The sequence below is a fragment of the Phyllobates terribilis genome, unplaced genomic scaffold (assembly GCF_046119375.1).
Source record: "Phyllobates terribilis strain yellow unplaced genomic scaffold, ASM4611937v1 Scaffold_2__4_contigs__length_985480577, whole genome shotgun sequence".
NCBI classification, from domain to species: domain Eukaryota; kingdom Metazoa; phylum Chordata; class Amphibia; order Anura; family Dendrobatidae; genus Phyllobates; species Phyllobates terribilis.
In genome coordinates, this window is record NW_027362762.1 from 151,357,262 (window position 1) to 151,429,350 (window position 72,089).

Below are 72,089 nucleotides of genomic sequence, written 5' to 3' on the forward strand. Positions count from 1 at the left end.
TGGCATGGACGGCATGTGGCCAGAGAGTGTGTAGAAAGTGAGATGTGTGTAGCATGTGTGATATTTGTGAGAGATGCATGTAAGGCTTGTGTCCGGTGTATGTTCATATGTGTGGCATGTGTCCTGTGTGTGTGCCGTGTGTGTGAAACCTGTATGTGAATAGAATATGGCAGGCATGTTTCCAGCAAGGGTGTAGACCAGGTGTGGCATGTAGTTTGTGTTTCCTGGAGCTTCTATGGTGCTATGTCTGAGTGGCACGTGTGCAGCATCTGTCCTATGTGTACGTGGGCATGAGTCAAGTGGGTGAATGGAGTGTGAAAAGCATGGGTGAATGACATTTAGGTGGCTTATATAACAAAAAAATATAATTTTTCCAGGTTTTGTAGGCACTAGAGGGAAGGGGTGATGCACATTTGTAGCTCAGGGTCCCCTTTACCAGTGTCCATTCCTGGGGTCAATCCAAATACATGCATCAATAATCGACTAGAAGAAAAACCCATAGCCAGTATTTGTTATTTGTTGATGATCGTTGCTGTGGTAACTGACATGCTAATTAAAAATGCTACATTGTAGCAATCATTTTATAGGGGAAAAAAAAGTGTCTATTTCAGATAGGAGAAAGAGAATGACCAATGTCAGTCTGTGATCAAGGTTATATAGGAAATATCTGATCATGATAATAGTCAGGTCTTCATTAACATCGTGGATCCTGCGTGCAAGTAGATTTATTCCAAAATAATTTTGTGTTGAACGTCGGGCTAATAGGCATCGCTGACATCTACACATTGGTTTTATGAAGTTGATGACATTCTGTATAATAATCCCCTACTCAGCACATCATTCATATCATTCATTGTCTTTATTGTTTGCTTAATTTGCTCTCTTCCTGAGCCCTTGAAATGCCAGATAAAATAGAGCAGCATCCACATATTAATCCCATAATTACCCAGCAGCCAATGTGTGTATTACATCCATAGATCACACTGTGTTTACAATACTTGTGGGTTACATAGAGGAGATTGTAAATTGTAAATTGCTACTATTATCTGCTCATTGTGATCCTTCCATCCCCTTGGCTATTGGCCAGCAGCTAGTCACGTGTCCCTCTGCCAGCAGCTCAGGTTTCAGCTGTGTGCTGTGCTGCTGCCTGTGTGCCCTGCTCTCAGGCTGTAGTGTCCAGTGAGACCTGTGCACCACTGCCAGGATGGGCAAGCACATGCACCCCAGCACCCTGCAAAGACAAGGAAGCTTACCAGCCAGGTCCTGCACCCAGGAGACCACAGAGCTCAGCACCATGCACAGCAGAGACAGGGCACCATCAGCTGAGCTGCACACACTCAGCTTGGAGTTGGCATCTACTCAACTTGCATTGGTTTCCTAGTGGCCAGTCCTAAAACTAGACAACACATGCATTGTATCTGAAGAGCCAACAACCTGAAGAAGAAGCCACCTCACCATCCACACCAGGAGCTGTGTCTTGTCCACACTCAAGGAGAAGGTGTCTCTGTCCTTCACTAGAATAATGGGGTGCAATACACCAAGAAAGGTGCTGGGAGAAAACACAATGGACAAATCAGGTAAATGTTTATTATACTCTATTTACTGTTTATTATTTACAGTTTATTATATTTATCAACAATAGAAACTTCATAAACACAATGACATATTGTTCTGCATTGTTTATATGTGAAGCTGTGTGTGATATACAACCAGCTCCACACACACAGCACAGCAATGCTCAGCTTAAAGTTAACCTTGTCACAGATATGATTACAGTGGGAATGGAGCAAATAGGACTGAGTGATCTGATGAGCACTTCCAGCTCCCTTTATGGCAGTAATGATGTTCAGCTTCATGGGTTAGATCCCTTTGTAGACAACAGTTTTAAATTGAAGTCTAGGAAGCATATGGAGATTGCTTTAACTCTCCAAGTGCCAGAACAATATGCAGCTCTTGTGTTCAGTGTTTCAGAACCTCAGTGTAGATCATCAGTGAGAACTCTTATAATGTTTGGGTGGGTGACTGTTATTCCAGAAAAGTTTGTGTGTGTGTTAGTAATCCCCTCCAGCAGGGTGCATTTTGTTAATCCTGTGGAATCCTTTGTAAAGTGAGTCTCTGTAAACTGTGAGCTGTTTGCAAAACCAGGGGATTACAAGGCATCATTAGCCATACTTCACATGTTAATGCTCCTCACTAGACACAAAAGGATTGTCCCTGTGATCATTTGACACTTAAGTTAATTACAGCCTGGTATACAGAAGCTTCAGCCCAGCAGGGTCTCCCATCATCACTATTGTGATGTGTACTGTAACAACATCACCTTTCCTACTAGAATGAATTATGGAAGTCTATCTATCTATCTATCTATCTATCTATAGATAGACTTCCAGTATTTATTCTAGTAGGGCAGGAGGTGTTACAGTGACACATCTATCTATCTATCTATCTATACATAGATGGATATTTTTTTTACTTCTCTCCTTATGTTTTTGCAAGGTGCCAAAACTGCACTAATTAAGACCAACACTATGACCAATTTTATTGTATGTATAGATACACTACATCAAGCATAAGTGACTTTGAATTGAATATTGCGTGTAGGACTACAAGTGACAGCATGGTATGTAAGCTCTCTATCCTTGCAAATAGTTTAGGCCACAGCTGGCTACTTGTTTTTAGACAGGCACAATTACATAATGGTTAGATTCATAACTCTTCACTTTGTAAAACATTTAGAAAGACACAGGAGCATAATAAAAAACAATACATTCATAATCTAAAACAATGAATAATGAAATATGTCACCATAAAAGTGGTAAAAGCAAACCAAAAAACTCATTTTCGAAGTAGCAGTATAATATTTTAGAATATGCAAGGTAAGTAAAAATTAAATAACCAAATAAACATCTGTACAACCAGGGGGCATAACTATAATAGATGCAGGGTTTGCAATCACCCCCGGGGCCCTGGAAACTAGGGGGGCCCCAAAGGTCCCTTTGCCCTATATGAAAAGACTACTATTATTAAAGACTTGTGTTAGTTGAGGGCCCCATTGGAGATTTTGCTTTGAGGCCCACAAGCTTCAAGTTACGCCACTGTGTAAAACAGTTAAAAACTTTTTAAGTTGTCTACAAGATAACGAACACTTCTTAATTATAAAGATTGCTAGGCAGGTGCGTATAGAAGAGTGGTTGGCAGGTTGGTTGTTCACAGGGGGCAAATAGTTATTTAGCTGCCCCATCCCTGTTAGAATGCCACCCATGACACCAGCCATAGCCCATCATTCATTTATACATCCATTCATTTAGGCTATGTGCCCACGTTGCATTTATGAAGCAGAAAATTTCTGCTGCATAAATGCAAGTTCTCTCCCGGAAAAACGCATGCGGAATTCCGCACGCGTTTATCGCGCATTTTTCGCGCGTTTATCATGCGTTTTCCACATGCGGAATTGCCTTGCGTTTTTTATGCATTGGACAAAGGCAATTCCGCTTGCGGAAACGCAAAATTAAATGACATGCTGCGGATTTTTGAACGCGGAAAAACGCTGCGGAAAAATCCGCAGCATGTGCATAGAACTTGCGGAATCCCATTGGGGACCATGGGGTGCGGATATACATGCGTTTTTCAAGCGTTTACGCTGCGGAAATTCCGCAGCATATACGCTTGAAAAATGCTACGTGGGCACACAGCCTTAGGGAGATTGCTTCATGTAGATTTGATAGTTAAAACTTTCATGGCATAAAAGTAAAGTGAGATATAGAATGTTTTCTATTATGAAAGAACAGCACACATGGAGTTATTATCACAGATTTCCATACATGTCCAGTGGTATGGACTGGTTTAGGATTATGAAGGACTCTGTATTGGACATATCCTGATGTGTAAGTATGAGCAACATCGAAGCCGCAGCCATTACTAGATGGACAGAGCATGACAATGGAGAGAACCTGGTATACATTCTCTACCAAAATGGCTCAGCAGCCTCCAGACTATATAAATAGAGGCACATATCAGATGTCTGTGTGTAAGGGACAAGGCATGCAGGAGGTCTGTGACTGCTGAGGATTAACCCCCTGCCATTCTCTAAGTGCTAAGAATTAAGTGATTTTGCTAATTAGTTCTTGGGATTAGAACGTAAATGTAGGAAAAGATAAGGGAAAGATTAGTTCTACAGATGCCCGCAGGCTGTATGTAATCAATAAAACATAAGTACATTATTTCATAAAGTGATTTACAACTACTGTGCTCCTTTCCAACTCTCAGCTGATATCAGCCAGAACATCCTCTTCAGGCTCCTGCAGACTTGCACTGTTTCTCAAGGGAAACCCTGTCAAAGAATTGTATTTGGACACTTTTTCTTGTTGATGGGTGCTCATAATCCGTAAACCACGCTGTAAAATATCCTCATCATTTATTATTATGTTCTCTTATACTGTATTACATTTTGGGGTAAGTTTTTATTTGCACATGAAAGTTTGTCAACTACGTAACCATTTGTAAAATCATGACACGTGCGTGAAACAATGGTAAACCCAAGTGGTTTGTTCCTACTGACTCCTGAAGGTTGCAAACAACTTGTAATAAATCATAAAGTTATAAGCAACATTGGAAAAAAAAGAGCAATCATTATAAAATATACTATTAAGGTGAAGTACAAATCAAGTACATTTATTTTCTTTTATTCTAATACATATATACACTGTAGATTGTCTTGATCATAAATAGTTTAAATGATTGGTTTTATAACTTGCTGTGGATATGTCAAGGCAAACTAGTGTGAGAAAATCCTTTAATTTGATTGTAGAGAAGGCACAAAAGTCCCCATGATAATGTCCATATAACCCCAACCAATAACATCACTGTATTTCCTGAGAGAGATTTCAATAACTGATACAGGTTATACGTTTGGAACATGATCACATGATAGGTTAATTCTTAAAGTGTTATAATACTTATTTTCACAAGGCAATAAGCAACTAAAGTTCATTTACGGTCATTACCCCATGTAAACAAGTCCAGCATATGGCAAACAGAAAAACCTCATTATTCCTTGATTGTTTCTTTTATGTGGACACAAAAATCAGGATTTCTCAGCTGCACATTATCCCAAGCAAATAGGACCCTGCCCGCGAGGGCTCACAATCTACAGGGGATGGGTGAGGATACAGTAGGTGAGGGTACAGCTGGTCGTGCAGCGGTATGGTGGAGCGATGGTTACTGCAGGTTATACACTTGTCTTAAGTGGTGGGTCTTCAGGTTCCTTTTTAAGGTTTCCACGGTAGGCGATAGTCTAATATGTTGGGGTAGAGAGTTCCAGAGTAGGGGGGATGCACGGGAGAAATCTTGTATGCGATTGTGGGAATAGGAGATAAGAGGGAGAGTAGAGAAGGACATCTTGTGAGGATCAGAAGTTGCGTGAAGGTTCCTAGCCCTATAGGATTTTAGTTTTCAGGTGGAGCATAGGCCTGGGAGACAACATGGGAATGCTTATGCCCTATCACAGGTCTATTGTATGTTGGCAGTAGGTGCCAAGCCCCTCAGCTATGAGCTGAGGGGGGGTATGTAAGGTTGTAGCCGGACAGGTCGAGGATAGGAGGTATGTGGTATGTGTCCCCGAGGTGCCAAGCTTCGGTGATGTAGGACTGGGAAAAGCAGGCTCCAGCACACATAGTGCTGAAAGGTGTTTAATGGGCCCGGATTATGGGTCCGAGTTTTTACGAGTAGCTGAAAGAGCTGGGGGGGATCAGCTGCTCACTTACCTCCAGTCCAGGTCTTGGAAGGTCTGATTTAAGACAGCTGCGCCTGTCTCAGTCTGTTGGTGTGTTTTGCAAGGTGGGGAAGTCTTGCATGTGCTGCTCAGACCCTGCTGAGGTAAAAAAAAAGCACTTACATTTAAACCGCTAAGGCCGTGCTTGATGGACTTGTTATTTCGAGTTTTGTTCAGTTATACATTTTTGTTTCTGAAAAAGGCTGCTATCATTTGTTACCTTGACCGGTTTATGGACGTTGAATAAACCGCCTGTTTGTTTGAACCAACGAACTGCATCCTTGTGTGAACCTGCACCTACCACAGAGTCCACTTTCCACAATATATTATATATATACAGTACAGACCAAAAGTTTGGACACACCTTCTCATTTAAAGATTTTTCCGTATTTTCATGACTATGAAAATTGTACATTCACACTGAAGGCATCAAAACTATGAATTAACACATGTGGAATTATATACTTAACAAAAAAGTGTGAAACAACTGAAAATATGTCTTATATTCTAGGTTCTTCAAAGTAGCCACCTTTTGCTTTGATGACTGCTTTGCACACTCTTGGCATTCTCTTGATGAGCTTCAAGAGGTAGTCACTGGAAATAGTCTTCCAACAATCTTGAAGGAGTTCCCAGAGATGCTTAGCACTTGTTGACCCTTTTGCCTTCACTCTGCGGTCCAGCTCACCCCAAACCATCTCGATTGAGTTCTGGTCTGGTGACTGTGGAGGCCAGGTCATCTGGCGTAGCACCCCATCACTCTCCTTCTTGGTCAAATAGCCCTTACACAGCCTGGAGGTGTGTTTGGGGTCATTGTCCTGTTGAAAAATAAACGCAAACTGGATGGAATAGCATGCCGCTGCAAGATGCTGTGGTAGCCATGCTGGTTCAGTATGCCTTCAATTTTGAATAAATCCCCAACAGTGTCACCAGCAAAGCACCCCCACACCATTACACCTCCTCCTCCATGCTTCATGGTGGGAACCAGGCATGTAGAGTCCATCCGTTCACCTTTTCTGCGTCGCACAAAGACACGGTGGTTGGAAACAAAGATCTCAAATTTGGACTCATCAGACCAAAGCACAGATTTCCACTGGTCTAATGTCCATTCCTTGTGTTCTTTAGCCCAAACAAGTCTCTTCTGCTTGTTGCCTGTCCTAAGCGGTGGTTTCCTAGCAGCTATTTTACCATGAAGGCCTGCTGCACAAAGTCTCCTCTTAACGAGTGGCCATCATTACTTTAAGAAATGAGTGTCAGTTGGTGCGAAAAATTGGGCAAACTTTGAAATTGTCCCCAAGTGCAGTTGCAAAAACCATAAAGCGCTACAAAGAAACTGGCTCACATGAGGACCGCCCCAGGAAATGAAGACCAAGAGTCACCTCTGCTTCTGAGGATAAGTTTATCCGAGTCACCAGCCTCAGAAATTGCAGGTTAACAGCAGCTCAGATTAGAGACCAGGTCAATGCCACACAGAGTTCTAGCAGCAGACACATCTCTTCAACAACTGTTAAGAGGAGACTTTGTGCAGCAGGCCTTCATGGTAAAATAGCTGCTGGGAAACCACTGCTAAGGACAGGCAACAAGCAGAAGAGACTTGTTTGGGCTAAAGAACACAAGGAATGGACATTAGACCAGTGGAAATCTGTGCTTTGGTCTGATGAGTCCAAATTTGAGATCTTTGGTTCCAACCACCGTGTCTTTGTGCAACGCAGAAAAGGTGAACGGATGGACTCTACATGCCTGGTTCCCACCGTGAAGCATGGAGGAGGAGGTGTGATGGTGTGGGGGTGCTTTGCTGGTGACACTGTTGGGGATTTATTCAAAATTGAAGGCATACTGAACCAGCATGGCTACCACAGCATCTTGCAGCGGCATGCTATTCCATCCGGTTTGCATTTAGTTGGACCATCATTTATTTTTCAACAGGACAATGACCCAAAACACACCTCCAAGCTGTGTAAGGGCTATTTGACCAAGAAGGAGAGTGATGAGGTGCTACGCCAGATGACCTGGCCTCCACAGTCACCAGACCTGAACCCAATCGAGATGGTTTGGGGTGAGCTGGACCGCAGAATGAAGGCAAAAGGGCCAACAAGTGCTAAGCATCTCTGGGAACTCCTTCAAGATTGTTGGAAGACCATTTCCGGTGACTACCTCTTGAAGCTCATCAAGAGAATGCCAAGAGTGTGCAAAGCAGTCATCAAAGCGAAAGGTGGCTACTTTGAAGAACCTAGAATATAAGACATATTTTCAGTTGTTTCACACTTTTTTGTTAAGTATATAATTCCACATGTGTTAATTCATAGTTTTGATGCCTTCAGTGTGAATGTACAATTTTCATAGTCATGAAAATACAGAAAAATCTTTAAATGAGAAGGTGTGTCCAAACTTTTGGTCTGTACTGTGTATATATATATATATATATATATATATATATATATATATATATATATATAAAATCTCATTTTTTATATTTTAAAAATGACAAAAAGGAAAATGGGTCAATGCTAAAGTTTGGGCACCCTTGGAGCTTGGAGATTTGTGTGCTCAGATAACTTTAACCAAGGTTTCAGACCTTAATTAGCCTGTTAGGGTTATGGCTTGTTCACTATCATCATTAGGAAAGGCCAGGTAATGCAAATTTCCCAGCTTTATAACAATCCAGCCTCCTCTAACCTTGTGCCAAAAAACAGCAGCCATGGGTTCTTCTAAGAAGCTGCCTAGCACTTTGAAAATGAGAATGGTGGAGGCCCACAAAGAAGCAGAAGGCTTTAAGAAGATAGCAAAGCGTTTTCAAGTTGCCCTTTCCTCAGTTCGAAATGTAATTAAGAAATGTCAGTTAACAGTAACAGTCAAGGTCAAGATAAGGACTGGAAGACCAAGCAAAATTTCAGTGAGAGCTGCTCATAGGATTGCTAGAGAAGCACATCTGAACCCCCGCTTGACTGCAAAAGACCTTCCAATAGATGTAGCAGACTCTGGAGTTGTGGTACATTCTTCTACTGTTGGGAGACATCTGCACAAATATGGACTTCATGGAAGAGTCATCGGAAGAAAACTTCTCCTGCATCTTCACCATAAAATTCAGAGTCAGAAGTATGCAGAAAAACATCTTAACAAGCTTGATGCATTTTTGAAACAAGTCCTGTGGACTGATGAGGTTTAAATAGAACTCTTTAGCCACAATGATTTAAGGTATGTGTGGAGAAAAAAGGGCACAGAATTTCAGGAAAAGAACATCTCGCCAACCATTAGGCATAGGGGTGTATCAACCATGCTTTGGGGTTGTGTTGCAGCCAATGGCACGGGAAACATTGCATGGGTAGAGGGAAGAATGGGTTTAATGAAATTTCAACAAATTCTTGATTCAAACATAACACCATCTATAAAAAAAGCTGAAGTTGAAAAGAGGATGACTTCTACAATGGATAATAATCCTAAACACACGTCAAAATCCACAATAGACTACCTCAAAAGGTGCAAGCTGAAGGTTTTACAATTGTCCTCACAGTCCCCTGATCTGAACATCATTGAAAATCTGTGGCTAGACCTCAAAATAGCAGTGCATGCAAGACGACCCAGGAATCTCACAGAACTGGAAGAATTTTCCAAGGAAGAAGGAATAAAAATCCCTCAAACAAGAAATGAAAGGGTCTTGTCTGGCTACAAAAAGCATTTACAAGCTGTGATTCTTTCAAAAGGGGGCGCTACTAGGTACTAACCATGCAGGATGCTCAAACTTTTGCATCTGCCTATTTTCCTTTTTGTAATTTTTAACCCCTTCACCCCCGAGCCTGTTTTCACCTTCATGACCAAGCCAAATTTTACAATTCTGACCAGTTTCACTTTTATGAGGTGATAACTTTGGAATGCTTCAACGGATCCCACTGATTTTGAGAATGTTTTTTTGTGACATATTGTACTTCATGATAGTGGTAAAATTTCTTCTATATGACTTGCGTTTATTTGAGTAAAAAAACAGAAATTTGACGAAAATTTTTAAAATTTTGCAATTTTTAAACTTTTAATTTTTATGCCCTTAAACCAGAAAGTTATGTCACACAAAATAGTTAATAAATAACATTTCCCACATGTCTACTTTACATCAGCACAATTTTTGAAACATCATTTTTTTGTTAGGCAGTTATAAGGGTTAAAAGTTGACCAGCGATTTCTAATTTTTCCAACAACATATACAAAACCATATATTTTTAGGGACCACATCACATTTGAAGTGACTTTGAGGGGTTTATATGACAGAAAATACCCAAAAGTGACACCATTCTAAAAACTGCACCCCTCAAGGTGCTCAAAAACACATTCAAGAAGTTTATTAATCCTTCAGGTGCTTCACAGGAATTTTTGAAATGTGGAAGAAAACAATGAACAATTTAACTTTTTTTCACAAAAATTTTAATTCAGACCCAAATTTTTTTATGTTCACAAGGGTAACGTGAAAAAATGGACCTAAGTACACCGATACCCCATATGTGGGGAAAAATACTGTTTGGGAACACAGCAGAGCTCGGAAGGGAAGACGCACCATTTGACTTTTGAATGTAAAACTTGCTAGAATAATTAGCGAATGCCATGTCGCGTTTGGAGAGCCCCTGATGTGCCTAAACAGTGTAAATCCTCCACAAGTGACACCATTATGGAAGCTAGACCCCTCAGTGAACTTATCTAGAAGTGTGGTGAACACATTGAACCCCCAGGTACTTCACAGGTTTATAATGTTGAGCCGTGAAAATAAAAAAATCTAATTTTTCCCACAAAAATGTATTTTAGGCCCATATTTTGCATTTTCACAAGAGTAACAGGAGAAAAATGACTCCAAAATTTGTTGTGCAATTTCTCCTGAGTATGTAGATGTTGGGGAAACTACTGTTTGGACACACCGCAGGACTCAGAGAGACGTTTTGGAACCCAGACTTTGATAGAATGGTCTGCGGGTGTCATGTTGCATTTGGAGATCCCCTGATGTGCCTAAACAGTGGAAACCCCCCACAAGTCACCCCATTTTGGAAACTAGACCCCTCAAGGAATTTATCTAGATGTGTGGTGAGCCCCTTGAACCCACAGGTGCTTCACAGAATTTTACAACGTTGATCTGTGAAAATGAAAAATATATATTTTTCCCCAAAAAATGTTGTTTTGGCCCCAAATGTTTTCATTTTCACAAGGATAGCAGGAAAAAATGGACCCCAAAGTTTTTCTGCAATTTCTCCTGAGTACTCTGATACCCCATATGTGGTCAAAAACTACTTCTGAAGCACAGTGCAAAGCTCAGAAGGGAAGAAGAGCCATATTGGAATTCAGACTTTGCTGGACTGGTTTGAGGGTGTCAATTCAAATTGGCAGAGCCCCTGAGGTGACCGAACAGCAGAACCACCCATAAGTGACCCCATTTTGCAAACTACACCTCTCAATAAATTAATCTAGGGGTGCAGTGATCATATTGACACCACAGGTCAGTCACAGCATTTTATAACATTGGGCAGTGAAGAAAAAATAATTACACTTTTACAACCAAAACTTTGTTTTCGCCCCACATTTCACATTTTCACACTGGGAAATGGGTAAAAATGGCACCAAAATTTGTCCCACAATTTCTGCTGAATGTAGAAATACCCCTTATGTGGATGTACAGTACTGCTTAGCCATACGGTGAGACTCGGGAGGGACTGAGCACTATTTGCCTCCTGCAGCGCCAATTTTCCTAGAATAGTATGCGGACTCCATATACGGATCCCCTAAATGCTAGAAGAGCAGAATCCTCCCTCAAGTGACCCCATACCCCTTTGGGAACTTATCTACAGATGTAGTGACGATTATGACTTCATGGGTGTTTTCCAGAAACACGCATCAGTGGATGTTGCTGAGTTAAAATTACAAACTTCTGTTGTAGTGACCAGTACGGTGTAGTGACCAGAATGTTGTAGTGACCAGTATGTTGTGCCCAAGTAATGCTTCTGGAGACTTGCATCCGTAAATTAGGCTGGTTCTCATCGCTAGAAATGCCAAACATGTGGACGCTAACTGCGGTTTATGCACACTGTGGCTTAGGAGGAAGGAAGACATTTAGATATGGGAGCGCAGAATTTGCTGAATTTGTTTTTGGGGGGCGAGGAGCTATTTTGCTTTTCCAGAGTCTTTATGCTACCAGTAATGTGGAAGCCCTTTATATTTCCGTTAACAGATGACAGACCTGAGTGGTAACGTGCTTTTTTTGTAGATTGAGCTTTTATTGGGAACTTTTTACATAACATTTTGGATCACATTTATCCGGCGCTCTACACTGAGCACTTATATCGGGGTTTCCATCTAAATCTCTGAATGACGTGATTCAAATGAAATCCCCGAGGGATCCATTCACTATAATGAGGTAGCATAGTTACTCTGGACTCCATGTGGCCTTTGTTCAGCGTTGTCCTTCTTTTCAGAAGTGCACAAAACTGTGCAAAACTGTGGTGTACCGTGCTTTTATGCACGCCTAAAAAGACGGACACCACCGGATCACATGTCAGACTGCGTCCACAGTGCCTTCATCTGCCTCATTATAGGGAATCATCCGCCGGGGGTTCCGTCTAAATCACGTTTTTCCGAGATTTACACGGAAAACCTGGTGTAAGCGCTCAGCATAGAGTACAGGATAAATGTGAGCCGAGCTTTACTGTGATATTTGGGAGGCAGAATGAACAAATCAATAGTAGGTGAAGAATTGGTTTTATTTCTTTTTACACCAATCATCGTGCTGTATAAGTGATTAGACAACTTTATTCTTCGGGTCGGTGCGATTACGGTGATACCAGATTTATATCAGTTTTTATGTTTGGCTGCTGTCATACACTAAAAGTGTTATAGGAAGTTTTGCCCCCAGCAGTTCGCCCCCAGCAGTTCGCCCCCAGGTACATTTCGCCCCTATCATTTCGCCCCAGGAAGATTCGCCCCCGCACATTTGGCCCCCGCACGTTTCACCCCCGGACGTTTCGCCATCCGGGGGCAAAATGTGCGGGGGTGAAATGTGCGGGGGCAAAACATCCTGGGGGCCAAATGCTGGAGATGAAATGTGCGGGGGCGAAATGTACCCGGGGGCGAATTGCTGGGGGCGAATTGCTGGGGGCAAACTTCTGGGGGCAGACTGCTCGGGGCGAAACATCCAATTCCCCACTAAAAGATGCTTTTTTTTGCAAAAAATTTTTTTGGCATCGCCGTACTTTGAGAGCTATAATTTTCCTATATTTCAGCCAACAGAGTAATTTGAGGGCTTTTTTTTTGCGAGACAAGTTGACATTTTTATTGGTACCATTTTTGGGCACATAACGTTTTTTGATCGCTTTCTATTTTGATTTTTGGGAGGCAGAATGAACTAAAACCATTCTGTGTGTGGCAGCTTTATTCTTCGGGTCAGTACAATTACAGCGATACCACACTTACCACATTTACTGTATATGGTTTTATTATGTTTTGGCGCTTTTACACAAAAATAATTAGTTTATAGAAAAAAATAATTATTTTTTCATCGCTTTATTCTGAGATCTATAACTTTTTTGTTTTTCCACTTATGGAGCTCTATGGCTGCATGTTTTTTTGCGGGACAATATGACGTTTTCAGCGGTACCATTTTTTTATATTCGTCATTTTCATTGCTTTTTATTCCACTTTTTGTTCAGCGGTATGATGATAAAGCACCGTTTTTTGCTTCGTTTTTTTTTTTTACAGTGTTCACTAAAGAGGTTAACTAATGGAACATTTTTAAGTATGTGGCTAATTATGTTCCTATGAATTAGTCTCTATTGTGTGTGTACCTTAGAAATTAGATTGTGAGCCTCAAAGGCGATACTTTATATATTTACATATTAACCCAAAATGCAAATCCCCACTTTTCAATGTACTTTCATCCCTAAGTCATTTAGCTTTCCAAGTCCTTGAGTACTTGGCATTAAGAAAAGCTTCAATAAAGTCCCAAGCTACGAGCCACAATTGCTTCACACATCTCTTGATCCAAAAGGATTTATTCTGCTACTTCCTCACAAATAATTCTACTAGGAAAATATTACCCTGCTTATATGTCCCAGTAGACCAGTTTCAGTATGGAAATTTAGCCTGCAATTATATTTATCTATATGCTACTTAATTTGAGGATGGTGTTAAATAACACATTCTGGTGCCCTGCTGTGAGCTAGGAAAACATTGCTGTTATAAACAGTTCGACTTACACGTTTCTCTAGACTGTAAATCTTCATTTTTCATCAGACCTTTACTTTAAAATCCCCAGTTACTTTATTAGATTAACACCTCTACTGTCAGGGGTACCAGTGTGTGTTACTATGTGTATCATAAAGGGCTAAAGCTGCCAAATATGCAGATGATTGAATATTGCTTAAATATATCTTATTTGCAAGAAATGTTCTACAATATCCCGTGTAAGTCACACGTCGCCCACTGCTCACTTGCCCAAACTGCTCCTCTCAATATTATTTATTTATTTATTTTACTCACTTATATAGCGCCATAAATTCCACAGCGCTTTACATACATCAGCATCACTGTCCCCATTGGGACTCACAATCTACATTCCCTATCAGTATATTATTCAGAATATAACTGTAACGGGTCTGGGAGGCGGAACCTCTGAGCTACTATACAAGGGGGCGGTCCTTGTAAGGGAGCGGGTGGCGACCAGGGAAGACGGGCTGGAAGTCTCAGCAGGTGAACGGGACAGTCTCTGAGTGAACGGGCTGGAGGTCACGGCAAGTGACCGGGGCAGTCTCTAGGTATAGGGTTGGTACGACCTGTGGCGGCTGAAGATAGATGTGAGCTCCCAGGTGAGCAGGCGAGAGTCTCTGGATGAACGGGTGGTCACAGCATGTGACGGCGGAGCCTCCAGGAAGACCAGCGGACAGGCGACAGATGAGCGCTCCCAGGTGAGCGGGCAGAAGTCTCTGGACAGGCGGGTGGTCACAGCACGTGACGGCAGAGCCTCCGGGTAGGCAAGCAGACTGGTAGCAGATGAGCGCTCCCAGGTGAGCGGGCAGGAGTCACTGGACAGGCAGGTGGTCACAGCACGTGACGGCGGAGCCTCCAGGTAGGCTAGCAGGCAGGTAGCAGATGAGCGCTCCCAGGTGAGCGGGCAAGCTGGTCCATAGACAGACTGACAGGAGTTGGAAGGCAGACCGTCGGACCACAGGCAAGCAGGCAGGTAGCTGATGTGCGCTCCCAGGTGAGCGGGCAGGCTGGTCCTTAGACAGACTGACAGGATTAGTAAGGCAGACCGTCGGACCTCAGACTAGCAGGCAGGTAGCAAGTAAACAGGCAGGAATCTGGCAGGTAACTGGCAGGTAACTGGCAACGGGACCTGAGGGCTGAAGCACAGGTGAGACACAGGTGCAAACAACATTGCTCGGGCACCTCCATTTTGGAGGAGGTGCCTTATATATGGTAAAGTCCTCCGGCCATTGGCCGGGGACTCCTTAGGACGGCGCGCGCGGCCCCTTTAAGAGGGAGGGAGGGCGCGCGCGCGCGCCCTAAGCACAGTGGCCGGGAAGGAGCGCGCGCTGCCAGCAGAGCGGGAGAGGGACGCCGGGCACGGAGCAGAGCGGTGAGGGGAACAGCGTCCCTGCCTAGCAGAGGGCAGGGACGCCGGCACTACAGTACCCCCCCCTTTAGGCCCCCCCTTTTTTAGGCCAGATAGAAATTTAGCTAGGATGAGAGGGGCATGGATGTTCTCCCGGGGCTCCCACGTTCTCTCCTCAGGACCAAACCCCTTCCAGTCTACCAGAAAAAAGGTCTTTCCTCTTACCCTTTTGGTGGCAAGAATGTTCTCTACCTCAAACTCGTCCTCAGCAGAAACCGGAGCAGGAGGCGTACCTGTAGACTTGGAAAAAGAGTTAAGCACCACGGGTTTGAGGAGAGATACATGGAAGGAGTTAGGGATCCGTAAGTTGGCCGGGAGTTTCAATTTATAGGCCACCGGGTTGATCTGACTGATGACCTCCAGAGGACCGATGAACCGAGGACCTAACTTGTAAGAAGGTATCTTAAGTCGAACATATTTAGATGAGAGCCAGACTTTATCTCCTGGACGAAATTGTGGAGGATCCAGGCGTTTTTTGTCAGCGTGTCTTTTCATACGCTCGGATGACAGAAGGAGTGCGGACCGGGTACTCTCCCATATGGAGGAAAATTTGCTAACGAGAGATTCCGCAGCCGGGTTGTCCACAGAGGTGGAGACAGGAAAAGGAATCCGAGGATGCTGACCAAAGACTACAAAAAACGGGGATTTGGAGGAGGATTCGCTCTCGTGATTATTATAAGAGAACTCGGCCCATGGTAGGAGATCCACCCAGTCAGAATGGTGGGCATTAACGAAGTGCCGGAGGTAACTGGTCAGGTTCTGATTGATCCGCTCCACTAGACCATTGGACTGTGGGTGGTAAGCGGAAGAGAAGTCCAGGGTGACGTCTAGTAGTTTACAAGTGGCTCTCCAGAAACGTGAGGTGAACTGTACCCCACGATCCGACACGATGTGGAGGGGCAGGCCATGAAGACGGAAGATGTGGTGGATAAAGTCTTTAGCCAGCTCGGGTGCAGACGGAAGGCCTGGCAGGGGAATAAAGTGAGCCATCTTGGAAAAGCGGTCAGCGACCACCCAAATGACCGTACAACCGGCAGAGACGGGGAGATCAGTAATAAAGTCCATTGCTATATGCTGCCAGGGGGCAGCAGGTACAGGAAGCGGAAGGAGGCGTCCGGCTGGCAGATGTCTCGGGACTTTGTTGCGGGCGCAGGACACACAGGCAGAAACAAAGTCTATTGTGTCCTTGTGCAGGGTAGGCCACCAATAGTGCCGGGCAATAAGCTGGAGGGTCTTTTTCTGACCGGCGTGGCCAGCTAGTTTAGACGAATGGCCCCAGTGTAGGATCTTCTCCCGATCAGGTACTGAAACAAACGTCTTACCGGGAGGGAGACGATTTAGACTCACGGGAGCCACCTGCATTACTCTGGCGGGATCGATGATATGTTTAGGTTCTTCCTCAAGATCGGACACCAGAAAGGATCGGGACAAGGCGTCTGCTTTGACGTTTTTGTCAGCCGGGCGAAAATGAAGAACAAAATCAAAGCGAGCAAAAAACAAGGACCACTGGGCTTGGCGCGGGTTAAGTCTCTGGGCATGCTGGAGGTAAGCCAAGTTCTTGTGGTCAGTGTAAATTATTACCGGATGAAGAGCCCCCTCGAGTAGGTAACGCCACTCCTCCAACGCCAGCTTGATGGCCAATAACTCTCGGTCTCCTATGGAATAGTTGCGCTCAGAAGAGGAGAAGAGTTTGGAGAAGAAGCCACAAGTTACCATTCTCCCGGAAGATGATTTTTGAGTAAGTACCGCTCCGGCTCCAGAGGAGGAGGCGTCAACTTCCAGGAAGAACTGCTTGTTGCCGTCCGGGCGATGCAGCACCGGGGCGGAAGAGAAGGCCTGTTTTAGGGAAAGAAAGGCCTCCTCTGCTTCGGGCGGCCACTCTTTGGGATTAGTACCCTTACGGGTGAGCGCGGAAATTGGGGCAGTCCGGGAAGAGAAGTGCGGGATGAAGAGGCGGTAATAGTTGGCGAAGCCCAGGAACCGTTGAATAGCCTTCAACCCCTCTGGTCGGGGCCATTTCTCGATGGCAGACAGTTTCTCAGGATCCATTTGTAGGCCGGTCTGAGAGATAATGTAGCCCAGAAACGGAAGCGAGGTCTGCTCAAAGAGGCACTTCTCATATTTAGCGTAGAGATGGTTCTGCCTGAGCCTGAGCAGGACCTGACGAACATCCCTCCGGTGAGTTTGGAGATCCGGAGAGAAGACCAAGATGTCGTCCAGGTACACCACTACGCAGGAGTAGAGAAGGTCCCGGAAGATGTCATTGACTAACTCTTGAAAGACGGCAGGAGCGTTACAGAGGCCAAAGGGCATTACCAGATATTCATAGTGGCCGTCCCGGGTGTTGAATGCCGTCTTCCATTCATCCCCCTGACGGATACGAACCAGGTTGTACGCCCCACGGAGGTCCAGTTTGGTGAAGATTCTAGCCCCCCTCAGACGATCAAATAACTCCGGAATGAGCGGAAGGGGGTACTTATTCTTCACCGTGATCTGGTTAAGGCCTCTATAGTCTATACAGGGACGGAGAGAGCCGTCCTTCTTTTTGACGAAAAAGAAGCCTGCTCCCGCCGGGGAGGTAGATTTCCGAATGAATCCCCTGGCCAGATTCTCCTCAATATATTCGGACATCAACCGGGTCTCAGCAGCGGATAATGGATAAATACGCCCACGGGGAGGAGAAGTACCAGGTAACAGGTCGATAGGGCAGTCGTATGGTCTATGAGGGGGTAATGTCTCTGCCTCCTTTTTATTAAAGACATCAGCATAAGACCAATAAGGAATCGGAAGTCCAGGTAGATTAGCTGGGGTAGGAGAAGGACGGACGGGATGAACGGGAACCAGACAGGTCTTATGGCAGCCCTGTCCCCAGCGAAGGACTTCTCCGGTCTGCCAGTCAAGAACGGGTGCATGTTTCTGGAGCCAAGGTAGGCCTAGCAAGAGGGCGTGAGAGAGTCCAGGCAGAACATGGAAGGAGATACTTTCAGAATGCAGCATTCCCACCTGCAGAGTAATGGATTCGGTGATGAGTTGGATGGGGTGTGGTAAGAGCCCGCCATCCACGGCAGCAACAGACAAGGGTACAGCCAGAGGTTTGGTGGGGATGCGGTATTTCTCTACCAGGGACTGTGAAATAAGATTCCCGGCTGCTCCAGAGTCCAGTTGGGCTAGTTCGAAATAACGGTTCTCCCCGTAGACGATTGAAACTGACAACAGCAGGGATGGAGAGGATTTATTCTTGTCTAGGTGGACCTCTCTGAGCGAACCTAGACACAGGCGTTTCCCGACCTCTCCGGGCAGGCACGGATCCGGTGCTCCTTACTGCCACAGTAGAAGCAGGTCCCCTCGGCACGGCGTAAGTCCTGACGGGTCTTGACCATCTTGGTCTGGTCGACCTGCATAGGCTCAGGAGGGTGTACCTGGTTAGAGACAGAAGGAGTGACGGGTTTCTGAAAAGTAGGAGCTAGACGTGGTAACCTCCTCTCACGGCTGACCTCTCTGGCACGCTCCTGGAACCGTAGGTCAATCCGGGTGGCAAGTGTTATTAAGTCATCGAGAGTGGTAGGAATGTCCCGACCGGCAAGTTCATCTTTAATACGGCCGGACAGACCCTCCCAGAAGACGGAAACCAGAGCGTCGTTATCCCAGGCCAGCTCCGAGGCAAGGGTACGGAACCGTATGGCATATTGGCCCACGGTGAGACTCTCCTGACGGAGGCGTAGCAACGATGATGCGGATGAGGTCTTCCGTCCGGGTTCGTCGAAGACTTTCCGGAAAGCCGAGAGAAAGGCAGGCAAGTCGGACACCAGGGGGTCTCCTCTCTCCCGTAGAGGATTTAGCCAGGCCAGGGCCTCCCCGGTGAGATGGGACATGATGAAGGCAATTTTGGCCCGGTCGGAGTTAAACTGGAGGGACAATAGTTCAAAGTGCAGGGTGCACTGGTTTATGAAGCCCCTAGCTTGAGCGGGGTCGCCTCCGAAGCGTGGAGGTGTAGGAAGCCGGGGTCCGGGGCAGGATGCCATGGTATTGGTGGGCAGCGGCGCTGCCGGGCTGCGAGTCATGACACTAGCGGTGGTTGCTGGTGGAGCAGTCAGAGTGTCCAGGAAAGAGTTGACATTCCGCAGATGACTCAGGATGGACTCCTGTTGGGACCTCTGACGGGACAGTTCATGACGTAGGTCCGAAAGCGAGAGAGCTTGGGTGCCACCGGGTTCCATGGCCCGAGCAAACTGTAACGGGTCTGGGAGGCGGAACCTCTGAGCTACTATACAAGGGGGCGGTCCTTGTAAGGGAGCGGGTGGCGACCAGGGAAGACGGGCTGGAAGTCTCAGCAGGTGAACGGGACAGTCTCTGAGTGAACGGGACAGTCTCTGAGTGAACGGGCTGGAGGTCACGGCAAGTGACCGGGGCAGTCTCTAGGTATAGGGTTGGTACGACCTGTGGCGGCTGAAGATAGACGTGAGCTCCCAGGTGAGCAGGCGAGAGTCTCTGGATGAACGGGTGGTCACAGCATGTGACGGCGGAGCCTCCAGGAAGACCAGCGGACAGGCGACAGATGAGCGCTCCCAGGTGAGCGGGCAGAAGTCTCTGGACAGGCGGGTGGTCACAGCACGTGACGGCAGAGCCTCCGGGTAGGCAAGCAGACTGGTAGCAGATGAGCGCTCCCAGGTGAGCGGGCAGGAGTCACTGGACAGGCAGGTGGTCACAGCACGTGACGGCGGAGCCTCCAGGTAGGCTAGCAGGCGGGTAGCAGATGAGCGCTCCCAGGTGAGCGGGCAAGCTGGTCCATAGACAGACTGACAGGAGTTGGAAGGCAGACCGTCGGACCACAGGCAAGCAGGCAGGTAGCTGATGTGCGCTCCCAGGTGAGCGGGCAGGCTGGTCCTTAGACAGACTGACAGGATTAGTAAGGCAGACCATCGGACCTCAGACTAGCAGGCAGGTAGCAAGTAAACAGGCAGGAATCTGGCAGGTAACTGGCAGGTAACTGGCAACGGGACCTGAGGGCTGAAGCACAGGTGAGACACAGGTGCAAACAACATTGCTCGGGCACCTCCATTTTGGAGGAGGTGCCTTATATATGGTAAAGTCCTCCGGCCATTGGCCGGGGACTCCTTAGGACGGCGCGCGCGGCCCCTTTAAGAGGGAGGGAGGGCGCGCGCGCGCGCCCTAAGCACAGTGGCCGGGAAGGAGCGCGTGCTGCCAGCAGAGCGGGAGAGGGACGCCGGGCACGGAGCAGAGCGGTGAGGGGAACAGCGTCCCTGCCTAGCAGAGGGCAGGGACGCCGGCACTACAATAACCTTGTTAAAAAAGGTTCCTCTGTTAATATTCAGATTCAGGCAGTTCTTGTACCCATCTGCTAACGAAATGTAATCCAGACTGTAGTTTCTGATCAACATTTTTTTTCCACAGGAACTAGATATTCAGCCCAGTGGCAAGCCTCAAGGAAATGTCCTGCAGAAACACTTTCCGCTTCATTTTATTCTCAGAGACGGTTGACAGTGATCTTCTTGGCTCCCAAACAGGATATTGGTTTAATACGTTTGCCTATTCGGTTCGTCATCTTTCATGACTTTCCATTTCCGATCAAATCCTTCTAGCTGTATTATCTTTGTCTATATTGTGGTCAAGTGCCTTGGTTGAAGTGACAATGCTAAGCTGTCTCCAATTGTTGGCCATCCTCTCAAATTCTTCAGGATGATAACATTATACCATTCTATAGTAAATTAAGGAATGGGACCTATAAGAAATACAGACTTTATTTAAAGGGATTTGCCACCTCTGGTGAAGTCTTCGGCATAAGAATTCAGATCTGCTACCTGATCCAGCTGATGAGACGTGACTAGTAGTATGCAATTGTAATTTTCTCATTAATGTACACTCTGCACCCCATCTTGACTGAAAAAAACAGAAATGTAGAAATTTTTGCAAGTTTATTAAAAAAGAAAAACTGAAATATCACATGGTCATAAGTATTCAGACCCTTTGCTCAGTATTGAGTAGAAGCACCCTTTTGAGCTAGTACAGCCATGACTCTTCTTGGGAATGATGCAACTAGTTTTTTACACCTGGATTTGGGGATCCTCTGCCAATCTTCCTTGCAGATCCTCTCCAGTTCCCTCAGGTTGGATGGTGAACGTTGGTGGACAGCCATTTTCAGGTCTCTCCAGAGATGCTCAATTGGGTTTAGGTCAGGGCTCTGGCTGGGCCAGTCAAGAATGGTCACAGAGTTGTTCTGAAGCCACTCCTTTGCTATTTTAGCTGTGTGCTTAGGGTCATTGTCTTGTTGGAAGGCGAACCTTCGGCCAAGTCTGAGGTCCAGAGCACTCTGGGAGAGGTTTTCATCCAGGATATCTCTGTACTTGGCCACATTCATGTTTCCTTCAATTGCAACCAGTCGTCCTGTCCCTGCAGCTGAAAAACACCCCCATAGCATGATGCTGCCACCGCCATGTTTCACTGTTGGGATTGTATTGGGCAGGTGATGAGCAGTGCCTGGTTTTCTATCTTCATCTCATCAGACCAGAGAATCTAATTTCTCATAGTCTGGGAGTCCTTCATGCGTTTTTGAGCAAACTCTATGCAAGCTTTCATATGTCTTGCACTGAGAAGCTTCCGTCGGGCCACTCTGCCATAAAGGCCCGACTTGTGGAGGGCTGCAGTGATAGTTGACTTTGTGGAACTTTCTCCCATTTCCCTACTGCATCTCTGGAGCTCAGCCGCAGTGATCTTGGGGTTCTTCTTTACCTCTCTCACCAAGGTTCTTCTCCCACAATTGCTCAGTTTGGCTGGGCGGCCAGGTCTAGGAAGACTTCTGGTAGTCCCAACCTTGTTCCATTTAAGGATTATGGAGGCCACTGTGCTCTTAGGAACCTTGAGTACTGCATAAATTCTTTTGTAACCTTGGCCAGATCTGTGTCTTGACACAATTCTGTCTCTGAGCTCCTTGGGCAGTTCCTTTGAGCTCATGATTCTCATTTGGTCTGACATGCACTGTGAGCTGTGAGGTCTTATATAGACAGGTGTGTACCTTTCCAAATCAAGTCCTATTAGATTAATTAAACACAGCTGGACTCCAATGAAGGAGTAGAACCATCTCAAGGAGGGTCACAAGGAAATGGACAGCATGTGACTTAAATATGAGTCTCTGAGCAAAGGGTCTTAATACTTATGACCATGTGATATTTCAGTTTTTCTTTTTTAATAAATTTGCAAACATTTTTATATTTTTGTTTTTTTTCAGTCAAAATGGGGTGCAGAGTGTACTTTAATGAGAAAAAAATGAACTTTTTAGAATTTACCAAATGGCTGCAATGAAGCAAATAGTGAAAAATTTAAAGGGGTCTGAATACTTTCCCTACCCACTGTGTAATCAGGATGATTTATTATGGTCTTCCAATGTGTCTGTAACAAATATTGTCTGTCTGTGATAATTTAATAAAACTGTCCAGAAGAAATAAAAAGTCAAGTTGGCAACCCTCAAACAAAATAGCACTCTGCAACGCTAAGTATGTGAATATAAAATATATGAAATTTGAATAGCATTACTGCTCTAGAAAATAGAAATAAATGAGAAATCTTCGCTCATAAATTGGCCAATTCATGTGTACCTGGTAGCCACGATAAGGCGTCTCTCATTTTACCATATCAATTTCATATATTTCATGCTCGCGTACTTAGCATTGCAGAGGGCTACTTTGTTTGTTAGCTGTATATGGAGGTAGCTGCTCCTAGTAAGCACCTGTTCACACCTATTTCTTGTTTTGGAAGTGCCAGTCAGTTTTTTCTGTTTATGTTTAGGCTTTGACTGAGCACTCCACCTCTAGGCCATAGGCGGTTTTAATTGCAGCAGGAACTTGCTTTCCCATACACATGCAGACTTTTGTCTCTTAGAGAGGATTTCACACAGGCCGGTTCCTGGTATAATGAGAGACACCTTATCGTGGCTACCAGGTACACATGAATTGGCCAATTTATGTGCTAAGATTTCTAATTTATTTCTATTTTCTGGAGCAGTAATGCAATTCAAATTTCATATATTTCATGTTCGCATACTTAGCGTAACAGTGTGCTGCTTTGTTTGTTAGTTGTAAATGGAGGTAGCTGCTCATAGTAAGCACTTATACACACGTATTTCCTATTTTGGAAGTGCCAGTCAGTTTTTTAAGTTGGCAACCTTGACTTCAGGTGACGCGACGGCCTCTGGAGCCGGCAAGAGGAGTCAAATTCGAACTGCATTATCTTAGGATTCGGCAAGCTGCAGCTCTTGCCAAAGATTTCACCAGGGGTGGACAACCCCTTTATGTTGCTGTATTTAATAATTCTGCATGGTTATAGCAATAGAGTCCGGCAACCAGGTCCTCCTGATTTCCTTGTTGTCATAGTTGAATTGCTGGCTGATTGTATGCCTGCTTTCTTGTAAGATAGCTTGGAGCTAGCAATGTCCGCTTCTTGGCTCACTAGTCATGGTGGATTTGCAGACTAATGTGCAGGGTATTTTCTCATAAGGAGTTGAAATAGCACCTAATACTTCACTTTTATAATGATCTCTAATAAATGCCTTAATATAACATAAACCAACTCATGTCTGCCTATGGTCAGCAAACTTCTCAATGATTTTGATAATACTAAATGGGTTGTCTAGACATAAAAAAACAACAACCCAACAAAGCATTGCCTGTAAGCCAGTAATTTATGTAACTCACGTAAGTTAATTTACTCGAGGTTCCTCAATCTTTTGATCACGGGTCTTGGCAGCTTCACTTCCGATCCTATGCTTGACACATGATGAGAGCAGTGTGGTAAGGCTGCTAGTGACTAGCTGATTGCAAAAGCTCAGGTTTTAAAACCAGCAGTCAGCCGGCCCCCTACAAACACTGCTCCGGTCCTGTGCTGACACAGGAAACATTGAATTGTGTCGAAAACAGTTGGGACGTGAAGCTGACCAGAGTGGCTACCGGAAGATCAGGCACCTGACAAAACAAAACTTTATTAGTCAGTTTCATAATTTACTACTTAAAGAGTAACCATTGTTTAATTTTTTTTCCACATAAATCAATAGCACAAATGACAATAAGAAACTTTGTAATATATCTTATTAGAGAAATCTGCTTCTTTCTCCTCCAGAACTGATCAGTCATTCTCAAAATTCTTCAATCACAGGTAACATCTGTATTCAGTGAAGACAGACTTTCCCATTACTGAGATAGGAGATGGCAGTTGGTGCTCATAAAGTTCTGTGGAGGTGGGAGGAATTAGAGACAGATACCGACATTCTGCTGCCAGTTCTCCTGGATTGACAGTAAGGGTTCGCTCACATGAGCGCATAATATATCTGGTGTTTTATTGGATAGCACTCAGATCAATGTTATACTATGGGGCAGTGCAGATCTGCATTTTTTTTTCTTTCATATTGATTTGTCATGAGAAAAAAAACATAACATTCTGCGCAAATCGGATTGCACACGCACATTCAGGTCTATGAATGCGAGGAAAACATTGGACTGCACTAGGATGTCATCCGAGTGCAGTCCGATTACTGCGGACTCAGACAATGGAGAAATTAAGTTCTCCGTCTTCTCAGCACCTGTGATACGATTATTTAATGCAATGGAATCGGATCACACTGTGCTGACACTCGGATCAAACTCAAAGTGTCATTTATATAAAGGAGCTGTGTAAGAATTAACACTCATGTGAGCGAGCTCTTACTCATTACAGCCCTTACTCATTTGTGTTTTTTGTTGTTGAGAAAATCCCTTTAAGGCTATGTTCACACATCATGCTTTTTCAGCGTTTTTTTTCTGCAGCAAAACTGCATCAAAACTTGATCTCTTGCTTGTTCAGGATTTTTCTTGCGTTTTTGCTTGTTTTTTGGTGCGTTTTTGATGCTTTTTTTCAGCATTTTTTTCACTGTCCTTTTGCCTCTTTTATGCATTTACATAAAGTTCAGTGAAAAACAAAAATCTCCTTCTGGTTTTGGCACAAAAAACACTGCAAAAAACGCTGAAAAACCAGACACAATTTTTCAGCTTTTTTTTTCACCACCCATTACTTCCAATGAGTGAAAAATCGCTGAAGGAAGTGACATGCTCTATTTTGCAAAAAAAACAAACACGCAAAGCACAAAATCCTGAACAAAAAAAAAAACATGATGTGTGCATGAGCTTTCAGGAATCTCATAGACTTTGCTGGTACTGTAAAACGCAGCTGAAAATTTGCATCAAAAAATGCTGAAATAACCATGATATGTGAACATAGCCTAACATGTAACACAGAGGGGGCGTCAGTTCATAACTTATTGAACGCACATGTCTAAATTCTCTTTTTTTTCCCCTCTTCTTTTTTGTGGGATCATTAGGTTTAGGTTCAGCTAGACGCAAAAATGACACCCAGAGCAGTGACGGAGCTGGTGACATAGTTCTGTTACATCGCAGGCTCTGTACTGCAGCCACGTAAAGCCCGGATCAAGATTGAGATCCAGAACACCATGATGACGTATGAGCAGAACAGAAGTGGATGCACAGAAGTGCTGACAGGAGGTGGCTCCCCCAAATCCTATTCCTGTCTCGCCCCTGTCCTGGGAGGACCATCAGTGCAATCGCCCCCCATTTCCATCTGCTTTACTATCACAGCTTGATATCTGTAATACTGGTAGGTGTCACTGTAAAGCACAATGTCGCCATGCAGCGTTACATATCATTTACAGTGCCGATGTGATGTGTTAGTGCTCAGCGTTGTGAGCAGAAGGGATCCATTACCAGCAGTGTACAATCCAAATGGCTTCAAACCAAAGACAGAGCAGTTATGAAGCTGCGATTCTGTACTCTGTGATTCTGCGGATCTTGTGTTACATCTGCGCACACCCATGCTGCACTTAAGCGTCTTCTCTTTGTCATGTCTCAATACAATTGCACCAATATAATTACATGTACAAGAAGTACTCTATCACATTAATGAGGCGTCTATCCCACCTCCTTGTAGGCATTAAAGCCAAATTGTACACTGCTCAAAAAAAATAAAGGGAACACTCAAATAACACATCCTAGATCGGAATGAATGAAATATTCTCATTGAATACTTTGTTCTGTATAAAGTTGAATGTGCTGACAACAAAATCATACAAAAATCATCAATGGAAATCAAATTTATTAACCAATGAAGGCCTGGATTTGGAGTCACCCCCAAAATTAAAGTGGAAAAACACACTACAGGCTGATCTAACTTTGATGTAATGTCCTTAAAACAAGTCAAAATGAGGCTCAGTATTGTGTGTGGCCTCCACGTGCCTGTATGACCTCCCTACAACGCCTGGGCATGCTCCTGATGAGGTTGCGGATGGTCTCCTGTGGGATCTCCTCCCAGACCTGGACTAAAGCATCCGCCAACTCCTGGACAGTCTGTGGTGCAACGTGACATTGGTGGATGGAGCGAGACATGATGTCCCAGATGTGCTCAATTAGATTCAGGTCTGGGGAACGGGTGGGCCAGTCCATAGCTTCAATGCCTTCATCTTGCAGGAACTGCTGACACACTCCAGCCACATGAGGTCTAGCATTTTCCTGCATTAGGAGGAACCCAGGGCTAACCGCACCAGCATATGGTCTCACAAGGGGTCTGAGGATCTCATCTCGGTACCTAATGGCAGCCAGGCTACCTCTGATGAGCACATGGAGGGCTGTGCGGGCCTCCAAAGAAATGCCACCCCACACCATTACTGACCAAACCGGTCATGCTGAAGGATGTTGCAGGCAGCAGATCGCTGTCCACGGTATCTCCAGACTCGTCACGTCTGTCACATGTGCTCAGTGTGAACCTGCTTTCATCTGTGAAGAGCACAGGGCGCCAGTGGCGACTTTGCCAATCCTGGTGTTCTGTGGCATTTCTTTGAATGGACGCACAGCCCTCCATGTGCTCATCAGAGGTAGCCTGACTGCCATTAGGTACCGAGATGAGATCCTCAGACCCCTTGTGAGACCATATGCTGGTGCGGTTGGCCCTGGGTTCCTCCTAATGCAGGACAATGCCAGACCTCATGTGGCTGGAGTGTGTCAGCAGTTCCTGCAAGATGAAGGCATTGAAGCTATAGACCGGCCCGCCCGTTCCCCAGACCTGAATCTGATTGAGCACATCTGGGACATCATGTCTCGCTCCATCCACCAACGTCACGTTGCACCACAGACTGTCCAGTAGTTGGCGGATGCTTTAGTCCTGGTCTGGGAGAAGATCCCACAGGAGACCATCTGCAACCTCATCAGGAGCATGCCCAGGCGTTGTAGGGAGATCATACAGGCACGTGGAGGCCACACACAATACTGAGCCTCATTTTGACTTGTTTTAAGGACATTACATCAAAGTTGGATCAGCCTGTAGTGTGTTTTTCCACTTTAATTTTAGGGGTGACTCCAAATCCAGGCCTCCATTGGTTAATAAATTTGATTTCCATTGATGATTTTTGTGTGATTTTGTTGTCAGCACATTCAACTTTGTACAGAACAAAGTATTCAATGAGAATATTTCATTCATTCAGATCTAGGATGTGTTATTTGAGTGTTCCCTTTATTTTTTTGAGCAGTATATATACCACAGAAAACAGTGAGCATGTAGACGAGCTCCTACATGAATAATGCAAAACATTAAACTCGTATCCTAAAAAAAATCATAATAAAATCTCCTATATGCAGATATATGCCTTCATTATAATAGTGTTGCTAATTCTGCTTAAAGAGACAGGCATTGGTGTGCACATCCAAAAGCGTCATAGAGTTGCTTTTCTGATATATTTAAAGGGGCTGCTACATGATCCAGAGTAGGCGCCTCCTTTTAAATTTACATTATGTGAACAACCATTCTTGAATTTTCCTGATTTATTTATGAACCAATCTCTTAAATATCTGATCACTGGGGAGTCCTAGCAGTGACTATCGCTTCAGTCCCGTAGACAGTGATTTGGGGCAGCAATCATCTATGACTGCGGTTTCATTCAATTGTGACCAAAGGTAGGAAGAATAAGGGCTTCGGACCCCAGTTCTTGTGTTCAGGAGGGCACCCAGCAGAGGGACACCCACAGTGATCAGATATTTATCAGCTATCATTGTGGAAGGTTAGTGGGAAAACATATTTAAGTTTGTGTTTGCCGCATTAAAGATGGTGTGACATATTAGTGCAGCAGCCCAGCGTTAAAAAAACACAAAAACGCGTCGGTACTCCTGATCTGTCATATTTAGGCTAAGGTCACATTGCCGTATTTTCTCTCATCCGAGAAAATCGGTCCGATTATGCTAATTACACTCTGATCAGAGTTTGGCGACAGTGTGATCCAATTTTGTCGGATGTGGATAAGTTGGGAAGAAAAGTCTCCATCTTCTCCATTTTGTCATGAAGGGGATGAACCACACTCAGATGTCATCCAAGTGCTGTCCGATTTTTTTGACGGACCCATTGACTTGCGTGGCAGAGTGAGTTTCGATTTCCAGATGCAAATTGTGCATGCTGTGAAATTTTCCTCCGACAGACTCGGTCCGAGCAAAAAATCAGACATGTGCACGGCCCCATAGAATAACATTGGTCCAGGTGCGATTAAATGGTTTGTCGGATCGCACTCGGACCGAAAATACGGTCATCTGCATGAGCCCTTAGTATGAAACATAATCATTTCAATTTGACAGCTTTGCCATTTTTTTTTATTAGATTTGTGGTGAATTTTAATAACGCCAAAGCTTCCAAGATGCATCTAACTCTCTGAGATATCTTAGGACCGCTTCTAATCCCTTTCAAGCTCTTTAACGCAAACACAGACTTAGCAATGTCAAAGTGACATCCAAAGTTCCTTCAGTGTTTTATGACTTTCTCTCATTGTCTCTATAGCTAAACTGTTAGCTGTGACGTCTTCTCACTATCCAGATTCACCACAAAATGGCTGCTGCATTCCATGCTTCTGCTTTTAGACTGGCTATGTGGCCCCTCCTGATTGGCAGTTCTGCACCATGTTATGTGATAGCTGCAGGGCAAAAAGGAGAAGTCAATGTGGTAACGCCTGAGGTCAGTTCTATGACTGATGCAATCTTCTGCAATATGTACAACGGGGTCAGACATTTTTGCCGATTAGTGTGAAGCGAATCACAAGTTGTTTAAATTCTCTGGGTTCATCAAATTCCTAAAAATTTGACTCCGATTTAATTTGCATCAAATACATTTGTTCATTTCTAATTGTCCTGAATTAGATATTTAGATCTACTTTTTCCATAGAAGACATTGAAGCTGAGCTTTGATACCAGACCCAGACCATGGACAGAAACCCTTTGTCTGATCCCAGAATCCCTTTATATGAACCCAGAATCCCATTAATACGTTTTTGGTGTGATTATCTCCCTGTTTTTAGGTATTTGCAGTCCTTTGGAGCAGTTTGTTATCTTTCATAAATATAAAGGAATTGATTGGACTGGTTGTTTAGCATTTGTTAAAAATTGTATTTTCTTGTGTTTTAGGTAGCGACATGAGCAGTCACAGTTTGCAGCCACTCAAGATGCTTCCCTATCACCTGAAGAACATGTAAGTCTACATTGATCCCTTGTAATGAGTTGCATTGGAATAATACCAATAGCCAAGTGAGTGATGTGTTTCTTGCCTATTTTCTTCCTTTTACAGCTGAGCTTGGCATGGACAGCTGTATGTGCCCAGAATGCTGAGCAGAAGATCAGGTGAAATCTGCTTTCATTGATCTGAATAGTGCAATGACATTGTAGAGAGGGCAGAATGCCCCTGTCCCTTCGCCCTCCGCTACACACCGCCAGGCAGCTGCCGCCTCCTCCAGCACATGGTTTGTATGCTCGGCTTCTCCGCTCGCTGGCGGTTTGATGATGCTATCATTCAGAAAGAGCAATGATGGGACTGCTTGCAATCAATGTTAGAACAGTCCACGATCAATGGGATTATCAAATGAGAGACATTGCTTACAAGTTTTGCAGCAGAGAGCAGCTCGTTATTCTGATGCGTCTTTGCAGCGTATAAGAAAAGAAACAAGGCAAGGACTGGATTAGAAGTGGCCACCGAATACCTGGACGCTGAAGATAATCGTCCTGCTGCTGCTGGCCAGTGGTATCACACATTAAACCAGGGCTGTAATTATAATATTTTATTCTAATAGGAAAATGGAATTTATTGCTGTGATTCTTCTGCAGGTGTATAACTGGTGAGGAAGAAGTCATCAATATATCTGTAACAGGTAATAGTGATAGTGGACGTAGTACAGACTTACAAAAGGGGATTAGTGTCATATTAAGAGGATTATAGGGTCTAAACACCCTTCTCTATAGCATCACCAGTACTGAGAATTCTGGGGGCCTGCTCTATGTGGGATAGATACTGTTACTTACAGCCATGTGCATGGGATTTATGAGATGTTCACAGCCCTAATGACTACTTCTTAAATAGTTTGCCCCATGAACAAAGTATGTTTTAATTAATAGATCTTGGAATAAAAATAATATATACTTTATTTTGCTTCCTCACCTGCCCAGAAGCTGTGGTATGATCAGACCATGTTCCTGCACGGTCAGACACAGCCATTACACAGTACACAGCAGGGACACATTCATAAGATTATCTCAGCACAGGAACATTTTATTTAATCACATCCAATTGTGGAACTTAATATCATTTCAAGATCTATTGATTAAAATGTACTTTGTTCATGGGAAAACCCATTTAATGCTTAAAGTGTTCATCTCATCATGGTTACAGTTGCAAAATGAAGACAAGCAACTTTGCAATTTACTTGTTATTAAAAATCCCCTTCTGATCTCAAGAATGGAGGGATTTTTAATTCTATTGTCTACAACTCGTTGCCTAGGTTACTGGCCCACTCTACAGTATTATCAGTGGTGGCCTTTCTCCTAGGCAAGGAGCGCAGTGCTTACAAGATCTTTCCAATAGAGCATGTAAGATCTGCTATAAAGCTAGTCATCCTTGCAGCATCGAAGAGTGCACATTTCAGGTCAGCAGAGCAGCGAAACTACTGGTTTGAACGGTTAATCATCAGGAGCTCTCCGCCCCATGGGAAGCAGGAGCTGTGGTAGGTCGTGCCTGACACTCTTTTGTCTAACTGTCATGTCACCATTTAAATGTATGTTTTTGTAACTGAATTTTACTTATACAACAATAAAATATGTGTTTTTATACCAGTCTAACTCCGTTTACTCCGAATCTATAAATCCTCATAAACATGTACTGTAGAGGAAGTCATGGAACTGTTGACATTGCATATAGTTGGTGATCTCTGCAAAAATTATTTTGGGTCTACTCACTGTTAAGCTATATGAGTCATTTCTAACTGTATTGACTTATTTCTGAGCACTAGAGATGATCAATTTTTTTAAAATTTGACAGGTTTTGGAGAATATATTTTTCACAAATTTGTTTTACAATGAATTTATTCGCAGATACGCCAATCACTAAGAAAATACATGTATAATACTCTCAGGTCTCCTAGAACTGTATCCAACCTGTTTCAATCACTTTAACATAATCATTGCCTTAGTAGTGATAGAAATGGATGGTGACTGGTAATAACCAACAGCCCATTTAATAACACAGTGAACTGACAGACTTTTCATGTTTTTTAAACAATTATCTCTCTTAGTCATTGTGATCAGGCAGATCGCTCTGTGCAAAACACTGACTCAAACTGACGGTGTCGCTGTTAGAGGTAACATCCTGCTGTGACTGAGAAGAATGATGTGCCACATATTCCATAACGCCCCCTGCCTTCTCCCCACTAATTCACTTGCTGGAGTTAAAGGAGGTAAATTGTGGCCTGTGTTTGGTAATACTATGGACCGTATTGCTGGGGCCAGTGCTGGTGCTTCTGTGCTTCTACTGCCCCCATCAGCTCCCACATTTTTAGCGAGTGTATGGTTTTTTTTTTTACATTTTATACAACACTATAGTTAACTTTTTTAACAATTATTTCATTCCCCATTATTCAACCCTTGGCAATAAGTAATTAAGAAATACTAGGTAGGTACACATACAGAAAGCAAAATATGGCAGCAGACTGCAGTATAGGTGTGGTGTGTACGTTGTCAGGTTGGACTAGTAACACAAGTGCAAACACAGAGATGCACACTTAAAGGTCTACATTTCTTTCTATTTTTTTACAATAAAATTCAATTTCTTTCCCAAAAATAACAGAATATTAAATGTTAGGTAGGTACATGATCAAAAAGTCACTGTATTGGTGTGGCATGCACAGATGTAAAGTTTGGCTAGTAAAACATGTGTGCAAAAAAAAAAAAAAAGCAAAACATGCACAGTTTGTGAGGTAGACAGTCGCAGTTAAATGTCTGGATTTTAAAGAATTTTCTTTTATATTTAAAAAAATAACAATTGTTTTCTTTTTCACAAAAAATGATTGCACAAGAAAAGCTAAAACTCAGAACTGTCACTTGTGACAAGCAAGCACACCATCTAACACATATTTCAGATGTTTTGATAAAAAATATTGTGTTGTCTTATTTCTACTTTCTAGTGCATTAAGTGTGCAGAAAAAATGTGCAATTATAATTGAAATGCTGGAAGACAGAGTTCAGATACACCATATCACTGATCAGTCACACGGAGTCTGGCATTGCTGCTGGCACTCCTCTCTCTGTATCCCTATCAATTAAATCTGTATTATTCACAGACTACTGCATTCATCCTCTTCACTGCTGCAGTTGTACAACACATTACTGTCTGAAGTTTTTGTCCAATAATTTAGAATATTCTCTTCCTATCTCTATTACTGAGCTGTGAGCTCTAATGTACTCTCACTATCCTAAAATCACTCTAAGGCCACGGCCCCTCTATCGGTATTTGGTCAGTATTCAGTCAGTATTTTTTCTCAAGAGTTAGAGCCAAAACCCGGAGTGGGTGATAAATGCAGAATTGGTGACTTATTTCTATTATACCTTTTCTCTGATTGTTCCTCACCTGGTTTTGGTTCCCACTCCTGAGAAAAAATACTGAATGAATACTGACAAAATGCTGATAGTGGGGCCATGGCCTTAAATTGCTGCTGCATTACCTGCCTGGGCTTTTACACAGGCTAGTCCCTCCTTATTGGCTGCCCTATGCCATGTGACATGATAGTTGCAAAGGTATTATGGGGCGCCTTAGGTCATGTGAGCCTTCTGAGACTGGTGCAACTGCATTGTATAAAAAGGCTGTGGGATTTTGGGGCGATTCGCACAAATCAAATTACAAATTTTTGGAATTCGCCATGAGAAGCGAATTTCATAAAATTTGACTCAAATTCAGTTCGCATGGAATCATCTCTAGTGAGCACCCTTCTGAATGTCTGCCAAAAAAATCTATAAAAACATTTTGTAGTAATTATTTTCTAATCAAATGTAAAAATATTAAGTAGATAATAAGAAACAACTCTGTTTTTTGGGATGGGGGCATTGGTTTTCACATGACCACCAGTGAACTGTCACCATGTCTTAAGTTTACCAGAGAGCATCCTTATATTTTTTTCTTTACATTTAAGATTTGGGATTTGTTTGCGTTAAAAAACATTACAATAAATTGTTCCTCTTTATGCAACCCACGTGTCTTCTTTGCATCCTGACTTTCTATGCTAAATACATGGAAGTATTATATATTCCATTCCAATTATGCTCCAGGTCCAGTCCAGAAGACATGTTCTGATTGACCATTGCATTAAAGGAAAACACCTGCCAGCAGATTTTTGCTATGAAATCTGAGGGCAGCATGAGGTTGAGGCTGAGACACTGATTTCAGGGATGTGTCGCTTGTTAGGCTGTGTGCTGTTGTTTCCATACAATGAGTGTTTTATCAGCAGGAGATTATCACTACAGGACAACATCTCACATGCATCCTAGTCCAACCACGCCTCCAGCACTGATTAGCAACTTACTATCAATATACAGTGTACACAGAAAGCTGCTAATTAGGCAATTGGGCAGAGTTAGCTTTCTGAGCTCTGCTTCATCTAACTCTGATTGTATCACAACTGCTGCTTCCAGTAAACTAAGTGACACATCGCTGGAATCAGGGTCTCTTTCTCTACATTATGCTGCTCTCAGATGAGGTAGCAAAAACCTGCTGACAGATTCCCTTTAACTGAATTTTCTTTAGACTACACCACAGGTAACTTGCACTGTTACTTCCATCTGTTGTGTAGTAAACTGGTCCAAGCCCTGATACAGAGATCTAAATATTTTGCAGAGATATAGATGATAAAATGATGGTGTTATATAGCCACCACTTTGGGGTATTTCACTGCAGTGTACACACTGACCTCATAAATGTTACAACACAGGAATGGGGTGTCACAGAGGTTGAGCATGCGCCATCAGCACTGAATGGGGGATCAGAGATGGCAGGGATCAGAGATAGCACTGATCTAAGCTGTTATATGGCACTGACATTCCCAAATGGGATTTTGGGATTTGCTGGATTTCCATGACAGCTAAAGGTTTAATGAAGACCATCGTGCTCTGTCATTGAAGTATACTTAGTATTAAAGGGATTGTGTCTTTTCATAAAACTTTCTTTCATAAGCTGCTGCAGCTGTAAAAACACAAACTGAGTATTACTTACCGTCCGCAACACTGATGTCACGTTGACAGCGCTGCAGCCAATCAGTGAGCTCAGTGGCTAGACAGGCAGAGTCTCTGAGCTCATTGATTTACTGTGTCACTGCCTACGTGATCTTAGCGCTGCAGCCAAACAGCAGAGATTGGTGCATCAACGAGAGTCGGCGCTGGCCGCAAAAAGGGTAAGTAATATTTGTTTTGCTTTTTTTTAAAGCTACAGCAACCTATGAAAGAAAGTTTTCTGAAGTAGACGACCCCTTTAAGTCTTGCAATAAGAATATTCAGAAGCATCGCAGTGTATTGTATCAGCACTCAAGCGATCACATAATTACCAGACGTGACCCAGTGAGACTATAGCAAAAAAATCTTTCTTTATCCCATGTAATAAAAGAAATGTATTATTTCACACATTAAATTCTGTAAAAGAAATCTATATACATATATATATATATATATATATATATACACTACCGTTCAAAAGTTTGGGATCACCCAGACAATTCTGTGTTTTCCATGAAAACTCATACTTTTATTTATAAAATGAGTTGCAAAATGATTAGAAAATATAGTCCAGACATTGACAAGGTTAGAAATAATGATTTTTATGTGAAAGAATAATTTTCTCCTTCAAACTTTGCTTTCGTCAAAGAATGCTCCCTTTGCAGCAATTCCAGCATTGCAGACCTTTGGCATTCTAGCTGTTAATTTGGTGAGGTAATCTTGAGAAATTTCCCCCCATGCTTCCTGAAGCCCCTCCCACAAGTTTGATTGGCTTGATGGGCACTTTTTGGGTACCATACGGTCAAGCTGCTCCCACAACTGCTTAATTGGGCTGAGAACTGGTGACTGCGCTGGCCACTCCATTACAGATAGAATACCAGCTGCCTGCTTCTACCCTAAATAGTTCTTGCATAATTTGGAGGTGTGCTTTGGGTCATTATCCTGCTGTAGGATGAAATTGGCTCCAATCAAGCGCTGTCCACAGGGTATGGCATGGCGTTGCAAAATGGAGTGATAGCCTTCCTTATTCAAAATTCCATTTACCTTGTACAAATCTCCCACTTTACCAGCACCAAAGCAACCCCAGACCATCACATTACCTCCACCATGCTTGACAGATTGCGTCAGGCACTCTTCCAGCATCTTTTCAGTTGTTTTGCGTCTCACAAATGTTCTTCTGTGTGATCCAAATACCTCAAACTTTGATTTGTTTGTCTATGAAACTTTTTTCCAATCTTCCTCTGTCCAATGTCTGTGTTATTTTGCCCATATTAATCTTTTCCTTTTATTAGCCAGTCTCAGATATGGCTTTTTCTTTGCCACTTTGCCCTGAAGTCCAGCATCCCGGAGTCGCCTCTTCACTGTAGATGTTGACACTGGCGTTTTGCGTGTACTATTTAATGAAGCTGCCAGTTGAGGAGCTGTGAGGCGTCAATTTCTCAAACTAGAGACTCTAATGTTCTTGTCTTGTTGCTCAGTTGTGCAGCGGGGCCTCCCACTTCTCTTTCTACTCTGGTTAGAGCCTGTTTGTGCTCTCCTCTGAAGGGAGTAGTACACACCGTTGTAGGAAATCTTCAGTTTCTTGGCAACTTCTCGCATGGAATAGCCTTCATTTCTAAGAACAAGAATAGACTGTCGAGTTTCACATGAAAGTTCTCTTTTTCTGGCCATTTTGAGAGTTTCATAGAACAAACAAATGTAATGCTCCAGATTCTCAACTAGCTCAAAGGAAGGTCAATTTTATAGCTTCTCAAATCAGCCAGACCATTTTCAGCTGGGCTAACATACTTGTGCAAGGGTTTTCTAAACATCCATTAGCCTTCTTACACAGTTGGCAAACACAATGTACCATTAAAACACTGGAGTGGAGGTTGTTGGAAATGAGCCTCTATACAGCTATGTAGATATTGCAATAAAAACAAGACGTTTGCAGCTAGAATAGTCATTTACCACATTAACAATGTATAGAGTGTATTTCTGATTCATTTAATGTTAGCTTCATAGAAAAAAAATGTGCTTTTCTTTAAAAAATAATGAAATTTCTAAATGACCCCAAATTTTTGAACGGTAGTGTGTATATATATATATATATATATATATATATATATATATATATATATATATATACATACATACATACATAAAGAGTCATGGCAAAATGATTGTTTTTTTTTTCTGTTCATCCTACCTCCCCAAAATTATTAAAAAAAAGTGAATGCAAAGTGCAAATGGTACTTTTAAAAACAACAGGCTGTTCTGCAAAAACAAGTCCTCAAGCCGATGTGTTTTTATTGTGCAAAAGTAGCAAACATGAAAACCTATATAAATATTGTATCACAATAATTGTATTGATTTGCATAGTATATACAGTACAGACCAAAAGTTTGGACACACCTTCTCATTTAAAGATTTTTCTGTATTTTCATGACTATGAAAATTGTACATTCACACTGAAGGCATCAAAACTATGAATTAACTCATGTGGAATTATATACTTAACAAAAAAGTGTGAAACAACTGAAAATATGTCTTATATTCTAGGTTCTTCAAAGTAGCCACCTTTTGCTTTGATGACTGCTTTGCACACTCTTGGCGAGCTTCAAGAGGTAGTCACCGGAAATGGTTTTCACTTCACAGGTGTGCCCTGTGAGGTTTAATAAGTGGGATTTCTTGCCTTATAAATGGGGTTGGGACCATCAGTTGTGTTGTGCAGAAGTCAGGTGGATACACAGCTGATAGTCCTACTGAATAGATTGTTAGAATTTGTATTATGGCAAGAAAAAAGCAGCTAAGTAAAGAAAAACGAGTGGCCATCATTACTTTAAGAAATGAAGGTCAGTCAGTCCGGAAAATTGGGCAAACTTTGAAAGTGTCCCCAAGTGCAGTTGCAAAAACCATCAAGCGCTACAAAGAAGCTGGCTCACATGAGGACCGCCCCAGGAAAGGAAGACCAAGAGTCACCTCTGCTTCTGAGGATAAGTTTATCCGAGTCACCAGCCTCAGAAATCGCAGGTTAACAGCAGCTCAGATTAGAGACCAGGTCGATGCCACACAGAGTTCTAGCAGCAGACACATCTCTACAACAACTGTTAAGAGGAGACTTTGTGCAGCAGGCCTTCATGGTAAAATAGCTGCTAGGAAACCACTGCTTAGGACAAGCAACAAGCAGAAGAGACTTGTTTGGGCTAAAGAACACAAGGAATGGACATTAGACCAGTGGAAATCTGTGCTTTGGTCTGATGAGTCCAAGTTTGAGATCTTTGGTTCCAACCACCGTGTCTTTGTGCGACGCAGAAAAGGTGAACGGATGGACTCTACATGCCTGGTTCCCACCGTGAAGCATGGAGGAGGAGGTGTGATGGTGTGGGGGTGCTTTGCTGGTGACACTGTTGGGGATTTATTCAAAATTGAAGGCATACTGAACCAGCATGGCTACCACAGCATCTTGCAGCGGCATGCTATTCCATCCAGTTTGCGCTTATTTTTCAACAGGACAATGACCCCAAACACACCTCCAGGCTGTGTAAGGGCTATTTGACCAAGAAGGAGAGTGATGGGGTGCTACGCCAGATGACCTGGCCTCCACAGTCACCAGACCTGAACCCAATCGAGATGGTTTGGGGTGAGCTGGACCGCAGAGTGAAGGCAAAAGGGCCAACAAGTGCTTAGCATCTCTGGGAACTCCTTCAAGATTGTTGGAAGACCATTTCCAGTGACTACCTCTTGAAGCTCATCAAGAGAATGCCAAGAGTGTGCAAAGCAGTCATCAAAGCAAAAGGTGGCTACTTTGAAGAACCTAGAATATAAGACATATTTTCAGTTGTTTCACACTTTTTTGTTAAGTATATAATTCCACATGTGTTAATTCATAGTTTTGATGCCTTCAGTGTGAATGTACAATTTTCATAGTCATGAAAATACAGAAAAATCTTTAAATGAGAAGGTGTGTCCAAACTTTTGGTCTGTACTGTATAACATGTCGATGTTTGGTTACTACACAATGAATGCAGTACAGAAAAAAAAAAACGGAAACTCGAAATTATTGTGAAATTGCAAATATTTTTTTCCATTCCCATTGTTCCCCCAAAAACAATTCAATAACATTTTTCAATACATTATCTGTACCCCAAAATAGCACCATTAAAGCACCACTCCAGCGTTTTGGGTTTTATTAGTGGCACCACTTCAGCACTGGAAAAAAAATGCTGGAGTGGTGCTTTAAAACCTAACTTGCAAATAAATTAAGGCCTCATACAGCTAAATCTACAAGTGCTTCTCACTAAATTAGAATATCATCAAAAAGTTAATTTATTTCAGTTCTTCAATACAAAAAGTGAAACTCATATTATATAGAGTCATTACAAACAGAGTGATCTATTTCAAGTGTTTATTTCTGTTAATGTTGATGATTATGGCTTACAGCCAATGAAAACACAAAAGCCATTATCTCAGTCAATTAGAGTAATTAACAAGAAACACCTGCAAAGGCTTCCTACACGTTTAAAATGGTCCCTTAGTCTGTTTCAGTAGGTTCCCCAATCATGGGGAAGACTGCTGACTTGACAGATGTCCAGAAGGCAGTCATTGACACAATCCACAAGAGAGTAAGCCACAAAAGGTCATTGCTAAAGAGGCTGACTGCTCACAGAGTGCTGTATCCAAGCATATTAATGGAAAGTTGAGTGGAAGGAAAAAGTGTGGTAGAAAAAGGTGCACAAGCAACCGGGATAACCGCAGCCTTGAAAGCATTGTTAAGAAAAGGCCATTCAAAAATTTAGGGGAGATTCACAAGGAGTGGACTGCTGCTGGAGTCATTGCTTCAAGAGCCACCACACACAGACGTATCCAGGACATGGGCTACAAGTGTCACATTCCTTGTGTCAGGCCACTCACGACCAACAGACAACGCCAGAAGCTTCTTACCTGGGCCAAGGATAAAAAGACCTGGACTGTTGCTCAGTGGTCCAAGGTGTTGTTTTCAGATGAAAGTAAATTTTGCATTTCATTTGGAAATCAAGGTCCCAGAGTCTGGAGGGAGAGTGGAGAGGACACAATCCAAGCTGCTTGCGGTCTAGTGTGAAGTTTCCACAATCGGTGATGGTTTGGGGAGCCATGTCATCTGCTGGTGTAGGTCCACTGTGTTTTATCAAGACCAAAGTCAGTGCAGCCGTCTACCAGGAAATTTTAGAGCACTTCATGCTTCCCTCTGCCGACAAGCTTTTTGGAGATGGAAATTTCATTCTCCAGCAGGACTTGGCACCTGTCCACACTGCCAAAAGTACCAATACCTGGTTTAAAAACAACAGTATCACTGTGCTTGATTGGACAGCAAACTCGCCTGACCTTAACCCCGTAGAGAATCTATGGGGTATTGTCAAGAGGAAGATGAGAGACACCAGACCCAACAATGCAGACGAGCTGAAGGCTGCTATCAAAGCAACCTGGGCTTCCATAACACCTCAGCAGTGCCACAGGCTGATCGCCTCCATGCCACACCGCATTGATGCAGTAATTGATGCAAAAGGAGCCCCGACCAAGTATTGAGGGCATTTACTGAACATACATTTCAGTAGGCCAACATTTCGGATTTAAAAATCATTTTTCAAGCTGTTGTTATAAAGTATTCTAATTTACTGAGATAATGACTTTTGTGTTTTCATTGGCTGTAAGCCATAATCATCAACATTAACAGAAATAAACACTTGAAATAGATCACTCTGTTTGTAATGACTCTATATAATATGAGTTTCACTTTTTGTATTGAAGAACTGAAATAAATTAACTGTTTGATGATATTCTAATTTAGTGAGAAGCACCAGTACTTGGAATGCATTGATGCATCGTGTCACCCCTATGCCAGAATGCAACATCTAAGCAATAGAATTTTTGATGTTTTATGTTTTACCTTATGCAAAAAAAGTGTTTGGGTGTTTTTTGTTTGTTGTTTTGCTCTTCCACGTACAATTCTCAACTCAATAATGAAATGAGGGCGGCTCATACATGTCCAGAGAACATTCAGTGTTACATATAACGACTGAATGTAAGGTGTATGTAGCACCCTGAGGATTCGGCTGCTACAGGGGTATTACACCTCAAGCCAGAGGTGTGGTATTCCACTCCCGGGTAAGGATGGAGTGTGGAACTGAGCTCAGTTAGCTGCATGCACTACACACATCCCATTTCCGGGGAACAGACCGATGGTACTCCCACTAGAGAAATGTGCAGGTACGACAGTGTCTGTTCCTGGCTGGAGTGGGAGGGGGGTGGAACATCCCAGTAGTGTAGGGGCAGATAGGGGGAGCAGTCTGGGTAGTGCTAGGAGCTCATTGGGTGCTGGTCACCTGAGCTCACACATAGAGGGAGTATATAAGGTGGGCACCATCTTAGATCAGGGTCAGTCTTTTGCAGAGTGAGGTCAGTCTGTGAGACGTCAGTCTTTGTAGAGGAAGAGAGCAGAGGAGAAGAGCAGCTCCAAGGCCAAGAGAGAGAGAGAGAGGAGAAAGAAAGACCCAGAGGGGGAGACAGAAGGAACTCCAAGAGCCCAAATTAGACCAGAGGGTGAAGAGTTGGCAACAGGGTACCGGATCCCAAGCTGGCAGAGGCTACAGCACACCTTAGCCAGGAACCGGAGGTCGTGGGCAGGATCGATCTGCCACGATCACCCACTAAATCCACCCGGAAGGCAGACCAGGAATAGGGTCAGGGAACCCAGAGACAAGGGTTTACCACCAAGAGGCCCGAGGGAGCCGGACATAGGTGGATCCCTGGTGGGGAAGGCCAGAGAAGAGGACAGGACAGAAAGGGAGCTCAGGACCACGCTCCAGAATCACCTGGGGGTTGGCCGAGTCCAGGACCTGGTGGACGCAGCACGGCTCGGGTGGTCACTTAAGGCCGGAGTGACCAGAACAACGGCAGTAAGTAAACAAACCCTGAACTGCACAGCCCGACTCTGAGTCTCATTTCCATCCTCGCTGCACCACCACAACCCCCATCCTCTGCAACTGACCCCCTGAGGCTATACCCCTCCCGTTGGGGGTTATACTACCTGAGCTGCACATACATCACCAGCCTCAGCGGACCCTGCTGCAGCGGCGGCCGTATTGACCGCAATTCAACGGGTGGCGTAGTCGACACAAAAGAACATCTAGTAACATCATAAGGACTGCCACACACTGAGCTTGACACCCTGGGCACGGACCGGGTCACAGCCACTCGGAGACTACAACCCCCATCTGATCCGGCTCCGGGTATCCCCAACAACACTGGCCCAGGGGGCGCGTCAACTTTGGCGTAGTCGGCAGGATTACGTGCCCGCAACAACCGGGTACTGCGTGCCTGAAGAAAAGTTCACCGTTACCTTAAAAAGAAGTCTCCCGCCGGTTCCGGAGGGTCCCTGCCAACGGACCCCATCACAGGTCGTTTCCCGCCGGTTGTCCGCCATTTGCAGCTTTTTCCCGCCATCCATGGAGTTTCCCGCCACTGGGAGACGATTCCCGCCATTTCCGAAGATTTCCCGCCTTGGAAGAGCGGACGCCATTATGGGCGTGCCAGAGGGTGGCAAAAGGTCACCTCCCATCGTGGGCCAGGTCGAAGAATGGCGCCAAAAGCGGAAACCGCGCCCACCAACAGAGACTGTGATGCTGGAAGTGTCCATCAGCGTGAGAGAACTGCCTCTGGAACTGAAGTTGCCCCGGGACCACCCTCGATGTGGGCGGAGACAGAAGAAGAGAGCAAAGATGGGTGTCGCCTGGAGCAGTCTGGAGAGAGCGCACCCGGAGACAAGACGTCTGGAAGAGAGTCCAGAGAGAGCCTACCCGGAGATGGAGGGAGAGTCAGGCAGCACCGACCCAGTGGTCAGGAGCCTGCTGCAAGCAACAACCCCACTAGGCCTGCTGGAGATCCTAGCACAGCTCCCCCGAGACCGGGAGTGTGCACAGACTGCGCTGGAGGGCCTCGCACGGAGGATGGCCCGGGTACAGCGAGAGACGTTGGCGGAGTGGAGCCGAGAGATGGCCCAGCGGACCGAAATCCGTCAGCGGAGCACGCCACCCGAGACGAGGAGACAGACCGCCTCTGAGGATGGCGCAGGAGGAATGAAGGCAGGAGACGGCGCCGAGAAGGGAGCTGAACGGACGGAGGCAGGTAAAGGGGACGTCTCTACCCCGAACCGGGAAACCGCGTGCCTGCCCCAGTTCCCCGTCGCAGAGCCCGAAATTCCCCCTGCCGTGCCCGTCGCTGCATCGTCACCGCCGCCGACTAGGCCTCAACCGGAAACCGCGGCCGCGACCCCTGTGACGTCACACGCCTCGACCCTGAGCGCGACCAAACAGGAAATACCATCGGCCTGGTCGCAAGGCCTAGTACCCCCGGGCGCCGCAATACCAACAGCGCCCCCTACCTCCGCGGAGCCACCGGCCTGGTCGCAGGGCCGAATAACCCAGGGCGCCGCCGTTCTTACGGTGCCCTTTGCCTTTAAGGTGCCCCAGGCCTGGTCGCAAGGCCTGGTCAACCCGGGCGCCGCTACCATCAACGCGCCCTCAACATCTCGAGTGCCGCACCTGGGTGAAGATCTATTCGCCCAGCATACGTGCCCGGATGGGCAGCCCTTCATATGGCCCCAGGAGTACATTCAGCTGGAACTCCAGAGAGCAAGGCCCATGTGCGAGCCCCTGATTCCGGCTCCGAAGCCTGTAAAGAGGACCTCGCCCCCGCTGGAGGAGGCACAGTTCGAGTGGGACCCCACCGGAGAAGACCTCATGGTGTTCACTCGGGAGACTCGGGCGGCCGCAGCAGAGCGTGCAGAGTGCTGCCGGCAGCAGCTCGAGGTCTTCGAGAGGGAGCGGAGAGAGAGGCGGGTCCGGGAACAGCAAGCGCAGATAAGGAGCGCGGAGCAGAAGAGCCGGACCAGGAGGAATCCCCGTGCAGCACATGGTCCCCCTTCCATCGGGACTGTGATAAAATTCAACATGCAGCACGGATGGGGCTTCATTAGAGACCATCATACCCCCGGCGACGTCTTTGTGACCCGCAGAGACGTAGAAAGCCATCTGCCGGAGGAACAAGAGTGTTATTTATGATAAGTTTTATATGAAAAGTTTATGCTGATAATATATGATGTTTTATATGTTTATGTTTTATGAAAAAAAAATGTATGTTTGTGGATGTTTATATCTTACAGCCCGAGGACGTGCTGTGATTTACCAGGGGGGAATGTAGCACCCTGAGGATTCGGCTGCTACAGGGGTATTACACCTCAAGCCAGAGGTGTGGTATTCCACTCCCGGGTAAGGATGGAGTGTGGAACTGAGCTCAGTTAGCTGCATGCACTACACACATCCCATTTCCGGGGAACAGACCGATGGTACTCCCACTAGAGAAATGTGCAGGTACGACAGTGTCTGTTCCTGGCTGGAGTGGGAGGGGGGTGGAACATCCCAGTAGTGTAGGGGCAGATAGGGGGAGCAGTCTGGGTAGTGCTAGGAGCTCATTGGGTGCTGGTCACCTGAGCTCACACATAGAGGGAGTATATAAGGTGGGCACCATCTTAGATCAGGGTCAGTCTTTTGCAGAGTGAGGTCAGTCTGTGAGACGTCAGTCTTTGTAGAGGAAGAGAGCAGAGGAGAAGAGCAGCTCCAAGGCCAAGAGAGAGAGAGAGAGGAGAAAGAAAGACCCAGAGGGGGAGACAGAAGGAACTCCAAGAGCCCAAATTAGACCAGAGGGTGAAGAGTTGGCAACAGGGTACCGGATCCCAAGCTGGCAGAGGCTACAGCACACCTTAGCCAGGAACCGGAGGTCGTGGGCAGGATCGATCTGCCACGATCACCCACTAAATCCACCCGGAAGGCAGACCAGGAATAGGGTCAGGGAACCCAGAGACAAGGGTTTACCACCAAGAGGCCCGAGGGAGCCGGACATAGGTGGATCCCTGGTGGGGAAGGCCAGAGAAGAGGACAGGACAGAAAGGGAGCTCAGGACCACGCTCCAGAATCACCTGGGGGTTGGCCGAGTCCAGGACCTGGTGGACGCAGCACGGCTCGGGTGGTCACTTAAGGCCGGAGTGACCAGAACAACGGCAGTAAGTAAACAAACCCTGAACTGCACAGCCCGACTCTGAGTCTCATTTCCATCCTCGCTGCACCACCACAACCCCCATCCTCTGCAACTGACCCCCTGAGGCTATACCCCTCCCGTTGGGGGTTATACTACCTGAGCTGCACATACATCACCAGCCTCAGCGGACCCTGCTGCAGCGGCGGCCGTATTGACCGCAATTCAACGGGTGGCGTAGTCGACACAAAAGAACATCTAGTAACATCATAAGGACTGCCACACACTGAGCTTGACACCCTGGGCACGGACCGGGTCACAGCCACTCGGAGACTACAACCCCCATCTGATCCGGCTCCGGGTATCCCCAACAACACTGGCCCAGGGGGCGCGTCATGTACAGTAACTGAAAAACGCGGCTCACCGCTGGACAGTTTGCACTAGTTTTTTTAAACAATTTTCAAGCACTCTACAAAATATGTGACCATTCACATCAGTGTTTGACACCAGTGTGGTGTGCCATGCGCAATCTACTTATTCTCGACACACAAGATGGACAACGTCATAGGAAGCCAATTCATCCATCAGTATGTTTTTACAGTGTGGGGACAGTTGGAGTATCATTAAGAACAACACAAAAAAGGGTAGAACATTCAAGCACCATGTAGATGTTTCCTTGGTCAGATTCAGACCCTGAGCCACTGTTATCTATTTTTCATACCTGTATAATTGGCTTTTTTTTTTACTGGGTCTTAAAGCAGGTATGTCATTAGATTTCAAAATATAAAACGCATACAATACTAAATAGATCTCATATCCCTGATGAGGCTGGTGTACTTACTTTGATAATTTATATCAGAATAACTGTTTTAAAAGTTTCAATTCAATCTCAATTCAATCAATGTCCATCTATTTTGATTGACAGCTCCTTAGTGCTCCTCCTCCCTGCTGTGGCCAATATCTCACATGCTCAGAACAAGCTGCGGTTGTCAGACAGGCTGGGAGGGTAGAGACTGAATGCTGGAAATTAGCAAACTTGTACCATGTGAATTGAATTGCCTCAAAATTTACAAAAAATGTGGAATCCAAATTTTCTGCAATTCATTTTGTACAAATTTAGTAAAATCGTAGATGTTTGTCATTTTGCTGAATTATAAAAGCCCAGGAAAGGATAAAATATTTGTTATATTTCTATGTATTAATCATACTCGCACATGATTGGTCGCTTCTGTTTTTAAATATTTTCCCATGGTTCACACTACGAATCAGGGCGCTGAAACGCCAGAAACGCGTCAGTGAATTTTCAGACCATGCCATGTGGATTTTAATCTTTTTCTCCATTCCTTATGGAACATCAATAAAGAAGTAACATATTTTTAATGAGATTCGTGGATGTGCCGTTTCCTTCAATCTGCAAAACTATAGGAAGTCGGAAGTCCACAACAGAAGTGGCCCCCACAGATGTGGAAAAGACACATCTAAAAAAAAACAGAGGTGGTAAGCTCATACATGACTTTCTTTTGGATAACTTCAATGAGAATTTATTTCTAATTTCAACAGATTCACTCACCAGTAGAGATGAGCGAATCCGAACTGTAAAGTTGGGGTTGGTACCGGTGTCCAGCGCTGAACTCCGATCACCCATTTTACAGAAGAGAGTGAGAGATTTTCCAGCTCCACAGTTCGAGTACCCATTGATTTCTATGGAGTTCGGACACAGTTCTGGTATCCGAACCAAACTTTGGACTGGACTAAAATGTGGTCGAACCTTAACTTCCATGGGTCCGTTCATCCCTACTCACCACTCTATTGCTAGATTCATGGACCCAGCCCATTTGCACAGCCATTCTGACATGGATTTTAATAGTAATTACACCAGTTTCATCAGCTCTTACAAATGTATTTAATAAGGTATGCAGTGAAATTTGGTGACAGTTTCACCTTTGTGGTTTCCAGGGTTAAATAAAAGCTTCATGTAGAGTAAATACCCCTCGTTGTAGACGTTTGGGAGAGACAACAGCCCTCATCCTGTTTAATAGAACTGGTAAACATTTACAGCGGTAAACCAGATCTATGGCCCATTATCTCAGGCCCATATTGTGCATTTAAAGTAATAAAGGTATACTGCATAAAATATGCCGTGCCGTTATAACTCTCCTCTGATGCCATGCATCCGGTGTAATCGGTGGGTTGTAAATGGCACCTATACAGCGCTGCCTAGAATAATGCGTTATTTGAAAACAAGGGTTTTCATTCATTTTTTTGCTTTCTAAATTGCATTTAAATAGCTCTTTTATTTGCACATAATACCCCGTAGCAGAATCATTTGCCTTGTTTCCTTATTATAATGGGTTGCAGAATACAAGCACTAGCTTAGCGCTTCATAAATAAGGAGTAATGATATTAGCAATGTTTCCTTTCGAATGCCAAGCGAGGGATACCATTACCAAAAATTTGTTTTTTATTATTGCTGTTCGGGATGATGTTAATCAGAATAAAAATTCTAAGTGAATAATTTTCTGTTTGTAAACTGGGCTTACAAGTGTCCTGCTGTCATTTTTATTCTTTCATTTATTCTGTATAAAAAGGACCTCTGTCTGCTCCAACCCCCAAAAAACTATCCTGAACCATCTTTCTTTTCTCTGTGTTGTACTTCCCTCAGTTATTCCTCCTGGAATTATATTACTATTCTCTTTATGAAATTAGTGTGTCTCTATACAGTCTGAAATTTTCAGCACTGACTGGAAATTTTATTGCTGATGTGATGATATGTTAGGTATGGTATTTTACCTTCACGTCTTTTTTATTTTAAACTATTAAGAAGATACCTAATATATTTTGACTTTATTCTTTACTTTATTTTTTTATAATTTGACTTTATTTTTACATTACTTGAGTAATTTCCGCAGCCAATTTTCTTTTTTTCGTTTCTGTTTTTTCTCCCCTTTTTCCAAGAGTGATACGTTTTTTTTTTATTTTTCTGTCTACATAGCCATATCAGGGATTGTTTTTTCCAGGATAAATTGAATGACACCATTAGTTTTATCACGTGATGCACTGGAAAGCGGGAAAAAAATTCCAAGTGCATTGAAATTGCATAAAAAGTGCAATTCCACAGTTGTTGTTTGTTTGTTTTTTACTATATGGTAAAATTGACCTGACAATATGATTCTCCAGGTCAGTACTGTTATGGAAATACCAAACATGTATCGTTTTTTTTTAATTTAAGTGGTTGAAAAAAATTCAGAAATTTGTAAAAAAAAATCGCTTTTGTCGCCATTTCCAAGACACGTAAACATTTTCAATATTCGGGATATAGGGCATAGGGCGGTCTGAAAGCTTATTTTTTGCGCCCTGAGCTGATGTTTTTAATGATACCGTTTTGGGGTGGATACAATGTTTTGATCACCTCTTATTGCAATGTTGCAGCGGCCAAAAACAACATACGGTAATTCTGGTGTATCGTTTTTTTTCTCCTTACACTGTTTACCGATCGGATTAATTTATTTTATATATTTACGATTTTTGCGATACCAAATGTATTTTTTATTTTATTTTAAAAATCCTTTATTTTTAAGGGGGAAAAGGGGGATGATTTGAACTTTTACATTTTTTTTTCATATTTTTTTTTAAATTTTTTTTTCACTTTTTACTTTATTTCTTAGTCGCTTTAGAGGACTTGAATCTGGCAATCATCTGATTGCTAGTACTACACATAGCAGTGTTACTGCACTGCTATGTGTAGCGAAAATTACGATCTCCTCTAAAGTCAGCCACTGGCTACCTTTCACATGAGTACCATCATGACAGACACGGGGGTCTTCAGCAGACCCAAGGCTGCGGTCACGTCACAGGCATGCCAATGAGTGCATAGAATGATGTGTCCCCATGCCGGCGTGCATTAAATGCCGCAGTCCTTGCCGCTGGCTGGTGATAGAGGCAGATGATGGCTGAATAAATCAGCCATCATCTGCTGGGAAAGATGCGAACTTGGCTTGCGAGCCCGCATCAAAGTCAGGGACCTGACATATGACGTAACTGTACGTCATATGTCAGAAAGGGGGTTAATAATATTTATCAACTTCACTCTTTTTTTTTTTTTACTTTTAGTTATTTAATTTACCAATGTATTCCAATCTATTACTGCCCACACATGAACTGAAGAACCTTTCCTTATTTAGTTTTCACAACATCAAAAGGGATATTCAGCCGAGATTTAAGTTTTGTCCGATTCTGGTGACAGATAGACGGTGACAGCTGTCAAGCACAATCACCCAGCTCTATAGGTGGGGTGTAAAAATGCAGAGCTGGGAAGTCAGTGCCGGTTTCCAGACTTTTATGGCTACGTTCACAAGACCATATATTTGATCCAAGTGCTGTCCATGAAAAAAAAAAACTGATAGCACTTGAATCAATGGTATTCAATAGGGCTATTCAGAAAAAAAAAATTGCAGCATACCGTGATTCTGATCTATTCGCATCTACGGGTGCACAAAAAGAAAACGGATCCCATACAGATCAACCGTACAGCATTCTATTTTACAGGTGTATTGTAATTGTTCCAGTGGGTTGTCCAGTTTTGGGATGACGACATCTCTATGTGACTGCGGACTTCTGAATCCTCACAGTGGGCACGTCGCACACTGTCAGGGTTTTCAGGTGATCACAAGTATGCGATTTGCATACAGACCGTGCCGACTTGTCGTAATCGGTGTAGCTCAATTCCCTTGAATTGTGCGAGGCAGCACACGTCTAGTTGGAATGTGTCTGGGAGTATGCAAATCACATATTTGTGGTCATGTTACCACCCGCTCTCACCACTGCCACCGGAGAATCCTGATAGCGTGTAATGTGCGCACTGTGAGGATTCAGAAGTCACACAGACAGAATGCAGACTTTCATCCCAAATCTGGGCAACCCCTTTAACATATAAAACTCTATTTGGTCTTGTATATTTTAATAACGGCTGATGTATAAAAATGGATATCATACGGATGATAACACAGGTTGAAACATCGTCCTTTTTGTGCATGGATATCAGATGATTTTTTTATACGCTTGTATGAACCTAGCCTTAGGATAAGCCCCCATTCACATGTGTGTGTTTCGCGTAGTATAAAACACCTACCTCTTATAGTCTATGGGTGTGTTCACTTGTCCATTTTGTTTTTTTGCGTACTTTGTCCACCTAAAAAAAATGGAGAAATGTCGGTTTTGTTCCGATTTGACTTTATGTCAAGTTAGGTCAGTGAAAAAAAAGGGACAGAACGTGAATGCCATCTGTGTTGCAGTCTTGTGTTTTGGGTGGTTTTTTTTAGCCTGGAAACTTTTTTTTTTCATAGATGAAAAAAGGATGCCGCACTGATGGTAAGAATGGACATACTGCCCAAAAACAGCTGAAAATCAGAAAAAAAAGCACATTTTTTTTTATCATCAGCAGAATAAAATATAGTATGAATGGGGCCATATTTGTGCTTTTTATCACATATTGCAAAGTAAAAATTCTTTTCGTAAACAGTTGTATTGTAAATTACAGTCGACTACACTTTTCTATACAGATGGCACTATACACACATACTGCATATTCCAGCAATACATATGCCAAGGGGAAAAACTTTTTTCATATGTTTTTAACCCCTGTCTCTCCTATATGGATCCTGGGCCTTAAAGGGGTTGTCCACAGTCCACTATTGGGACAAGCCCTCCACAATCTCAATGTTCATTCAGATTGAGAAGGGGTTATCCTAGTAACTATTGATTATTGTCGTAAGGGCACGGCCCCATTATCAGTATTTGGTCAGTGTTTGGTCAGTATTTTTTCTCAGGAGCGGGAGGCAAAACCAGGTGAGGAACGATCACAGAAAAGGTATAATAGAAACAAGTCACCAATTCTGCATTTATCACCCACTCCTGAGAAAAAATACTGACCGAATACTGACCAAATACTGATAGTGGGGCCGTGGCCTAATAATCAGAAATGACTGTAACAAGTCTGCTGCGTGTGAATTTACCCTAATGCTTGAACTACTATTAACCTCATCCCGACTGGACACATTGCTATAAAGCCAATCACTATGATTTTTATTATTAATAATATTAACCTGCAATGCAAAAAAACCCCCACAATATATGAAGACATATCCATCCCTGCTCTTGTTCCACAGATCCGCTCTTGTCACATTAAAGAAAACTGATCAGGTTATCAAACAGTCCCCCTTTTAAGAATAAAACCCTTTTACTTTCTTCTTGACCTTCAGCTGAAGAAATATGTGATATTTTGTGAAAATAATTGCTGCGAATCATCCACATTGCTATATATTGAATCTGGTAAAATATTTTTCTAGTTGCAAAGTCTTGAAATAAACATTACGCTCGCTCTATGGCTGAAGTCCACGATCATCAGGATAATATATCGCAGGTTTGTTGTATGTTTGTATAGGGAACGTGCATTGCAGGTGTAACTGGCACGTGAAAGGTTAATAGATCCAGCCACCAGGCAGTGTTGCCATTGTTCCATTATCCTCTGCTGTTTGCATCTGCCCTCTATCTGCTTTTCCAGCTCACTGTTCTCATTTATTGTCTCTCCCCTCCCCCATCATAGACGGCTCCAGTCTCCATTCCCCTGTGCCAGGAGAGTAGGGATCCCCTCAGCCCCTTCTGTGGGAGCACAAACCCTAGGTGATCCACGGGCCCGGTACTGATTAAGCGTCCGGTTCTGCTGTTTTGATTCCTGGACATGACCCATTTTGGACACTCATTGGTTAACACAGATTCCAGGCAGCCAAAGCCTAAAATGTTCTGCTGACATCTAGTGGACAGGGAAATAAATGCAGGTGAAGAAGCTGGAGACTCCTGGAATGGGCTGGCGGTAGCCGAGGCTGCCTGCTACATGCTCTCATTGGCAAGGTCTACTTCTATTGTTTTCCCACAAAATAGCCATTTATCCGCCGCACCTGTTGCCTCCGTGCAATGAACGCTCCAGATTCCTGAGGCTTTAGGCCGCTCTTAGCCCTCATACGGCTATAGTGATGGAAAAATAAAAAAAAGTTATCGCTCTGGGAAGAAGGAGAGGAAAAAACGAACGTGCAAAAATGGAAAATCGCAAGGTCATGAAGGGGTTAAATGCCACTGTCAATCTGTGCCAGCGGCGTTCACAGTGTGCGGCCTGGGGAGCATGTTCTTCCAAGCATCAATTGGTCGCCCCTGCGACTCAATTGCGGGGGGGTGCTGATGGGTTGCCTTGGCAACCAGGGGTCTGCTGAAGACACTCATACCTGTCATGCCAGTACTCCTATGAAAGCTAGCCCTGTGGCTGTGGTTCGTAGGAGTCCGTGATTTTTGCTATACACAGCAGTACTATGTTATTGCTGTATATAGCACAAGCGATCAGACGATCGCAGGTTCAAGTCCCCTAATGGAATTGGATAAAAATGAAAAACAATGTTTTAAAAATACAGAAAAAATAATATAAAAGTTCAAATTGCCTCCTTTTTCACCCATTAAAAATAAAGAAATATATATATTTTTTTAAAAGTACACATACAGTGGGGAAAATAAGTATTTGATACACTGCTGATTTTGCAAGTTTTCCCACCTACAAAGCATGGAGAGGTCTGTAATTTTCATCTTCCCACTTCTCACACTTCACTTGTGAGAGACAGAATCTAAAAACAATGCAGAAAATCACGTTAAAATACTTATTTTCCCCATTGTACGTGGTGGTATCTCCATGCTCGTAAAAACCAGATCTATCAAAAAATAAAACTAATTAAACTGATTGGTTAACGCCCTAATAATAAGAAAAAAATCAAAACTCCAGAATTGCTGTTTTTAATCCGCGACAACACCTGAAAAAAATAAAATAAGAGGCAATGAAAACATTGTATCTTCTTCAAAATGTTATCAATAAAGACATCAGCTCCGAGAGCTAAAAAATAAGCCATCACACACCCCCAGCAACCGAAAATTTAAAACATTAAAAAAAGTCCCAGAAAATAGCGACAATTGCAAAATATTTTTTTTTACAAATTTCTGAATTTTTTTTTACCACTTAATTAAAAAAGCTATGCATGTTTGGTATCACCATAATCGTACTGACCTGTAGAATCATATTGTCAGGTTTATCAGGTCTTTTTTTTTTTTTTTTTTTTTACCGTATAATGAATACTGTAAAAACAAAAGCAATAAAACAATTCTGGGATTGCACTTTTTTACGTTTTGGCCTCACTTTGAATTTTTTTTTCACGTTTCAGTGCATCACATGATAAAATGTCATTAAAAAAGTTCAACTCATTCCCTCAAAACACAAGCCATCATACAGCTATATCGATGGAAAGAAGGGAAAGAAAAAATGAAAGTGCAAAAACGGAAAATCGCCTTGTTAGAAAGGCAATAAACAGTACAATATGGACAGCAAATGGATGATGTAGCGCCGGCGTCCCTGCCCTCTGCTAGGCAGGGACGCTGTTCCCCTCACCTCCCTGCTCCGTGGCCGGCGTCCTCCTCCCGCTCTGCTGGCAGCGCGCGCTCCTTCCCGGCCACTGTGCTTAGGGCGCGCGCGCGCGCTCTCCCTCCCTCTTAAAGGGGCCGCGCGCGCCGTCCTAAGGAGTCCCCGGCCAATGGCCGGAGGACTTCACCATATATAAGGCACCTCCTCCAAAATGGAGGTGCCCGAGCAATGTTGTTGCACTGTTCTACTCTGCTTCAGCCCTCAGGTCCCGTTGCCAGTTACCTGCCTGATTCCTGCCAGAGTCCTGCCAGTTTGCTGTCTGTTTCCTGCCAGTTATTCCTGCTACCTGCTTGCTAGCCTGAGGTCCGACGGTCTTCCTTACAACTCCTGTCAGTCTGTCTAAGGACCAGCTTGCCCGCTCACCTGGGAGCGCACATCAGCTACCTACCTGCTTGCTAGCCTGAGGTCCGACGGTCTGCCTTTCTACTCCTGTCAGTCTGTCTATGGACCAGCTTGCCTGCTCACCTGGGAGCGCTCCTCCGCTACCTGCCTGCTTGCCTGCCCGGAGGCTCCGCCGTCACGTGCTGTGACCACCAGCTATTCCAGAGACTCTTGCCCGCTCACCTGGGAGCGCTTCTCCGCTACCTGCCTGCTTGCCTGCCCGGAGGCTCCGCCGTCACGTGCTGTGACCACCAGCTATTCCAGAGACTCTTGCCCGCTCACTTGGGAGTGCTTCTCCGCTACCCGCCTGCTTGCCTACCTGGAGGCTTCGCCGTCACGTGCTGTGACCACCTGCTATTCCAGAGACTCTCGCTTGCTCACCTGGGAGCACACATCCTCCATCTGCCTTGCTAGCCTACCTGGAGGTTCAGCCATCACAGGTCGTACCTACCCTTTACCTAGAGACTGCCCCGGTCACTTGCCGTGACCTCCAGCCCGTTCACCCAGAGACTGCCCCGGTCACTTGCCGTGACCTCCAGCCCGTTCACCCAGAGACTGCCCCGGTCACTTGCCGTGACCTCCAGCCCGTTCACCCAGAGACTGCCCCGGTCACTTGCCGTGACCTCCAGCCCGTTCACCCAGAGACTGTCCCGGTCACCTGCTGTGACTGCCTGCCTGGTCGCCACCCGCTCCCTTACAAGGACCGCCCCCTTGTATAGTAGCTCAGAGGTTCCGCCTCCCAGACCCGTTACAGATGACATCTGATTTTTTTCTATGACAATAACTTACATTGGCGAGTTTCAGCACAGATCAAAGTAGGACATGTCTTAGTTTTTCTTTTTGTGCGGACAATAGGTCCGCAAAATAAAAAAAAAACGTGAAAAAGCATGTTGCTTGTAATGGGTCCTCGTTTCGCAAAAATAATGGATAGAACATGCATTAAAAAAACTGATGTGTGAAGCCGGCCTTAATTCTTGTAATATGGTATTGTGCATCTATTCTGTGATGCAGTTGATGAACTGCATTCATTACTAAGCATTGGACAGGTGTTCCAGGACTTTTCAAAATTTGCCAAAATGAAAAGGATAGTTAAAAAATAAAGGAATAGTTGATACTTACACTCCAATCTCCGCCGCTCCATTGCTGCCATTCTGGGGTTCTCCACTGCAATCATATGTGATGATATCCGATACATTCAGTCACCTGACTGATAAGACCACCGATTTCCTACACTGTCTGATAGAAGATGGACGGGATGCCATCACTTCTGGTGGGACGTTGTCCCATTCATCAGTCATTTGTCCTATGGCTAATCAGTGGCAGGTAAACTTTGGGTTTAGATAGGGATAATGAGCAGGGAACGAATCCTGTTTGTCGGGTGCCCGCTTCCAAGCATCTAGTCACTGCTAAAAAAAATTTAGACGCTGACCATTGTTCACACCAGTCTTGAAGAGGAGGTGTAGTGGAATTCGAGGCATCTGATTCACTAAGAGGTGCATGCCTCTCAATGAATCAGGTGCATCTTAAAGTTGGCGTGCTCCTCCATGTGCCTAGCCACAAATCTTACTTTAGTAATGTACACCACAACTCCTCATTAAATAGACAAGCAGGTGTCGCCACGTCCCATCCTACACCCAACCATCTCCAGCTCTGGCCATTTTGGCCGAGCTGGCAGAAACTAGCGTGAAAACGACAAAAGTCAAAAAATGTTTGTGCAACCTCGCGTTGTGCCAAAATTTAGCAACTTTTCAAAGTGTTTTATTCCTGATTTCCAGTCTGTCTGGGAGATGCGATAGCCCAGTAGAGTTGAGCAAAAAGATTTTCAAGACCCTGATCCAATGGCTACATCAATAGTCCATGGCCACTGAAGCCGAGTCCTATGAACCGGCTGCTACCTGCCAGCATCCCTGCCACCTTTTCTGATTAGAAGGTTTGGATCGATGTCATAATTGTGGCATGAAATATACAGGACATCAAACCAGTCCTACTAATCAGAAGATGCCCGTAAATGTTGGCAGGTAGGAGGAGATTTGCAGTGCTCTTGTCCAGGGGCCATGGACTACCAACACATGGATGGACCAGGGTCCTGCAAATCTTTCCTTATGTCTAGTAGCAAGGTAGAGTGCCACAGCTTGTATGGAGAAATAAAATCTTCTCCCTTATTATCATCGGTAAACCCCTAAGTCCACTCAGAAGACAACCCTACTCTCATTAGCACCTCAAGAAGCTGTATAGAGTGGATAAAGCATTCTTTAATTTTATATTGTGGCAAAGGTTGGCTGACTGCTTTGCCTGCTACCATGTCAAGCAATTTGCCATCCAGATGGCTGTTCCTTCTATCTACTGGGAAGCAATGATGAGTTAAAGCACAACTAAACTAAGGTCCATGCCCTCTGGTCCTATACCCACAATCTGGCGTCTTCACCTCTTTTCAGTGTGCTCCAGTCCCGTGGCGCCATTTTTTGACCGCAGCTTCTGACTGGCCGGAAGTCAGAAGTTACATCACAAGCTCTCAATGCAAGTCTATGAGAGACAGAGCGAGGCCAGAGCGAGGCCAGGATGAGGCTCTCATAGACTTGTACTGAGTTGTGACCTCTGGCGCTCTCGAGCAAACACTAGAGCGATCCGGTAAGTCCCAAAAGGCCAGAGACCGACAGTAGTCGCGGTGATAGAAGGGGAAGACGGCAGCAGGTATCAGAGTAGGTGCAGGACCTTACATTAGAAGCACCACTCCAGCGGTAAAATAAAATGAAAAGCTGGAGTGGTGCTTTAAATGGTTATTCCAAGCATAGCCTTTATTAGTGAGATGGGAATAACTCCATTAAGGCACCAACCATAATAGGTGGGACTACAGAAACAATCGAGAGCAGCTAAGTTACACAGTATCCATAACTCCCATTAATATCTATAAGAATTATGGAAACAGCATAGTTTAGCCGATCTCTGCTGTTTCTGTAGTCCCATGTCCTGTAATTAATGCCTGGATAGAAGTTTTTCTATTCAGCCATGAAAATCTGTGATGCAAAAAACCCTATAAACGTATATGCACACAGTGTCTTATAGACGCTGTCATACCCTCAGAGTTTTATCTGCAAAGGCGCTTCAGAAAAATGGAGGTAGTGTTACTCGCACGAGGATCACATCGCAATGCTCGGACTGGCCGCCTGCTCTCCAGACCTGAGGGTGACAGCTGCATAGAAATACACGCTGTCTCACTCAGGTCAGGAGAGCCACTGGCCAGTCCGAGCATTGCGATGTGATCCTTGTGCGAGTAATGCGGCCACCTGATTGCACCCTCTGACTTCTATCCTGACATCTCTTTTGGCGACTTTGCCGCTGGTGATTCTCTCTTATATTGTTTGTATTAATAATGAGCGGCAGAAACCTCTTGAAGAATAGACCGGTCACTTCTTTTAATCATTTAAGCAGTTAAAAGAAGTTCAAAAACACTTAACATATGTACAAGTGGTTTATTCTTTTTGCCCTATTTTTCGTGCTTTTTCAGGCACGTTTCATGCAGAATCCGTCTGAAAAAGATATTGTGTGCACGTACCTTAGTCTGTCTCCAAGTATCAACCCATAGTTTATTGAAAGCAGAAAACTCTGCATAAGGTACTGTAGCATTTCTGTATCCCAAGACTGATGAACAATCAATTCACTTCCACTTTCACCTGACACCCTTCTACTTCTCTGCACAACAATCCATAATCACCTTCTGCTTACTCACACTTTCCAGTGCATTAACCCTCTCAGACAAATTTCACTGCATTACAAAGTGCTAATCCTTTTTCTTTCATCACTCAGATAAGGTTGAATTTTTGTTTCAAGCCTTTGATCTGTTATAAGATCACAAAAAATTATTAAGTCAGGAGTGTGACCGCAGTTCAGTGACTCTATTATGGTCATAAAACTTTGATGTCTAGGGAATAACAATGCAAACTGCGCACATGATTAAAAATATTTCTTGGACCTGATTAAGCTGGTGTACTTACTTTGAAGTTTCAGCTAAGAATTATTTTAGAAAGCTTCCTTGCCTAATATTAACATGACCATTTTATGAGTTTAAATTAGAGCTGTAGCTGAACTCATACAACTCTCATTTTTTTAATTTGAGCATTATACAGGCATTCTAACAAGGATTTTTTTAAATAAGTACAGGCGTAAGAAATCTACACTTCTCAACATTAAATATGCAACATCAAGAGGGAAAAGTCATGGAATTCTGTAAATCAAAGAATGAATAGACATGTTAATGATTTGCAAATTATGAAAAATTAGAAACAACATTTTCAAAATATCTCAATTTATGTAGTATCGAGTATGAGTGCCACTTGCAAAAAAGCCCGCACTGACACGCCTAGGCTGCTATAAATGAGGTTATTAATGATAGTCTGAGGAATGTTTTGCCATGCTCAATGCACTTGGGCATGGAAATCATCAAGATCCGCTGCTGGCATCTACCTTTGACATAACCTATCAATGACTTCCAAGATGTGGGTGAAGGGAGACAAGTCTGAGGACACTGCAGACCATGGAACCAAGTTTAGGTCACACAGGCTGCTTACAGTAGCACAAGCAACATTCGGCCTGGCGTTGTCATGTTAAAAACCGGCTCCTGGGACACTTTAGAGAGGCAACTACTAGGCCTCCAAAGTCACTGTGTGGCGCCCCTGAGGGTTCAGTCGCCACAGAGGTACTGCACCTCACCCAGAGGTGTGGTGTCTCCCTTCTCTCAGGTAAGGAGGGAGTGCTGCACGGAACCCCAAACACCTGCATCCAACACTACACTGCTCCAGGCCAGCTGGAGGGGCAACATGCAGAGCGCAGCTGCTGAGCCCTGACCCTGGCTGGAGCGGGGGGAACCCAGAGGTAGGGGGAACCAGTAGTGGGTGTGGGTGGAGGAAGTAGTTAGAGGGAGCACTTTGGTAGGAGTATAAAATAGGGAAGCCATCTTAGGGTGGTGGTTAGATAGTTCTGGAGAGCAGTTCAGAAGAACAGCTCAGGACAGTTCAGAAGAACAGTCCGGGAGCAGAGCCTCATTAGGAGCTCTGCTCCACAAGTAGGGCCTGGTCTAGAGGCCCCGGAGGGGAGCAGGGAGTAGGCTCCATTCTAAGAAGGGATCCTAGGGGGTACGGCGCGTGCAGGACGGCACCCGTACGCCCCGCATCTGTCAGAAGACAGGGATCGTAGCCTCATTCTAGTCCCCTGAGGGTCAAGCAAGTCTGTGTAACTCCGACGGACAGGAGGGACTTCAGAGTACCCGAACAGGATTCAGAGTGGGCAGCGCAGGGCAGGAGGGAGAAAGACCCAGTGTGAAGACGGTCAAAATAGGAACATGAGAAAGTGGGGTTCTGCTAGGTATTCTCAAGCTGCCTGAGGAAGGATTGAACCCCTGCCCGGTGAACGCAGTGCGACGCGGGAGGCCTTCACCTCTACAGCGCACCTGTGGACTGTCTTAAGAATTGTGAGTAAAACCTCGGATGACTGCACTGTACTGCCTCCGTCCATTCTTTCATCGGCGCCATTGTTCCCCCTGCACTACAATGCCCAGTGCAACCCACGCTCTCTCACTTTACTGCCCTGAGGCCTGCTCCACCTGTGGGGAGTCGTCCCATCACAAGCTGCCCTAACATCTGCCTCAGAGGACTGTTGCAGCACTGGTGATCCTCACCAGGCACCACAGGTGGCGTCACGAACTTTCCCAATCCCCTATAAATCTACCCCAATTTTTACTGACCGCCCTGGGTCACGGACTGGGCCAGCTACCGTGATATCCCCCAAGCAACCAGAGGCCCGGCTACCGAGTACTCCACGGCCCTGGGGGCGCGTCATGTTTTGGCGTCACGAACAGGATACGTGACCAGCCCGTATCGGCGGGTGAAGTGTGCCTGAAGAATTGTGTTATGTTACTGAATGTGGCGCCTGCCCCAGAAGAACGGGCGCCGTTGTGTGCGTGCTAAAGGACAACAATATGGAACCTCCCATCGTGGGCTGGGTCCCGGAATGGCGCCAAAAGCCAACCCTGCCCCTTGCAACAGTGACTGTCCGCATAGATGTGTCCGTCAAGGCAGGGAGGCCGTCACAGGGAGTGACCGACAGGAGATCGCCATGGGGCCGCCCCCGAAAGAAGAGAGGAGGCGGAGAGAAGGAATGGAGACAAGGTGCGGCCTTATTCAGTCTGGCCAAACCGCACCCGGCAGCCAGGATGGAAGGATGCGAGGACCAACCCTCCGCCTCTGGCCTGCTGGAATGTCAAGCGGCTCCCCACACCCTGAAGGGAGAAGCTGGGAAATTGTCCCCGGGGGACGCAGAGTTCATCCAGAACAAAGTCCTGGAGCTGGGCCAACAAGTGGAGCGGGCCCAGCAGGCAGCAGTCGCGAAGTGGAGGAGTGAGCTGCTAGGGAAATTGGCGGCATGGCGGAAGACGGCACTGGATGTCAGCAGCAGCACCCCAGCCCCGGCGGGGATTGCCGAGTACCAGGAGGCCGCATACGACACAGGAGCAGGTAGGAAACCGTCCCCTGTCCCGGGCGCTGTAAGCGCCGACCTGCTCCTGGGCCTCATCCACCAGCACTCCCTGTGTGCTGCCGTACCCTAGCTGGAACAGCTGTGCAGCCCAGAACCTCCACCCCCGGGCACTGAAGCAGCGGGCCTACTACTGGAAGCCCTCCCGCCACCTCCACCTCCAGCACCCGAGTGGGTATATGGCGCGCCGGTCTTTGATTGGTCCGCCCGGTTTGAGGGCCAGCAGCCGTGCCCGCTGCTCCCAATACCAGCACCCTGATGGGGGGGGACCTGATGGGGTTCTCACAAGAGACCGATGTTATGAACTGCTACAAGCACTAAGGAAAGATAGGAAAACTGTCCCTACAATAGTACTAAGCTGATTCCCTACGATGCAGCGGGGGACCTGTTCCTTGTGAACAGACCCGCCTAAGTCCTCGGCTAGGCTGAACGCAGACCTATAGATATAAGGGAGGGGTCCCTACAAGAACTAAGGACTGGGATATAGATGGACACCTCCTAGCAGAAATTGTAGCAGAGCAAAGACAAACAAACAAAAAGTACTAGTGGTCCAAAGACCAAGCAAACTACAGAGTTAGGTACAAGGCACCTGGCTAGCTTAAGAGTAAAAGAAACACTGAAGTCCAGCAAGGCCAGAAGGGCAGAGCTGGATTATATAGACAGAAAGTCATGTGACCAACAAAATAGAAAAAGAACTAACAGGAGGGTTCTAACAGTACCCCCTCTTCTATGAGGATCCTCCGGATCCTCCAGGCCCAGGTCTATCAGGAAACCTCCTGTGAAACGCTCCGACAAGTCTAGGAGCAGAGACATCATCTGCCTTTACCCAGGAGTTATCCTCGGGACCGAAACCTTTCCAAGCGACGAGATACTGCAATCTCCCTATATGCCATCTAGAATTAAGAATGCGAGAAATTTCATATTCACCGTCTTCCACCACCGGAGGAACAGAGACAGTGGCGTCCATATCCGAAACATCAGCTTTTTTCAATAAGGAAACATGAAACACCGGATTAATCTTCCAGGAGGTGGGAACCTCCAACCTAACAGCAGATTGGTTAACTACCTGAAGTACCTTAAACGGCCCTACAAATTTCGGGCCCAATTTCTTAGAAGGAATCCTCAACCGCAGATTCTTAGAGGACAACCAAACCATGTCACCAACCGTAAACAAAACCTCTTGACGTTTCCTGTCAAAGTACCTCTTAGATTTTTTGTTAGCCTCTTGAAGGTTACAACGTACATCAGTCCAAACTCTCTCCAAATCACCGGAAAAATTCTCCTCCTCCGGCACAGCCGATACCAATTTGGACAATGACCCAAACGACGGATGTCTCCCAGTACAACAAAAAAAAGGAGAACACCCAGCAGAAGAGGATGTATGGTTGTTGTAACGGGTCTGGGAGGCGGAACCTCTGAGCTACTATACAAGGGGGCGGTCCTTGTAAGGGAGCAGGTGGCGACCAGGGTGGACGGGCAGGCAGTCACAGCAGGTGACTGGGACAGTCTCTGAATGAACGGACAGGAGGTCACTGCAAGTGACTGGGGCAGTCTCTGGATGAATGGGCAGGAGGTCACGGCAAGTGACCGGGGCAGTCTCTGGATGAACGGGCAGGAGGTCACGGCAAGTGACCGGGGCAGTCTCTGGATGAACGGGCAGGAGGTCACGGCAAGTGACCGGGGCAGTCTCTGGGTAAAGGATTGGTACGACCTGTGGCGGCAGATGATAGACGTGAGCTCCCAGGTGAGCAGGCGAGAGTCTCTGGATAATCGGGTGGTCACAGCATGTGACGGCGGAGCCTCCAGGAAGACCAACAGACAGGTAGCAGATGAGCGCTCCCAGGTGAGCGGGCAGGAGTCTCTGGACAGGCAGGTGGTCACAGCACGTGACGGCAGAGCCTCCTGGTAGGCTAGCAGACAGGCAGCAGATGAGCGCTCCCAGGTGAGCGGGCAAGCTGGTCCTTAGACAGACTGACAGGAGTTGGAAGGCAGACCGTCGGACCTCAGGCTAGCAGGGAGGTAGCAGGATATCTGGCAGGAATTAGACAGCAGACTGGCAGGAATCTGGCAGGTATCTGGCAGGTAACTGGCAACGGGACCTGAGGGCTGAAGCAGAGTAGTGAACAGTGCTACAACATTGCTCGGGCACCTCCATTTTGGAGGAGGTGCCTTTTATATGGGAGGTCCTCCGGCAATTGGCCGGGGACTCCTTAGGACGGCGTGCGCGGTCCCTTTAAGAGAGGGGGAGCGCGCGCGCGCCCTAAGCACACTGCCGGGGAAGGAGCGCGTGCCGGAAGCAGCGGGGAGAGAAGCGCTGGAGGACGCCGCGCCAGGAGCGGGGAGGTGAGAGGGACGGCGTCTCTGCCTAGAACGGGGCAGAGACGCCGATGCTACAGTTGTTAAGAGCAAATTCAGCAAGTGGCAGAAACTCAGACCACCCCTCTTGATTGTCAGCCACAAAACAACGCAAAAACTGTTCAACATCCTGGTTCTTTCTTTCTGTCTGTCCATTAGACTCAGGATGATATCCAGATGAAAATGACAAATGAACTCCCAACCTGTCACAAAAGGCACGCCAAAAATGAGCCACGAACTGAGGTCCCCTATCGGAAACAATGTCGGTAGGAACGCCATGGAGTCTGACAATTTCCTTAACAAAAGCCTTAGCAAGTGTCTTAGCGCAGGGCAGTTTGATGAAAAGAACCAAGTGACACATCTTGCTAAAACGGTCCATGACCACCCAGATGACAGTGAAACCCTCAGAGGCAGGAAGGTCAGTAGTAAAATCCATAGCAAGATGCGTCCAAGGTGCACTAGGAACCTCCAGAGGGCAAAGCAACCCCGCAGCAGGAGCATGTGAAGACTTAGATCGAGCACACACAGTACATTGAGGCACCCACTTAATGACATCCTTCTGCCACCCAGGCCACCAAAAACTGCGACCTACAAGTCTCTTAGTCTCAGAAATTCCTGGATGACCTGCCAACCGAGACTCATGACACTCCACAAACAAATCTCTCCTAAAGTTCCTAGGCACAAACAACCTCCCATGGGGAGTGTTAGACGGGACATCCTCCTGGGCTTTCAGAATCCCATCTTCCAAAACGGAGTCCAATGCTGCTATCACAACACCTTCCTGTAAAATGCTCTCCTCCTCCTCGGTACCAACTATGGGAGAAAAGCTGCGAGATAAAGCATCAGCTTTTACATTCTTGGTACCCGGGATGTAAGTAACAGAAAAATTAAACCGCGAAAAAAAAAGTGCCCACCTAGCCTGACGGGCATTCAAGCGCTTGGCAGCATCAAGATAGATCAGATTCTTATGATCAGTGAAAACCTGAATGGGAAATTTAGCACCTTCCAAGAGATGATGCCAATGTTCAAATGCGAGTTTAATAGACAGCAATTCCCGATTACCAACATCGTAATTAAGTTCGGTCTCAGAAATTTTTTTGGAAAAAAAAGCACAGGGATGCACTCCATCCTTGTTTTCCTGAGACAAAACAGCCCCGACCCCCACCGAAGAAGCATCAACCTCGACCAAAAAAGGCTTGGTCTCATGAGGCTGCATAAGGATGGGGGCAGAACTGAACCTCTCCTTGAGATACACAAAAGCTTCAATGGCCTCCGTAGTCCACTGAACCGTATTCGCACCTTTCCTGGTGAGATCAGTCAGCAGCTTAACAATTATTGAAAAATTTTTAATGAATTTTCTGTAATAATTGGCGAAACCCAAAAATCTCTGTATCGATTTCAAACCAATAGGCCTAGGCCATTCCTCCACCACCTGAACCTTCACCGGGTCCATCTCAAAGCCCTCACCGGAGATAATGTAGCCCAAAAAACTAATTCTCTGCACAGTGAACTCACATTTCTCCAGCTTAGCAAAAAGCGAATTGTCACTTAACAACTGCAATACCTCACGTATGCTCTGCCAATGAGACTCCAGATCCGGCGAATAAATCAAAATGTCATCCAAATACACCACCACATTCTTACCGATCAACGGTCTTAGGATGTCATTAATAAGGTTCTGAAAAAACGCTGGTGCATTGGTAAGACCAAAAAACATAACCAGATTCTAAAAATGACCCACCGGAGTGTTAAAAGCAGTTTTCCATTCATCACCTTCCTTCATTCGTAACAAATTGTATGCCCCCAAGAGATCAATTTTAGAGAACCACTTGGCCCCCACTAACTGGTTGAACAAGTCAGGAATTAATGGCAGTGGGTAGGAATTGCGTACGGTAATTTTATTAATTTCGCGAAAGTCCAGACATGGACGTAAACCGCCGTCCTTTTTTTTTACAAAAAAAAAAATCCAACAGCCACAGGAGACTTAGAAGGTCTAATGTGACCGGCGGCCAAGCTTGTCTGTATGTATTCCTCCAAGGCCTTTCTCTCAGGGATAGTCAGATTAAATAAGCAACTCTTGAAGAGTAGCTCCAGGGACAAACTCAATGGTGCAATCATAGTCCCTATGAGGAGGCAAAACTTGCGACTCCTGCTCAGAAAAAAACTTCCAAAAATCCTGAATAGGTACAGGTAATTACCCTCTTTCCACAGCAGCAATGCGACAGTTACAACATTTATCATGACACTTAGGACTCCAAGACTTAATTTCATGGGTAGACCAGTCCAGTACAGGATTGTGCAATTTTAACCAAGGTAACCCCAAAACCACTGGAGAAGGCAAGTTATTTAATACTGCCAAATCCAAATTCTCTTGGTGAATACCATTAATGGTGAGGGGAAATTCAAAAACCTTGTGAGTAATACATTTCAAAGGAGAGCCATCAACAGCAACCACAGAAATAGGAGATGACAAAAGTTTGGATTCTAATTTAAATTTTTCCAAAAATCCCTTATCAATCACATTGAGTGTAGAACCACAATCCACAAATACCCGAAATTCAATCAATTCCTCCTGAAATGAGGTGCTCCCAGAAAGAAATACTCCCTGTGAGTTTAAACAAGCTATACGGGCGTAACTGACCTTTTTTTTTTCTTTGTTCAAACGAAGCACACAGTTCTTAATAAAGTGGTCAGATTTACCGCAATAAAAACATAATCCCTTAGCAAACCTGCGGTCTTTTTCCTGAGAATGGGGTGACATCGCCCCAATCTCCATCGGTTCTCCACCTTCCGAGCAGACCCTCTGAAAACTAGGAGCTGCCATAGCAGTAGATTTCTCTTCATTAATCCTAGCACGCAGTCTCCTGTCCACACATATAGCTAATTGCATTGCCTCCAGCAAGGTTCCAGGTGTTGGGAAGGCAATCAGCAGATCCTTAACCCTTTCACCTAGACGAGCAAGAAACAGACATTTTAATGCCGAGTCATTCCATTCCACTTCGGCCGACCATCTTCTGAAGTGTGTACAATAATTTTCCACATCACCTGATCCCTGCTTCAAACGTCTTAATTCAGTTTCAGCAGATGAGACTCGATCAGGATCGTCATACAACAACCCTATAGCAGAAAAAAAATCTTCCACTGATCTAAAACACGGATCATTAGGTTGGAGAGAAAAGGCCCATCCCTGTGGTTCTTTGCGCAAAAGTGACATTATAAACCCAATGCGCTGTGATTCATTCCCAGAGGATCTGGGTCTTAAATGAAAATATAATAAACAAGTGTTTTTAAAGGAAAAAAAATCTTGCTGTTTACCATAAAAAAAATCTGGCAGTCCTACCTTCGGTTCCACAAAATGCGCTCCAGGACAGCTACTCACGTGTTGCTGGAGCTCGGCCACCTCCAAAGACAGTCCATGTAGGCGATGAGCCAACTTCTGAACCGACACCATGCTGATATTTGGATTTCTTTCCTAAGAGTGTTTTATTTTTGTTTTGGGCTGGACTTACTGTTATGAACTGCTACAAGCACTAAGGAAAGATAGGAAAACTGTCCCTACAATAGGACTAAGCTGATTCCCTACGATGCAGCGGGGGACCTGTTCCTTGTGAACAGACCCGCCTAAGTCCTCGGCTAGTCTGAAAGCAGACCTATAAATATAAGGGAGGGGTCCCTACAAGAACTAAGGACTGGGATATAGATGGACACCTCCTAGCAGAAATTGTAGCAGAGCAAAGACAAACAAACAAAAAGTACTAGTGGTCCAAAGACCAAGCAAACTACAGAGTTAGGTACAAGGCACCTGGCTAGCTTAAGAGTAAAAGAAACACTGAAGTCCTGCAAGACCAAAAGGGTGGAGCTGGATCATATAGACAGAAAGTCATGTGACCAACAAAATAGAAAAAGAACTAACAGGAGGGTTCTAACAACCGAGGCCGCCGCCTTGCAGAGGAAAGAGTTCTGCAGACGGGAGCTCCGGCAACTGGAGAAGGAGCGACGTGCGCGGCAGGCGTGCTGTGAGCGCCTGGAGGCCCGAGACAAGGCCGCCAAGACGCAGGTCCGCCAGGCGGAGTCAGCCCATCCCAGCCCCTGCGAGGAAGGCCTCGTGGTGAAGTTCAACCTGAAGGCTGGGTGGGGCTTTATCAGTAGTCCCGACTTTGAGAGGGACATATTTGTGAACTGGCGGGATGTGGAGCCCGAGCTGGAGGAAGGCCATCCCGACCTGAACCTGTATCCCGGGGACCACATCACATACACCCGGCACCATGGTGAACGTGGCTGGTACGCCCTGCACGTGTATCGTGTCAGCGAGGACACACCCCTGCAGGAAATCCCTTATGACCCGGCTGGGTCAGGGAAGAACGAAAAGTACCCCAGGCGGAGTCCCCACTACTGAGCCAGCAGGTGAGACTGAACACTAATTGTATATAGTCACCCGTAAGGGTGCAGTGTTGAGAGTTGAAAATAGTATTTTGCCTTATAGTGTGTGTTTACTTAAGTACCCACCAGGGTAAATAGACTTGTAGGCTGGGGACAGTGAACGGCCAAGAACTTGCATTGTAAAATAGTTCAGCACTTCTTAAAGTGCACCCTATTGCTATAGTAATAACCATGATCACAGAACAAAAACCCGTTTGGCGTGGCGGAAGCCGTGGTCCAATTCCAGGATCGCCTATGCCCTGCAGCCACGCCCAGGGCCTACATTGAGGGTTTGCGGACGGGTCCCTCATGCTGCTACTAGTTGCACTTATTGAAAAAGGAAAATGTTATTTAAGAAAGTTTTATAATGTCTCTAAAAAACGTAACCTGTAACGTTTAAGGAAGATGTGCCTCCCATAAAGGGAAGAAATGTTGATTTTTCAATCTTATATGCGGATGCATCTAAAAATTTGCATGTCATTTATACCATGTTTTGCTCTGTTCCAGCCCACAGACATGCTGTGTTTTACCGGGGGGGAATGTGGCGCCCCTGAGGGTTCAGTCGCCACAGAGGTACTGCACCTCATCCAGAGGTGAGGTGTCTCCCTTCTCTCAGGTAAGGAGGGAGTGCTGCACGGAACCCCAAACACCTGCATCCAACACTACACTGCTCCAGGCCAGCTGGAGGGGCAACATGCAGAGCGCAGCTGCTGAGCCCTGACCCTGGCTGGAGCGGGGGGAACCCAGAGGTAGGGGGAACCAGTAGTGCGTGTGGGTGGAGGAAGTAGTGAGAGGGAGCACTTTGGTAGGAGTATAAAATAGGGAAGCCATCTTAGGGTGGTAGTTAGATAGTTCTGGAGAGCAGTTCAGAAGAACAGCTAAGGACAGTTCAGAAGAACAGTCCGGGAGCAGAGCCTCATTAGGAGCTCTGCTCCACAAGTAGGGCCTGGTCTAGAGGCCCCGGAGGGGAGCAGGGAGTAGGCTCTGTTCTAAGAAGGGATCCTAAAGAGGGTACGGCGCGTGCAGGACGGCACCCGTACGCCCCGCATCTGTCAGAAGACAGAGGGATCATAGCCGCATTCTAGTCCCCTGAGGGTCAAGCAAGCCTGTGTAACTCTGACGGACAGGAGGGACTTCAGAGTACCCGAACAGGATTCAGAGTGGGCAGCACAGGGCAGGAGGGAGAAAGACCCAATGTGAAGACGGTCAAAATAGGAACATGAGAAAGTGGGGTTCTGCTAGGTATTCTCAAGCTGCCTGAGGAAGGATTGAACCCCTGCCCGGTGAACGCAGAGCGACGCGGGAGGCCTTCACCTGTACAGCGCACCTGTGGACTGTCTTAAGAATTGTGAGTAAAACCTCGGATGACTGCACTGTACTGCTTCCGTCCATTCTTTCATTGGCGCCATTGTTCCCCCTGCACTACAACGCCCAGTGCAACCCACGCTCTCTCACTTTACTGCCCTGAGGCCTGCTCCACCTGTGGGGAGCCGTCCCATCACAAGCTGCCCTAACATCTGCCTCAGAGGACTGTTGCAGCGCTGGAGATCCTCACCAGGCACCACAGGTGGCGTCACAAACTTTCTCAATCCCCTATAAATCTACCCCCCTTTTTACTGACAGCCCTGGGTCACGGACCGGGCCAGCTACCGTGATATCCCCCAAGCAACCAGAGGCCCGGCTGCCGAGTACCCTACGGCCCTGGGAGCGCATCAACTGCACACCATGCTGTTCACATCGTGACATCACAATGAGGCACAGAGGATTGGAGATGAGAGGTGAGATGAGTATTCATTTTTTTTCTTTACTTCCTAGATTTATTATGTTCTGGGGGTCTGAAGAGACCCCAGTGAATAATAAAGAACATTCAATTTGAATCGAAAATTCAAGTTTTTCTTAGGAAAAAAAACATCTAACACATAATAAATAAAATAATGATATTAAGGAATTATAGTAAAGAAACACACAATCTAGTACAAATTATTAAGATTGGTCAGTTCTGATTTCCTAAGTAGAATATATATTAATTCAGGGTGATATGTTCTCGTTATGGCAAATTAACCTGCCACAGTGAGAATTCATTATAAACCCTATAAAAAGTAAAATGTAAAAATAATTATCATTAATTATGTGTGAGAAAGATGTCAGTGTAAATCAGTTTACTTTGTGCTTATTATCAATACTAGAAACTACAAAGCTGCGGTACCAAAGGTCACAATTATTTTTCAGCTGCCAGAAAGTTTGCAGAAACTGTTTTCTCTCTTTCCAGCAATGAAGTGGAACATCAAAGAGAAGGGCTAAAAGTAACCGGAGGTCAGAGACAGTAAGTTAGGATTCACATGGACTGAAAATATCCACAATTATACTATGTTTGGATGTATCACTATTAGAGATGAGCGGATCGATCTGCAGAGTTTGAGTCGAATTTCCTGAAATTCTTGGTTTCATGTAAATTCAAACATTATGAAATTCATTTCATGGTTCATACACACAAAAAAGAACCGACCCAGCAACATTTCGCAGACTGGCACCATTTTGCATTGCCATGCCAGCTATGACATCTAGTGAATTATCATACCTTGTACAGTGGTGGTCAGTACCTGGGCCATCACAGATCACTGGTTCCCAGTGGAGCACAGTTTGTACAGCGGAGGTTGTGTTCTATCTCCAGAGTCACTGGGTAATTCTCTCTTTCCTATAGATTGTAAGCTCTTATGGTCAGCGAGGTTCTCTTTCTCACTTCTGTAGAGTATAATCTCTGATGGTCAGCAGGGTTCTCTCTCTCCTGTACAGTGTAAGGTCTTATGGTCATCAGGGTTCTTTCTTTCTCCTGTAGTGTGTAAGCTCTTATAGTCAGTGTGGTTCTCTCTCTCTCCTGTAGAGTGTAAGCTCTTATGGTCAGTGTGGTTCTCTCTCTCTCTTGTAGAGTGTAAGCTCTTATGGTCAACGGGGTTCTCTCTCTCCTGTAGAGTGTAAGCTCTTATGGTCAGAGGGATTCTCTATCTCCTGTAGAGTGTAAGCTCTTATGGTCAGAAGGATTCTCTATCTCCTGTAGAGTGTAAGCTGTTATGGTCAGCAGAGTTCTCTCTCTCCTGTAGAGTGTAAGCTCTTATGGTCAGCAGGGTTCTCTCTCTCCTGTAGAGTGTAAGCTCTTATGGTTAGCAGCGTTCTCTCTCTCTTGTAGAGTGTAAGCTCTTATGGTTAGCAGCGTTCTCTCTCTCTTGTAGAGTGTAAGCTCTTATGGTCAGCAGGGTTCTCTCTATCCTGTAGAGTGTAAGCTCTTATGGTTAGCAGCGTTCTCTCTCTCTTGTAGAGTGTAAGCTCTTATGGTTAGCAGCGTTCTCTCTCTCTTGTAGAGTGTAAGCTCTTATGGTCAGCAGGGTTCTCTCTATCCTGTAGAGTGTAAGCTCTTATGGTCAGTGTGGTTCTCTCTCTCCTGTAGAGTGTAAGCTCTTATGGTCAGCGGGGTTCTCTCTCTCCTGTAGAGTGTAAGCTCTTATGGTCAGAGGGATTCTCTATCTCCTGTACAGTGTAAGCTCTTATGGTCAGCGAGGTTCACTCTCTCCTGTAGAGTGTAAGCTCTTAAGGTCATCAGGGTCCTTTCTCACTCTCCTATAAAGTGTAAGGTCCTATGGTCATCAGGGTTCTTTCTCTCCTGTAGAGTGTAAGCTCTTATGGTCAGCAGGGTTCTCTCTCTCCTGTAGAGTGTAAGCTCTTATGGTCAGCAGCGTTCTCTCTCTCCTGTAGAGTGTAAGCTCTTATGGTTAGCAGCGTTCTCTCTCTCTTGTAGAGTGTAAGCTCTTATGGTCAGCTGGGTTCTCTCTATCCTGTAGAGTGTAAGCTCTTATGGTCAGTGTGGTTCTCTCTCTCCTGTAGAGTGTAAGCTCTTATGGTCAGCGGGGTTCTCTCTCTCCTGTAGAGTGTAAGCTCTTATGGTCAGAGGGATTCTCTATCTCCGGTAGAGTGTAAGCTCTTATGGTCAGAGGGATTCTCTATCTCCTGTACAGTGTAAGCTCTTATGGTCAGCGAGGTTCACTCTCTCCTGTAGAGTGTAAGCTCTTATGGTCATCAGGGTCCTTTCTCACTCTCCTATAAAGTGTAAGGTCCTATGGTCATCAGGGTTCTTTCTCTCCTGTAGAGTGTAAGCTCTTATGGAATGGACTCATCAACCCCAACACACTCTCGTGGTGTCGTGCTTAGGGTATGAATGGACTCCTCCAGGGTGTCCCTTCTGCTCCCATCGCCAGAGGCTTCCATGGCTTGGGGACGCAATGAAAATTGTGCCTCAAATAAGTAATCCAGATGGGGGACGTTGGCCAGGGCTCAGCAGCTCAATGTCTTTTTTTAGAGAGCCGGTTTAAGTGCTGGCCAGTAAAGGAACCTGGCATCAGACGTCACTTCCTGCTTCCCGTGTCTTTGGCGTGACCATGCTGTGATCGCTCATCGGAAGTGGTGCACAGGGGGGCCAGCACTTATCAGCAGGAACCCCTGAATGAAACAAGCATGGTGTAGACAGTGCATTTTTTGCATGTACAGTACAGACCAAAAGTTTGGACACACCTTCTCATTTAAAGATTTTTCTGTATTTTCATGACTATGAAAATTGTACATTCACACTGAAGGCATCAAAACTATGAATTAACACATGTGGAATCATATACTTAACAAAAAAGTGTGAAACAACTCAAAATATGTCTTATATTCTAGGTTCTTCAAAGTAGCCACCTTTTGCTTTGATGACTGCTTTGCACACTCTTGGCATTCTCTTGATGAGCTTCAAGAGGTAGTCACCGGAAATGGTTTTCACTTCACAGGCGTGCCCTGTCAGGTTTAATAAGTGAGATTTCT

At 45.0% G+C, this 72,089-nt stretch overlaps 2 long non-coding RNA genes across 2 annotated transcripts; one reads left to right on the top strand and one right to left on the bottom strand.

Annotated features, from left to right (window-relative positions):
• The first annotated feature begins 1,093 nt into the window (after positions 1-1,093).
• LOC141250555 (uncharacterized) lies at positions 1,094-31,847 on the top strand. The gene is made up of 4 exons (XR_012312720.1): positions 1,094-1,577; positions 25,765-26,057; positions 29,891-29,954; positions 30,051-31,847. It is a non-coding gene; the product is annotated as an uncharacterized lncRNA (long non-coding RNA).
• Positions 4,964-24,238, bottom strand: LOC141250565 (uncharacterized). Its single transcript, XR_012312731.1, has 3 exons — positions 24,110-24,238; positions 5,763-5,866; positions 4,964-5,345 (listed from the first exon to the last, which is right to left on the bottom strand). It is a non-coding gene; the product is annotated as an uncharacterized lncRNA (long non-coding RNA).
• Positions 31,848-72,089: the final 40,242 nt, after the last annotated feature.